Consider the following 70,749-nt stretch of genomic DNA (forward strand, 5'->3'; position numbering starts at 1 on the left):
AAAAGATCAAATTAAACATGAAATAAAACCTTTTTCCCTAAAAGCAGTGGTTACCAGTAAAGTTTTCATGCAAGTACCTCCTCACCAGCACAGAGCTCACCCCGTTAGAAATGAAATTGTTATTTACCTTTGTGTAGCAGAAATAACGTCCTGCATGACTACTGACACCTCTATATACCAGGACTGCATATAAGGCATAGAGGAGTGGTTCTCCAACGGATTGAGATACGTATGTTCGAAGATCCAGATACTCAGGATATTTCACATCCTAAAGAGAGACCAAGAAGACGCAACAATTATCCTGGAATACTTTATGAAATAGCCTGATAAAAACACATCAAAGAACACAGACTAGAAGTACTTAAATGTATTTACTGGTTCACTAAAAAGAGGTCCTCCCAATAAACAACATGGAGTAATTTCAGTTGCAGAGAACTGTTCTCTGCAAAATCAGCTTTCATAGCAGAGTATATGTTTACCATCACATGAACTTTATTGTTGCCAGAAGAGAAAAAAGAAATACTTATTGCAGTGATTTTCCTTTGATATCTTCAGTCTACAGTTATTGTCTGTAGATATTAACAACTTTTAGAAGACTATTCTGCTTTGGGAAATCTCCCATTCCAAGAAGACAAAGTTGCACTACAATTTTACATATATATATACACCTTGCTAATCTTCCCACCAGTGAAAGCTGCAAATCTTTTCAGAGATATTGTGAGATGTATTGTAAATCTCTTTGATGCAGGAACCATCTCTTTTACACCTTAAAAACAAGCACAACCAATTTTTTAAAGTATCTTTTTTTCCCCAAAAAGAGTCAAACCAGTTTTGATGCCTCACACATGCCTATGCTATTTGAGTGATACTTACTTGCACTTTTCTTTTCATAAATCCATATGCTGCATTTCACATTTGCTAATTCAGAGAAGATGGCAGGATAGAACTACAAAACAAAGCATTGAGAACATCATCTTTTGACAGACCATCTATTTTTATTATGCCAGAAAGTAAGGCTTACCACCAACTCATAATGTAGCAGGAATCTCTCCCTAGAGCGGATGACCACAATGTTACACAAGGCAGCACTTCTTGTGCTTTCAAAGAGGTGTCAAGAATGGAAGGCATGAATAGTGATGATAAAATGTGTTTTTCTCTAGGCAATAGAGCTGGATAAGTCTGTGTATTATAAGCAAATTCTGCATAATTCACAAATATCAAGGTATTGCTGAAGTCTTGACTCACAGGAATAGTTCCATGTTCTGGCCATTGCTCTTATCTGCAACAGAGGAGAAAGCTCTGGCTGACATAAGAACATCAAGAAGCATTCCAGAAAGAAAACAGCAGTAGAAATCCTGTTAATGAATTTCAGAGAAATAATTCTGAGAACTAAATAGCTCATGCAAATGATTAACACCCCCCCTCCCAAGCGAAACACACAAAGCACATTTTTCCATCAAAACTGTGTCTGTGCTACTCCCCACTCCCTTCTCCCAGGCTCACAGGAGCTGCAGGCAGCAACACATCCAAGCCCTGGCCTGGAGAGATGCAGAAGGAGCTGTTTGGCCCCAGCTCAGAGAAATCTTGGGAAAGGAGAGCCAGAGAAGGCTTGACAACTGATTTCTTCCTGGTTTCTTCTGCCCTTCCAATAAATACTTGCTTGGATATAATTTTGGCAGCAATACTTGTGAGATTTTTCACCCATCATATTTACAACTCTCCCTCACCCTTCTCCCCACACACACACACACACACACACACCTCCCCCTCCATCAGGGATAGTCTCATCCTCTCACTTCATTTTTTTATGCACTTACAGAAGTTAATTATAAATGGATTACCAGTTAACGTTGTAAGGTTGTTGATCAGTAGCTGCTTGTGTTGTGTCTTTCTGTTTGCCAGAGTGCATTGAAGTTGTGAAACAGTATGCCGGCTTATAAGCACTCCTGATCTTTCAGTAAATCAGTGCATAACGAGATCTGAATTCCTTTGTTTGACTTTCCTTTTCCAGAACTACAGGCCAGGCAGCCTCACCTCAATCCTTGGGAAGGTGATGGAACAGCTCATCCCGGATACCATTTCCAGGCTCATGAAGGATAAGAAGGTGATCAGTAGTAGTCAGCATGGATTCACAAAGGGGAAATCATGCTTAACCAGCCTGAGAGCCTTCTGTGATGGGATGACTCGCTGGGTAGAGGAGGGGAGAGCAGTGGATGTTGTCTCCCTTGGCTTCGGCAAGGCTTTTGACACTGTCTCTCATAAGATCCTCATAGGCAAGCTGAGGAAGTGCAAGCTAGATGAGCAGACAGGGAGGTGGACTGAAAACTGGCTGAATGGCAAAGCTCAAAGGTTGTGCTCAGCAGTGCAAAGTCTACTTGGAGGCCAGTAACTAGCGGTGTGCCCCAGGGGTCAATGCTGGGTCCAATATTGTTCAACTTCTTCATCAGTGACCTGGATGAAGGGACAGAGTGCACCCTCAGCAAGTTTGCTGATGATACAAAACTGGGAGGAGTGGCTGATACACCAGAGGGCTGTGCTGCCATTCAGAGGGACCTGGACAGGCTGGAGAGATGGGCAGAGAGGAACCTCATGAAGTTCAACAAAGGCAAGTGTAGGGTCCTGCACCTAGGGAGGAATAACCTCATGTACCAGCACAGGCTGGGGGATGACCTTCTGGAAAGCAGCTCTGTGGAGAAGGTCCTGGGGGTCCTGGTGGACAAGAAGTTAACCATGAGCCAGCAATGTGCCCTTGTGGCCAAGAAGGCCAATGGTATCCCGGGGTGCATTAGGAAGAGCATTGCCGGCAGGTTGAGGGAGGTGATCCTCCCCCTCTACTCAGCCCTGGTGAGGCTGCATCCGGAGTACTGTGTCCAGTTCTGGGCTCCCCGATACAAGAGAGATATGGACGTACTGGAGCGAGTCCAGCAGAAGGCTACTAAGTTGATGAAGGGACTGGAGCATCTCTCATATGTGGAAAGACTGAGAGAGTTGGGACTGTTCAGCCTGGAGTAGAGGAGGCTGAGGCGGGACCTTATCAATGTGTATAAATATCTGAAGGGAGGGTGTAGAGAGGATGGGGCCAGACTCTCTTCAGTGGTGCCTAGCGACAGGACAAGAGGCAATGGGCACAAACTGAAGCACGGGAAGTTCCATCTGAGTATGAGGAAAAACTTCTTTACCGTGAGGGTAACCAAGCACTGGAACAGGTTTTCTAGAGAGGTTGTGGAGTCTCCATCCTTGGAGATATTCAAAAGCCGTCTGGACATGATCCTGGGCAATATGCTCTAGGTGACCCTGCTTGAGCATGGGGGTTGGACTAAATGATCTCCAGAGGTCCCTTCCAACCTCAACCATTCTGTGATTCTGTGAAACACAAGAAAGCAGCTGAGGAATGAAGACAGGGACAGAAAAGGCCTCTTCTCCCACACAGGTTGCAGCCCTCGCAACACTGAGGTTTCAGCCAACCACAGCAGGCATTCTCCACACCAGGGCGGCTAAGACAGGAGCCTGAAAGGTCTTGAAGGTGGTGAGTTTCAAAGGGAACTTAGAGGACAACAAAAGGGGAAACTGAGAAGACCACACTGAACTCAGGCAATCTTACCCTTTCTGTGTAAGTAGTATATTTCGCACAGCAGAGTAATGCTTCTAATGTAGCAGAAATAACTTCTTTCACAGAGTATCACGGTCTGAGAAAACTTTCATTTTTCCTCTCTAATTACGATTTACATATTGATAGGTATGACCATGCTAGAGGCATGCTCTGAGCAGGGAAGACATAGCTTCTTCCTCAGAAAATGTGAATAACAGTGAGAAGTTAGTATATACGCTTTATGCTGCATTCTCTGAATTGCCTTTTTGTGATTTTTGTATAGATACTCTGCTTACAAACAGCTGTTTCAGGACTTGTTTTTCCACTTTAAAACTTATCAGAAATAATGGCTGGGGTTGAAATATGCAAGAAGACTGTGTGATGCCTTCCATTGCCTAGGCACAACTAAGCTGTTAAGCTTTTGTGATTTTACTCCTCAGCTCCTGAATCTTATTGTTCCACATGCACAAAAGAATGATGTTTGCCTGGGCAGTGTGGTTAGCCTACAGGCTCAAAGGCACTGCTTAGCGTCCTGTGCTTGTCCCTGTGGCTGAGATTTGGATTCCCATTTGCCTGTTTTTCCTTGACATCTCCTCACCTCCCAAAGAATCTCCTGGGTGCTGTAGTTTAGTTGCCTGTTACAGGCAAAAGGATCCCAGAATCATTTTTATAAATTGACTTAAGCTCCTCTGTAATATACTCCCTTCATTGAGAGTCACTTCCAGGATTTCCTTTTTAGGGAACTGCATTTATTGGGTGTAGGGGCAGACAGTGAGGGATCGGACAAGATAGAGTTAAGGAGCCGAAGGCCATGGGCTGAATAGATAGCAGTATGGGAACATAGGGAGTAACCGCACAGAATGAGGGAACATGACCTTTGGGAAGGTATAACGTGGCACTTGCAAGGAGAAGAGAAAGTACCGTAAATCACTGTGGGAAAGTACCAGTCCGGGCTAGAGCTTATATATAGGGCTTGCTTGCTTGAATACAGTTGATTCTGATCCAGCACATCGGAGTCCGTGAATCAGACCGCCACAACTGGGGGCAAGTTTATGAGTATTTGTTCTTGTACCAGCATTACTTGTGGGCGTAACTGGTTCTCTGTCCCTAGAGCAACTTCTATTATATGTAACAATCATATTTCCTCTGTCTTAGTTTTGCTATGTCAAATTACATTCTCCTAGTGTGCTTTTGAATGATTGGCACTTTGTTTTTGGTGCATCTTCATAGCTTGCCTTTGTCACTTTTCGTTTGAATCTCAGTTCCCTTTTTTCAAATGGGACCAGAATTGCTCACGCTATTTTGTATGATCTCTCTCAAGTGACAGTATGAACAGTTCTGTGGCTGCTGAGGAACTATTGCTTTTTTCATGATTCTACTGGTGGATTAGTAGTTGATGATTAGCTGATACGCTCCGTTTTGTATCTGGATAAGAATTTGCAGCAACCTCCACATTTACTGAGCCTTGGTTTAGAGCAAAAATTCTTGTGCTGCTGCATTTTTGTACTGAGGAGTTAGTCAGTAGGTGCTGCTGTCAGTGCCGGCCTGGAAATCAGAGCTCTCCTCTGGGCACTCAGTGGGAAATAATGTGGGAATGAGGGTAATTCGTGAAAGGAAGAAACTTGACAGCTTTCAGGAGAATGCTCTTTGTGATTAAGGGAATAAGTTCAGCATATGATCTTTAGAGCCACTTTCTGAATGGATCTGAGTGGGGTAAGGCTGTATTTGAGGACGGAAGAGGATGTTGCAGTAGTTGAGCTCATCATGCCTTGAGGAAGAGATGTAATTATGCAATAGCTTGTGAAGGCAGTACCTCACTCATGTTCTGCAGCCTGTGCAAGACTTGAACAAGGAGAATAAAAATGTATAAAAGGGTTCAAGCCAAAACCTGTGTGCCTCATAATTATCCTCCTGCATGCATCATAATTAATTGAAGCTCCCTCAGGAGCGCCCTTCTCGATCTGTCCTGCTGTTTTGGTCACATCTGTGAACATGAAGTTCAGAGGAAATCAGGGGGAATAGATTCACAAATACAGTTACTTTGCAAGGCTCTGGCATACTGTGTGCCAAAGTCAAGCTGCATATAAGTACCAGGTGCTTTTCTAATCACTCAGATGGCAATACTAATTTCCTCTTGGATTATTTCTCTGTAGAAGTACTCTTAAACAAGAAAAATTCCATAAAGAAGTGTTAATGGCGATTGTGGTGAGAAAGGTTGTTTTGGATGCTGTAAGCACTTGGAGCTTGGAGAAAGCTATCTATTGCTTGATAAGAACACTTTGACATTCTTTAGAGCAGTCAGTTTAGGAAAGAAGAGGGGGCCTCAGTTTTGGAAGAGCGATGATTCAATACATACAAAGGGCTTATGTTTTACAGAGTGGATACTTAATGCTCAGTGAAACTGGGTGCTCTGTGTGTCTGATTACAGATTTGAACAACTTGTAGCTGAATTTTGATTGTAAACTAGTTAAACATTTCACCTTCCCAGCAAAGACTGAATTTTGCTCTCACAAGGAGAAACGTGTGATGCAGTTTGAAATCAGATGCACGAGGAATACAGATAATGGGCTGGAAACTTCTTAGCTCTCACAGTACATTCTGGAGGAGGCTTCACTTGATTTTTGATGTGATTTAGTGTGACCTAGTCTTGTTTTTGTTACTGCCTTTGAAATGCTTGTGGATGGAAACATGAAGTCTACAGCAGTGATTCCCCATCCTCCTCCTCTGATGATGAGGAGGAACATTTTGCGAGGTGTAGGAAGCACAGCCCTAACAGAGCTGTCAGAAGGTGAGTGTGATTAGAGAAGAGGGGAGGGAGGAATCTGCTGAAGAGGCAGAGCAGCTGCCTGACTGTGAAGTGTTCTCCTCCCTGCTCCTATGCAGACTCTAAACGGTGGCAATATTTAATCCATTAGCATAATATGTAACTTACTGGCACTGGTGGCTCTAAGGGGGCTCTCTGCAATTGGATTTTTAGACTTGACTCTTTAAAAGCAATTGGATTTCTTTGAAGGGGTTAGGCGTAAACTCTAAATATTTTAATGTAAAATTCTACTGCCCCTCTGCTTTACAGTAGGCTATTCAGAAAGAAACCCCCCCAACAGAAAATTTATAAATAGAGGCGGTGATGGGGTTTCTTTGCCTTTCTTAAACCCAGGACATGGGTTCTGTTGGATTTAGCTTTAGGTAAACTGAGACATCAATACATTTGTGTGCTTGAAAAGCTTCTGCCATTACTGAGCTTTTATAGTAGCAGTAAAAAGTAATTTCTTAAGAACAGATGAAATCCAGAATATACATAGATTCAAAGTATAGGGGATTGCTTGCCATAGTTAAAGGCTTAGTGTCTTGTGTGATAAGCGGAAAGTATACTCAAAACATGTCCTGGTTTAAAAAGGTGGTTTGGGAGTTTTGTCTATGAATATTTTTACATACCTGAGAACCTGATTAATTCATAAGCTGGAGAGATTTATCTGTTGGAAGTCAATTGCAATTGTTTGCTTGAAAGACCAGGCATTTCCCTTTATGGGTGCAATGTCTGTAGATTTACTAGTTAGCTGTATATATTCTCTATCAGCAAAACTCAGTTCACAGCATGAGGAAATATAACTTTAAATTCTTCTCTTTCAAGAAGGTTAAAAGTACTGCAAATAAGGAAAGAAAAACCTTCAAATGTTTTGCTGCTTGATTCATTGGCATTCTCTTCTAAACAATGGTAGCTTAGCCTTTCTACTTGATATTTAAGTATTATCTGGAAATACAGAATACCTTTTTCTTCCTCCCAGCTTTAGACTTTCTCCTCAGCTACTGCCGACCATGGCAGCCGCCAGGGCTTTGTGTGTCTGTGTCTGTCTGGGGCTGGGTAGCCCAAACTGGACCCTATTCCCACACACGGTCTCTCCCAGGCCGAGCCAAGGGGAGCAATGCCTTCCCTCGCCCTGCTGGCTGCCCTCTGCTAACACAGCTGGGGTGCGGGGCCGGCCGTGCTGCCGGGTCACGCTGCTGCCTCCAGCTCCGCTTGTCCCCAGGATCTCCTACCTACCTTGGGTACCCACCACCGCTGTGACCGTCCCCGAGTGCCCTGCCCCTTTGTGCTGGGAGCTTCCTCCAAAAGGGTCCTACCCCCACCCACTGCTGGGAGCTGCCTCTCACGGTGCCCTGCAGCCACAGGCTGTTTCTAGCCAGGCCGCTTTCCGGCCCAGGCACCACCACAGCAACAGCCACAGCAGTCTCAACTCATCTGCTGTGCCGTTCTGCGCAGCAGCACTTCCCTGGCCTCTGTGCAGGGCCAAACTGAGACTGAGGCATGGCCATCCTGTCTCTGCATGGCCTCGCTGGCCATCCCAGGGCCTGACACACGGCTCTGCTGCAACCCCAGCTGCCCTTCCGCCCCCAGCGGCTGCCCCCTGAGACTCCCCAGGCCTGCCCCACCCCCGGGCACACCTTGGCATCCCAGGGCTCTCCCAACAGCACTGTCAGCCACCCAGGCCAGCCGCGAGGGCCTCTGCTGAGGTGTCCTGCAAGACCTGGCCCGCCCATGGTGAGCCTGGCCAACAGGTCTGTAGGGACCTCCCTGGGGACTGTGAGTGCCTGGAGATCCAAGCAGCCAAGGAGAGCAGCTGCCTGGGCAAGGCACAGAGGAGCCCCGAGCTGGGCAGAGGAAGAGTCTTCCTACTCCCCAGAAACCCGCTCCCAGCTGGGCTCAGAAACTGGGCCCACAGGGCTGGAGGCAAAGATGGGGATCGCCACGGGCACAGCAAGGCACTGTGATGGGGGGGGGGTGGCGGGGGGGGGTGGTGTCTCCACGGGGGACTGCCAGGAGATGGTCATGGGGGTCCCCATGGCGAGCGCCAGGGCTTTGTGATGGGGCGGCATCGTGCCCTCAAGGCCATTGTGAGGGGGCGGTCCCCGTGGTGACCATGTCCCTGCTGCGGCCAGAGCCCCCGGGGTCCCCACTCTGAGGAGAGCAGCTCGATCAGCTGCCAGAGTGTCAGGTCCCCAGGAGAGCATCCTGGAGATGGACAAGGAGCGGCAGGCAAGCGCCTGCTCCCAGCCCGCGGATGGCCTCCCAGGAGCGCGGGAGCGCAGGAGCGAGGTGAGTGATGGGGCTGGAGGCAGGGGCAGGCAGCAGGGATGGGACCTGCATGGAGAGAGCAAGGGTGTGGGGTGGGCGAGCTGGGGGTGGGACAGCCAGCCCTGAGGTACTCCAGTAGCAAAGGGTATTATTAATTCCTGGCCCCCAGGGCAGACTGGGGCACACGGATGCTCCAAGGCCACACGGCCGCAGTAACCTCCACCCAGGGCAGAGAGCAGCTCTGGGCTGAGCTCAGCCTGGCTGTGGCCAGCCTTGTTCTTGCCTTACAAACAGACCCGGAGTTTTCCACCCTTCAGTGGCCTCATGTGCAAACACAACTGCCTGCATCCTGCCCCTCTTTCTCCCCGCACCTGGGCCACAGGGAGATGCTCGCAGCAATGCAGCGCAAACAGGTCGGGGCTTCATGCCACGGGGATGAGCAGCCTTCACTCCCCAGCCCAAGGAGATCACGGGCCTCTGGGAAGAGACAAAAGCTATATGGCTGAACAGAGACAGTGGTAAAACTTTCTCGAGCCTCCTCCAACCTGCCGATAACCGGACTGGAGGTGCCTGGAGAGGCCAGGAGGTCCCCTGACCCCTTGCAGGCTGGCTGCCTGCTCTGCACAGGGAGTTCACACTGCAGATGTGTGACCCACCTGAAAATCATTTGCCCCCTCTTCAAACACACAAGGGGACCAGAGCTCGCAACCCTCAGAGCCCAGGTTTGGTTTCTCATCCCTCGGCAGGCAATGAGGCAGCGCAGCTCCCAGGGGCTGGGAGCACCTGCAGCTCCCACTGCCATCAGGACAATCCTGTGGCTCCGGGATCTCTGGCCTCCAGCTCAGCAATAGGGAGGCTGTTCCCCAGGCGCTGCGGCCAGCGTGAACTGGCCTTGAAGAGCACAGTATTCCCATAGCTGCTTCTCGCGTGGCTTCTCCAAGCATCTCCTAATGCTTCTCCGCTTCCCCAAATCCTCCTGCCCCTTTGCAGGCCCTTTCCCCCAAAGAAGGCTCCCCCAAAGCCCACAGTCAACCAGCCCCTACCCTCCCCCTGCTCCCACCACCCTGCACCCAGCATCAGGGCCCAGCCCCAGCCTCTGAAACTCAGCCGCATGCCCTTGGGATGGCCCCATCAGCCCCATGCACCTCCTCGCCTGCCCCATGCAAGCCAACAGGCAGCCCATCCAGGTTCCCATGGAGAAATCCTCCCTTGGCCCCGTGGGACCACAGCGAGGCCCAGCTGTCTGCCAGGGCATCCGAGAGAGCCTTCTGCGCCCATTGCTTGCCCTGTGGTAACGAGCCCTCTCCCTGCCTGGCTGTTCAGAGCGGGGTGGCAGACGCCTTGACGGGAGAGCACAGTCATCCAGGTTGGCATCATGGGTGGAAGACGTTTGCCAGTTGGAATGGATGGAGAGCAGGGAGGGCAGCACCAGGCTCACCTGGCCTCTCTTGTTTGCTTCTCTTGCAGAGGGACAGGGTGGAAGAAAGGAACAGGGAAATTGAGAGCATCATGAGAGCGTTTTTGAGGCAGCTTATAGGGATCTTATACCCACTTGCCTGCGAGTATGCAGAGGTCTCGAGAGCAAGTGCACAAGCTTCGGCACACTGGAGTCCCCACTCTGAGGAGAGCGACTCGATCAGCTGCCACAGTGTCAGGTCCCCAGGAGAGCATCCTGGAGATGGACAAGGAGCGGCAGGCAAGCGCCTGCTCCCAGCCCGCGAACGGCCTCCCAGGCTCCCAGGCATGCAGGAGCGCAGGAGCGAGGTGAGTGATGGGGCTGGAGGCAGGGGCAGGCAGCAGGAATGGGACCCACACGGAGAGCACGAGCATGGTGGGGAAGGGGAGCTGGGGCAAGACAGGCAGGCATGAGCTCCTCCAGCGAGGGGGCATTCATTCCTGGCCCTGGGCATTTTCTCTCAGACAAAGCACACTGACCTGGATGCTCCAAGGCCCACACGTGCCCCGTGAGCTCTGCCCTGAGAGCAGCTCTGGGCCAAGCGCAGCCAGGCTGTGTGCAGCCATGAGCTTCCCTTGGACACGGGCTTGGGGTTTCCTGTGCTTCAGGAGCTGCTCCCACCAATGCAACCACCCCCATCACGTGTCTCCTTCTCCCCACAGGTGGGCCAGCAGGAGCTGCACGCAGCAATGCAGCACAGCCGGACCCCGGCTCCGTCCCACCAAAGGGACAGGCTGCCTTCGCTGCCCGGCCCACAGAGCTCACGAGCCTCGGAACACGGCATCACAAAGGTACAGAGCTGAGCAGAGAAGGTGGCAAAGCCTCTGCCTGACTCCCTGCAGCTGCTGAGCAGCAGACGGGAAGTGCTGGCCGAGACCAGGCGGTCTCCGCCCCCCGGCAGGCTGACTGGCTGCTCTGCATGGCAGCCTGCAAGCACATGCCTTGGGGCGTCCCAGGGAGCTGCCTTTGCCCATCTCTTGCCCCATGGTGAGGACCCTTCTCCCCACCCAGCCTTTGGGAGCAGGGCAGCAGCCGCCTGTGTGGGAGAGCGCTGCCATAATCGAGGGCGTCAGGGGCCGCAGGAAGTTTCCATGATGGAAGGATGCAGGGCAGCGGGGGGAACAATGGCAGTAACTTGGCCTTTCTTGTGGGTTTGAGTTGCAGATGGTGGAGGACACTAGCAGGGATGTCACAGTGCAAGCTCTGCATGCCTCCACCGGCCTTCTCAAGAAGGCTCCTTTGAGGCACGGGGAGACACTGCCTGGCAGGACTCATGCGGGAGCAGAGACACCACATCTGCCCGGCTTAGCACCGCTCCCAGCCAAGGCAGCTAGGCAGGCACAGGGAGGCCCGGAGGCCTCTGCATGTAAAAGAGCAGGAGCTACAAGTCAAACCAAGCTGCCTGCTCTGGAAACATCCGGCAGATCTTCTCCCCAAGGCTGGGCCAATGCCATGGATGCGGAAGCTGTGAGCAGGAGAGTCCTGGAGAGAATGACCAAGGCATTAGAGAGGCTGGCTACAAATTCCAGTGAAGCTGCTGCCAAGGAACACTTCCCGCTTGTTAGTGGGGCTGGGATGGCTCTGGGCTCAGGGAAGAGCCTGGAAGAGGAGGAACTAAAGCCATCCCAGCTTTCCTTGCCTCCCCTTCAAAAACCCAAGCGGGAAATTTGTGCTCTTCCCCAGGCAATTCAAGAGCACGTCCGCTCCTTGCCTGAGTCCCGGCCTGGGTCTTCCCCATTAGTGCTGGGAAAAGCAAGGATGTTGCAGGACGACGGCAGCAGAACACCTCTTGCCCTGAAAAGCCAACAGCTCTCAGGAAGCTCCTCCTTTGGTGCAGGAGCACAGACCGTTCCTGAAAGGGAGCTGCGAGGCACACCAGCGTGCAAGGAGCGGCACGAGGCCTGGCCAAGCTGCCTGACAGTGCCAAGGCTGCCACAGTCCCCGTCAGCGGTGGGTTTTGCCAGCACTGGCCAAGAAATGCACCAGGAGCTAGTCAGCAAGCTGCCCCCGGCTCCCAGAGATGCCTGTGCCCAGGAGGTCAAGGCACAATGCTTGGACGCAGTGGTGCAGAGGCAGGACTTGGTGCTAAGCAAGTCCTCAGCATCCCAAGGGGCAGACCTGCAGCCTCCCCACCTGCAAGTGCCCCCAGCTGAGATGCCCCCGGAAGAAACAGCCTCTTCTCCCCTGCAGTGTGCGATGGCAGCCAAAGCTGTTTCAGACACGGCTGGACTCACCAGCCCTCCCTTCGCAGAGGTACCACCCAGCTCTGCAGAAGACATCGCTGCCAGGTGCCACAGTGAAATGGCCCCACCTGAGTCCCCATCGCCTTCCCTGCCGGAGCCTGCTGGCCTTGTTGAGAGCATCATTGCAGAAGCTGGCAGGCAATTGAGGGCTGAGAGCCAGGGGCCTGCCCCACATGGCCCCGCACCGCCTGCCGTGGCTCTGGAGGACGCGGGCCTGGGCCTCGAGGCACACACCATCGATGCAGCAACACCGGCAAGGCCAGACCAGCACCAGAGCACAGAGCGTGGCAAAAGCACAGCCCCCGCAGCTCAGCAAAGGCCTGATCCCCACGCTCATGGGGGCAAAAGGCAGGTCAGCGGGGCTGGTGCACCAGCTTCCCCAGGCAAGGGTGCGGGGACGGGGACACCACAACCAGCGCCGGCAGGGCAGCGCCCAAAACAGCAGCCTTTGGGCATCATCTGCCGCGTTGGAGGAAAGCCGCTGCGCATTCACCCGGACAACACCTCGCAGTACCTGGCAGTGCTGTCGATCAAAACAGAGACGCTGGAGGAGCTCAACAGCAGCTGCCTGGCCCGCACCGGGCAGAGCTTGGCCCAGCTGCGGGAAGCCTGTTTGCAGAGGAGGGAGCAGAGCCTGAAGGAGAGCGAGGGCGAGCAAGAGCAGGGCGAGGGGAAACATTTCTCCCTGACAGCCTCAGGATCCCTCAACGTCAAACCCAAGGAGGTGAGTGCAAGGGCTGGGCCGGGGCAGGTGCCAACCCTCCCCGTGCTGGGGCCAGCCGCTGCGCCGTGCCACGACAGCCTGCTTGTGCCAGTGCTGGCGGGGCCCCGCGAGGCCTTTCCTGGTGGGAAAAGGAGCTGCCTTCACAAATCTCCCCCTCTCCTTTCAGCTCCTCGCCAGAAACTCCTTCTACAACTTGTGGAAACCGGAGGTGACGCGAGTGGAGCTCCTCAAGGACGCAAGGTGCAAGTGGGAGGTGCTGGAGCGGCTGTATGCCCATGCCCCCAGGAGGGAGCGGGAGGTGGGAAGAGGCAAGAGAGTCCCGGGAGCGCTGCAGGAGGAGCAAGCGGACTGGCCCAGTGAGGAAGAGCACACTGATGAAGAGCTTCTGCAAGGGGAGGAGCTAGAGGGAAAGCCCTCCCTGTGCATGACCTGGGTCAGACCTAGCCTCAGGAGCCTCTTCACAGACACAGAGACGTGCCCCCAGAAGGTGCCCTGCTCTCCCAACGGCAAGGCCAGAGACGCTACCGGGGAGGCAACGGGCGACCTGCAGAGCACGCCTCTCGCCCCAGCAGTGCCCAGAGGAGCCGAGGCAGCGGCACCTGCTTTGGCCGATGGCTTTCAGGACGCGGGGGACAGCGCGTCTCTCGCCCCATCAGCATTTCTGAGCGCAGGAACGAAGCCGGAGGAGGCCTCCCCCGCAGCCAGCATCCCTCCGGATGTGGGGGAAAATGCACCTCTGACTCCATCAGTTCCTGCAGAAGCTGTGCCACAGGCCTCTCCCTTGGCCGCAGGCACTTGGGCTGAGAGCAACAGCCTGCCTCTCCAACAGCCTTTGCCCAAGGAAACACCACCAGCGACCTCTGCCTTGGCTGGAGGCCCTCCTCACCAGGTGAGCAACGAGCACGCCATTGGCACCCATGATGAGAGGGAGCTGCTGTGTCAGCTACGTCTGGGGTGTGCAGCGTGGGGGCAGAGAGCTGCCCCATCGCGTGGCACCCCCCGGCCATGGTGCCAAGCGGTCACCCCCAGCCATTTATCCTCTGCAGTATCTCCCATGGGGGAGATGCCTGCTCCTCTCTGTTTCAAAGTGCCAAAGGCACAGGGCTGACGTGCCCTCCACCCCTTGTGCTGCGTTCAGCCCTGGGGCATGGAGGCTGAGCGAGGAGGGGAGGGGCGGCCCCAGCAGCAGCCCCCTCCCACACCCGGTGAGCGACCCCCACTTCTGCCATGCACCCGGCCGCCTCCATTCGCCGCTGCCCGTCGCGGCCCCCAGCCAGCCCAGCCCTGCTGCTACGGCCTTGTGCCATTGCTGTGCCAGCCGCAGCTCCCTCCCCTTGGGACTCGCAGCTGGTGGCAGCATCCCCCGACCCCAAGCCCTTTCCCCCGTCCATCCCGGGGCACCAGTATCCTGAGCATCGCCAGCTGATGGCACGCGGGTGTGTGTTCTTGCTCTGCCCATGCAGGTTGCCTCTGAGCCCAAAGGCGAGCAGAAGTCATCCTCTTCCTTCAGGCACACACCAGAGGCTGACCCAGGTACGTACCCAAGTCAAGAGCCCTTCTGGGGACGGGGGGCCTGTGCCGGCACAGCAAGGGGCACCGAGGCCGGCAGCAGGAAGCCCTCGGGAGCTGGCTGTGCCGAGGCCACGACCCCGCGGGAAAGCCCTTGGTGGCAGGGGACAGGCAGGTGCCGGTCCTGCGCCCTCGCTGCCCCTCACACGCGGCTCTCCTTCCCGCCACAGGCAACGCCACCCTCCCGCATGCTGCAGCGCCCAGGCGATGGCCCTCACGGCTCAGCACAGCACTTCGGGCTCTGCGCAGAGCTTTCTGCTGCCGCTGTGTCACGGGGCAGCGAGAGGAACGGCGTGCAGGTGCAAGTGCCGGGCAGGTCCCCTGAGATCGGGGCTGGCGCAGAGCAGAGAGCAAGAGCGACGGAGATGCTGTCCTGGGTGCTACAGAAATGCTGCCACAGCTCTCACAAGCCCTAGCCGGTGACAGCCATTGCCTGCTTCGAATAAAAAACCCTGGGAAGCTTTTTCTGCCCATGTTACTTGGTGTTGGGCACATCTCCAGAGGAAAACTAGTGCAGGCAACGCCAATAAAGCCAGTCAGGTCTGGAGGGAAACCCATTCAAGCAGTCAAAGAGTCCCAGAGCAGCTGGGGTGGGAAGGGGCTTCTGGAGGTCTCTGCTCCAAGCTCCTGCCGCAAGGGGTGGCAGCCAGAGGGGGTTTCCCAGGGCCTGGCAGAGCTCGGACTCTCTCTGTTGGAGCACCCTTAGGCTTCAAAGGCTTTTGGCACTCTCAGATGGGAATTTTCCCTGCTGCCCCTTGTGTCCTTGCCCCTCGTCCTGGCCCCAGGCACCTCGCGGATGTGCTGGCTCCATCCTCTGGCTCCATCCTCTCCCCACCCTGCCCTTGGCAGCTGCAGGCAGCAGCCAGATCCCCCTGCACCTTCCCTTCTCCCAGCTGAACACACCCAGTGCCCTTGGCCTCGCCTCATACGTCCCATGCTGCAGCTCCCCACCGGCTCGGGGGCCTCCGCTGGGCTCGCGCCAGTGTGTCTGTGTCTGTCTGGGGCTGGGTAGCCCAAACTGGACCCTATTCCCACACATGGTCTCTCCCAGGCCGAGCCAAGGGGAGCAATGCCTTCCCTCGCCCTGCTGGCTGCCCTCTGCTAACACAGCTGGGGTGCGGGGCCGGCCGTGCTGCCGGGTCACGCTGCTGCCTCCAGCTCCGCTTGTCCCCAGGATCTCCTACCTACCTTGGGTACCCACCACCGCTGTGACCGTCCCCGAGTGCCCTGCCCCTTTGTGCTGGGAGCTTCCTCCAAAAGGGTCCTACCCCCACCCACTGCTGGGAGCTGCCTCTCACGGTGCCCTGCAGCCACAGGCTGTTTCTAGCCAGGCCGCTTTCCGGCCCAGGCACCACCACAGCAACAGCCACAGCAGTCTCAACTCATCTGTTATGCTGTTCTGCGCAGCAGCACTTCCCTGGCCTCTGTGCAGGGCCAAACTGAGACTTAGGCATGGCCATCCTGGCTCTGCATGGCCTCACTGGCCATCCCAGGGCCTGACACACGGCTCTGCTGCAACCCCAGCTGCCCTTCTGCCCCCATAGCACAGCAAAACACCCATTATGTACCAGTTACTACCCCAAAAGAACACTACCTTCTGCCCATGTATTACCTACACCCAGCCTACGACACTTAGGAAGTGGAGAACAGCCCGGAATTCTTGGCAACATTTTCTAATGGGAGCATTGCATGGGAGCAGCGATCACGGAGCTGAGGACAGCAGGGCCTCCTGTGCCATCAGGGTGAGAGGCCTTCCCACAACTCGGCAGTCAGCAAACGCTCTGCACAGCCAGGACAACAACCCTTCTCCTAGTTCAGGGTTTGACCTGCTGCAGCTCCGGCAGGAAGCAGCCCCATCGCCAGCACCACTGCCCCGCCCCAGCGGGAGGGCACCCGCCCGCATCTGAACACACCCACAGCCCCCCCCCACCCGTCCCCAACCCCGACCCAGATGCACCCGCCCGCTTCCTCCTCTCCTTTCCTCCCTCCTCTTCTCTCCCCCAGGTCAGGCCCCACCCCTTCCTCCCCTCCCCGAGGACCCTGCATGCTGGACTCTGATTGGTTGATAGAGCTGTCAGTCCCACCCAGACCCGCCCACCTCCTCTTGCCGGCCAACAGCAGGGCCGCACTGGGGGTGTTGCCATGGCAATGCTGTGGCCACGTGACCCGGTGGCGACCCCTCCCCTGGGCGGGACGGCGCCATCTTAGTGGCGGCTGCGGGGTGAGAGGCCCCTCGAGCGCTGACGAGCTGCTGCTCCAGGCTGAGGCGCATCGAAATGCGGTTCGTGCGTGGGGCGAGTCCGGACACGGGGGCAGAGGGACCGCAGCCTGCCCCGAGGAGTCCTGACGTTCCTGCAGTTCTGCCTGCGGCCTCCTTCCCGACGCGGCCCTCGGGCAGCCCAGGCTGGCGCTGTCTCCTGGGGGAGCTGCAGCGTGGGGCCGCCGCGGGGTGGCCTGTCCGACGTGTGCCGCCATGGAGCAACGCCCGCGGTTTGCACCCCAGTTAGGAACAGAGAGCCGCTGGGTCTGGGGGAGGCTGTTAGCTGCAGAGGACTTCCTGCTGTCCTGCAGAGCAGTTCAAGTGCTGTTAACGTCTGCCATAATTTCTTTCTCATGTCTGACTATGACCTTTAGAATTTCTCTTTTTCTCCTACAAAAGTGGATTTTTCACTGTATTCGGGGGAGGGAAAATGAACCTCAGTGCAGTGTGTGATTGCAGAGTCTCAAGCACTTGTTCTTAAACCGCTCTGTACAAAGCAAACATTTGAACTAACTTTCTTTTAGTTTTGAAGAACCTGGCTAAGTGTTAATTTGACTCTGTCGTTATGTGAAGTCCACACTGAGATGTCCTGCTGCTTGTATGCATTGTGTCCAACCTTTTTTGACACTTGGTTTTCTTTGCTCTTGTGTGTGCAGCTTTCTGTCAGTCCCACAGAAGCAGTATAGCAAGCCAGCAGATGATGTGAAGGTGATGGAAGATCTTGTGTTGTTTGGTGATGCAGAGAAGTTTAAACATTCATTTATCTTACCCTTTCTGTGTAAGTAGTATATTTCGCACAGCAGAGTAATGCTTCTAATGTAGCTGAAATAACTTCTTTCACAGAGTACCACGGTCTGAGAAAACGTTCATTTTTCCTCTCTAATTACAATTTACATATTGATAGGTATGACCATGCTAGAGGCATGCTCTGAGCAGGGAGGACATAGCTTCTTCCTCAGAAAATGTGAAATAACGGTGAGCAGTCAGTATATAGGCTTTATGCTGCATTCTCTGAATTGCCTTTTTGTGATTTTTGTATAGATACTCTGCTTACAAACAGCTGTTTCAGGACTTGTTTTTCCACTTTAAAACTTATCAGAAATAATGGCTGGGGTTGAAATATGCAAGAAGACTGTGTGATGCCTTCCATTGCCTAGGCACAACTAAGCTGTTAAGCTTTTGTGATTTTACTCCTCAGCTCCTGAATCTTATTGTTCCACATGCACAAAAGAATGATGTTTGCCTGGGCAGTGTGGTTAGCCTACAGGCTCAAAGGCACTGCTTAGCGTCCTGTGCTTGTCCCTGTGGCTGAGATTTGGATTCCCATTTGCCTGTTTTTCCTTGACATCTCCTCACCTCCCAAAGAATCTCCTGGGTGCTGTAGTTTAGTTGCCTGTTACAGGCAAAAGGATCCCAGAATCATTTTTATAAATTGACTTAAGCTCCTTTGTAATATACTCCCTTCATTGAGAGTCACTTCCAGGATTTCCTTTTTAGGGAACTGCATTTATTGGGGGCAAGTTTATGAGTATTTGTTCTTGTACCAGCATTACTTGTGGGCGTAACTGGTTCTCTGTCCCTAGAGCAACTTCTATTATATGTAACAATCATATTTCCTCTGTCTTAGTTTTGCTATGTCAAATTACATTCTCCTAGTGTGCTTTTGAATGATTGGCACTTTGTTTTTGGAGCATCTTCATAGCTTGCCTTTGTCACTTTTCGTTTGAATCTCAGTTCCCTTTTTTCAAATGAGACCAGAATTGCTCACGCTATTTTGTATGATATCTCTCAAGTGACAGTATGAACAGTTCTGTGGCTGCTGAGGAACTATTGCTTTTTTCATGATTCTACTGGTGGATTAGTAGTTGATGATTAGCTGATACGCTCCGTTTTGTATCTGGATAAGAATTTGCAGCAACCTCCACATTTACTGAGCCTTGGTTTAGAGCAGAAATTCTTGTGCTGCTGCATTTTTGTACTGAGGATTTAGTCAGTAGGTGCTGCTGTCAGTGCCGGCCTGGAATTCAGAGCTCTCCTCTGGGCACTCAGTGGGAAATAATGTGGGAATGAGGGTAATTGGTGAAAGGCTCTAGCAACTTTGCTTGCTGTGAGGGAAGAACCTTAACGGCTTTCAGGAGAATGCTCTTTGTGATTAAGGGAATAAGTTCAGCATATGATCTTTAGAGCCACTTTCTGAATGGATCTGAGTGGGGTAAGGCTGTATTTCAGGACGGAAGAGGATGTTGCAGTAGTTGAGCTCATCATGCCTTGAGGAAGAGATGTAATTATGCAATAGCTCGTGAAGGCAGTACCTCACTCATGTTCTGCAGCCTGTGCAAGACTTGAACAAGGGGCATAAGAATGTATAAAAAGGTTCAAGCCAAAAACTATATGCCTCGTAATTATCCTCCTGCGTGCATCATAATTAATTGAAGCTCTCTCAGGAGTGCCCTTCTCGATCTGTCCTGCTGTTTTGGTCACATCTGTGAACATGAAGTTCAGAGGAAATCAGGGGGAATAGATTCACAAATACAGTTACTTTGCAAGGCTCTGGCATACTGTGTGCCAAAATCAAGCTGCATATAAGTACCAGGTGCTTTTCTAATCACTCTGTTATGGAAATTAGGCTTGTCGGCCACCATAACAGGGCTCGACCCTAGGTTCCCGCAAGTACAGTTCAGAGCCAATCAGAATCAAAGCAAATTAAATAATTAAATTTTAATCACGCACGTGCCGTAATTACAGCTCGAGCTGGGTGCCTCCAAAGAGGAACCCCAACAGAAAAAATCCTGGGCAATTATAGTTTTTTCAACTTAAGTTTCCCACCCCTCACGCAGTAGTTAGACCAATAGTAATTTTTAGATCTGGGTTCTCCTGCTCCTCATTGGATCTCACTGATGTTCCTAGGTAAGCTGTTTTTCTCCTTATCTTTATTTTTTGCGGTCTCTGCTGACGGTTGTACCTTTATTTTGGTTGGGTCTTACTGTTTTCTCTCAAGGTCCTGAGGAGGAGGAGGAGGTGATTCTAAATCATAACAATTAACACTGCCCCAGCAGTGAGCTAAGGCTTTGCCCCTCAAGGTCCTAATGCCCTGCACTGGTCTTATTTCAAAGCCTTGACACCCTCCCTTTTGGAGTGTGAGACGCAGGAACGCAGACTGCTTGTAACTTCCTTATCTTCCCAGCTGGAACCAGCTCTGAGGCGCTTTTCTTCCTGGACTAAGTAAAAGTTCATTATTTTATCTAAGTGCGGCCTAAGGCTTCAGCAAATTCAGCTACTCATGCTAAGCAAGTTTTAGAGAAGTTGTGCTAAGCAGCTACAGTTTCAGTTTGCTATTCCTTAACAGTCCCCCCTTTGTTTTTATTAAGCATCCCTGCTAATGCTTTAAACAGAGTTCTCGAAGCCTTTTGAGGCGTACTATCACTTTCCATAATCTTATGTATAATATAATCATAAGTAATAGGCATAACAGTTAACACAACTACTACTGGGTGCAACACATGATTATAAATCCCTGTTGCAGTTGGTGACCATCCTAGAAGAATTTGCCAGCCATGATGCTCTCTGTCCTTCTTTACCCTTTCCAAGATGTGGTGTATCTCTTCCGCATCATGATGAATGGTGATGAGAGGTTTTTTTTTTTTTGTCCATTGTTTCGGGCGAGTTCTAGCAGTCGACGCAGGTCATCATGTTGTAGTAGTTTCTTCACCAGTGTGAGATTCATTCCAATGGGGGTAGGTAGTAAATTTTGAATTAATGTATAATTAGATTGTAACAATTGATAAGATCTAATAGGAGCTGAATAATTAAAGTCGCATCCCATAATTTTGGGTAAAGTTACAAATACAAATATTTGAGTAATTAATTACTTGTATCTACAACAATGTTATCTATGAATATAAGATTACAAAATGTTCTTACACATACACATCCTTTTTTAACATATACAAGTACAGTTCAACTCAAACAGCAAAATAAGGTGGTGTGGATTGGTATCATTGAGCGTTTGTTTATTTATTTATTTTAAAGATTTTCAAGCCTTTTTTGCATACTTAGAACATACTGGATTAGTCGTTCATCTCTGTCTAACAGGCTGGTCTTAGCTGGAATAGTAAGTGCCTGGTATCGCTAAATGTCTCCCCAAAAGAATCTCTGCTGGTGTTAGTCCTATGGGTTGCCGTGGGGCATTTCAAACATCCCATAGAGCTAAGTTTAATGCTTCTGGCCATTTTAGGCTAGCATGTGTGCATATTCTTGTTCTTTTTTCTTTTAATGTTCTATTCATTCTTTCTACTTGTCCTGAAGACTGAGGGTGATAAGGGGCATGTAGGTTTCTTTTTATTCCTAATGATTTATGTAATTGAGTGATGATGCTTGCCGTAAAATGGGAGCCCCTGTCTGAATCAATGGCTTCTGGGACCCCACACCTGAGTATGATTTCTTTCAGTAAGGCTTTCACTGCTCCCCCTGCATCAGCCTTTCTTGTTGGGAAAGCTTCTACCCAGCCTGATAACTGATCTACTCTCACTAACAAGTGTTTATACCCATTGGCAGATGGCATACCCGCATAATCTATTTGTAGCCTTTGGAAAGGGAAGTAGGCCCATGGTCGTCCCCCTAACTCTGAGCTTGGTTGGCTACTTAAAGTCTTCTGGCAGGTCAGGCAGCTATTCATTATTCTTTTAGCAGCCGCATAAATTCCTGGAGCAGGCCATACTTTCTGTACCTGCTTAGCTATTGCCTCGGCTCCCCCATGAGCTGTATTGTGAAACCACCTAGCTATAGTAATTAAATATTTTTTTGGTAGAATTGGTTTTCCTCCACTTGTCCATATTCCATCATCATTTTGTTTTGCTTCCCACTGTTCCCATTGTTTTTTCTTTTCCATGGAGCAGTCCTTTTCATACATGGTTTTGGGGTCTATTAAATTTGGCCACTCACTTTGGTTCATCCTTGGAACTGCCCCCATACATTCTCTCAGAGGTTGTCGAGCTGCAGCCTTCGCAGCAGCGTCAGTTAATGTATTTCCTCTACTACTTTCTGTAGTGTCTTTAGTATGGGCTGGGCAGTGTATTACAGCAATTTCTTTGGGGCAGTTGAACTGCTTCCAGCAAATCACGTATTTCTTCTCCACTAGCTGATTTCTTTCCTGATGACAAAAAAATCCTTGTTCTTTCCATAACATCCCTGTTGCATCAAATACTCCAAATGCATATTTAGAATCAGTACAGATATTTACCTGCAGCTTCTTACCAATTCTTGCTGCTTGGGTCAATGCTATTAATTCTGCTCCTTGAGCACTTACAGACGGAGACAAAGGATTGGCCTCAAGTACCTCAAAGATGTTAGTGACAGGATAACCTGAGTGGCGCCTTCCGTCCAAATAATAGGATCATCCATCTGTAAACAGAACTAAGTCCGGGTTCTCCAAAGGTTCATCTTTAAGGTCCTCCCGGGGCTTGCTCGAGCCGACGATCACCTGCTCACAGGAATGATGCGGCTCTCCATCCTCCAGCAGAGGCAATAGCATTGCTGGATTTAAGATATTGCATCTCTTTAAAGTCACATTATCTGCATGCAGTATTATCAGTGCATAGCGGTGAGCTCTCTGTGGGGATAGTGCTGGAGTTGCGTATTGTTTCATTAACAGTTCTACTTCATGTGGCACATACACAGTCAGTGAGTGACCCAAAACTTCAGGTCGTGTTTTTTCAAGAAGAGCTGCAGTAGCTGCTATTGCTCTGATGCATCCTGGAGTGCCTTTAGCTACCACGTCTAGCTGCGTGGAGTAATAGGCCACTGGTCTACGGTGAGGACCTAGTTTTGGGGTCAGTACCCCACTTGCTACTCCCTGTCGTTCATGGACAATTAATTCAAATGGTTTGCTATAATCTGGCAACCCTAGAGCAGGGGCTGAAACCAACACCTTTTTTACAGATGTAAAAGCTTTCTCCCTTTCTGGGCCCCAGGCCAAAGGCTCTATCTCCTCTTTTTTTGTTGCCTGCACTAAAGGCTTAGTAAGTTCTCCTAACCCAGGAATGCATGGTCGGCAAAATCCTACAGCTCCTAAAAATCCCCTAAGCTGTTTTTTTGTTACAGGACGAGGCATATCAAGAATTGTCTTTACTCGTTCCGGATAAACTAACCTGTGTCCTTCCTTTAAAATAAAACCCAAATATTTTACCTCTCGTCGACACAGCTGAAGCTTAGACAGAGATGCTTGATGCCCTTTTTCTGCAAGAGCATTACATAGAGAAATAGTGTCTTTTAAACATGTCTCATAATCTTTACCTGCTAATAACAAATCATCCACATAGTGTATTAACACTGAATGTCCTGGAAGTTCGATATCTGAGGGATCATTTTTGAGTATACGCGAAAAAATAGTCGGAGACCCAGTAAATCCCTGCGGTAGTCTCATCCAAGTTAATTGTCGTCCCTTCCAAGTGAAAGCAAAGAGATCTTGGCTATCTTCAGCTATCGGTATACTAGAAAAAGGCTGCCGTTAGGTCAATCACGGTAAAATAAGTTGCCCAGTGAGGTATTTGTAATAACACGGTTGATGGGTCAGGAACTACTGGGTGTGGAGTAATTACATGTTGGTTTATAGCCCTTTAGTCTTGTACAAACTGATACTCTGGATCACCATCAGAATCTTGCCTGTTCTTTTTAACTGGCAGAACTGGGGTGTTGTACAGGGATTCACAGACTCTAAGAATACCTAGTTTCAAATAATGATCAGTTTGTTTTTGGATACTCTTCTCTGCTTCCTTTGGGATAGGGTATTGTTTAACTGCGGGAGGCAATCCCCCCTTTGTTTTTATCGAGACTGGACTAGCTGATTTCTGTAGTCCCACATCCATTCCTGAAGAGCTCCATAACTTTTTAGGAACTGATTCTAAACCTGTTAGAATCTGCAGATTAGTTGACTCTGGTTCTGGTGTCTTAGCCAGAACACATGAACCCATAATTATTAATTTTATCCCTTCCGGCTGTAAACAGATCTGAGTATCCGAGGCTTGCAGGAGATCTCTCCCTAAGAGGCAAGAGGGCGAGTCTGTGGAAATTATAAAACAGCCCCACACTCTTTTACCTCCAATAGTGGGCAATAAAGGCTTAGATAACATTTGTTCGCCTTTTCCCATTACTCCTCGCATCACTATTTTATCTGGTGACTTGCATCCTTTAGGCTCCAAATTTAAAAGGGAAAGGGTGGCTCCAGTATCCACTAGAAAGGGAACTTCTAAACCTTCTGTATTTGCCATTACATGGCCCTCAAAATCCAAACCTATATCCCATAAATTTACCCCAATTTCCACAGTATTTTCTGAGTCTCCTATCTCCTGTCATTGTGGACTGACTGGGAATCGCCTGATCTCCTTCTTAGTGTTTGATTGTCTCATGCTGGCCCCTCTATTCCTAAATACACGGGGCCTCACTGGGCATTCCTGCTTCCAGTGTCCTTGTTCCCTGCAATAATGACAAACATCATTAACTCTTGATTGTACAGCACGTTCACTTTGATTCCATCTATCTCCCCTGGTTCTGCCGTGCCCCCTCCCCTTGCCAGCCTGGCATATGCTCTTTAAAATACTTAAAAGTGTGTCTTGTTGAGCCAATCAGCTCTTATTGTCCCTCCTGGTTTGTGTTAGGTTATGGGACTAAAGGCTAATCTCCACACACACAGAGGAGCAGAGGAACAATGACAGGCTGAGGAACCCTCCGTAACCTCATCAGAACCAACAGGGCTCCCTAACATGGCTCCTCAGCCCATGATCCTGGTGTGACACCCACCACATGAGTCAATGGTCTCCCTGGACCACCTTGCAGATCCCCTTGGAGGGGTTACTGCTTGCAGGGCTATGGGACTCAATACGGGATGCCAGGAAGAACATCTTGCAATTGAGACTCATTATGGGCTGTTTAGAGGAAAGACCCAAGGCAGTGAAAGAGAGGGATCAAGCTAGTTTTGGGGAGGAACCAATGTGGAAAAGCAGAAGAAAAAGGGGATAAAAGGTGCAGATTGCTTGTGAAAAGGTGCTTGGCCAGTAAGCTGCTCTGGCCCTGTGCCTGATAACTGCAGCCTGTCCTGTCCTCTTCTTAACTCCCTTGTGAACTATTCTCTGGGGTGAGGGGACCCTCTCCTTTCTGTTTGTGCAAGTGCTGTTTTCTGTGTTGAGCTGTGTGATTGGTGATAAATATATGCAGTGTGTGCAGGTGTGCTTGTCTGACTACTGGTAAAACAGGTTCAGCCTTGCTATTGCCTGGACCTGGGGACATGGAGCTGTGGCAGCCTGGCTTCTGCTGGGCTATCGGATTTGGCATCTCCTACCTGAGTGCACATACAAGGCTGAGTGGAGGCAGTCTCGTGTGGGAGCTCCCACTGCTGCTGTCAGTGCTGGCCCCTCTGTACCACTGGTGTTGTTAAAAAGCACGTGTGTGGTGGCATACTTTCCCAGCTGCTCAAATCTACCTATGAATGCAAAAGAAAGATGGTTTTGTGCTGCTTCCCAGCAGAAGCGACCAGCCTGTGCCTTGCAGTGGATTTCCCTACAGGAAAGGGGAGCTGCTCAACCTCATGCACTATCCCACAGGCCACTGTAGCATAAAGAGCTCTGTCTGTTTGCCTCTCCTTTCAGCTAGGAAGCTCAGGAGCAAGCAGTGCAAGCCAGACCCTGGACTGGGGAATCAGGGTGTCTGGGTGCTGTAGGGGCCTTCCTCCAGGGACACCCCCCCCCCCCCCGAAGGTAAGCACTGCCCCAGAGCTGACACTGGACAGCCCAGGGACTGGCTGAGGCACAGAGGAGAGAAATGGCATTCCCCAGACTTGGCTGCCAGCAGTGCACTGGAGCTGGGAGGGAACCCAGGTGTCTGGGCTCCCAGTCAGCCTCTCCCCTGCTCTCCCCAGTAGACCCCTGCCTTTCACCTTCCCACCCAAACCAGAGAGGAGGGAGGCAGTCTTTGTGCACCAGCCCTGCACCACCCCCATGCCCAGCCCCGCTGCCCCAGGGCTGTGGGTGCAGCAGGTGCAGGTGTGCTGGACACTGTGCTGTGTGCACGCAGCACTGTGTTTGGGCAGGTGTGTGGAAAAGGGGCATGTGCAGCGTCCACGGCGTGCACAGGTCTCTTATCCCCATTCGGAACCACAGATATTAAGGGGGATCTTTGGCCACACCATGCTGCGTACTTCTGTAATATGCCCATTTAACGGTAAATTCTCTTGCTCCAGACCAACTGCAGGAGGTATCTTGGGGATGAAGGCACTCGCACCAGCTCCATGAATTCTGAGTCCATTGAACCACATCAGTGTGTCACAAGATGTGCAACTCGGGAAGGCGAGAGAAGAAAGAGGGAAAAAGAAGAATCAGAGACTCTAAATGCAGCAACTTAGGAAATTATTGTTGGTCTCTCTCATCTACTGACATAAACAAGCACAAAGTGCAATGGACTTTAGCAGCATTATTATGTTTTGGAAAGTCCAGTAAACTGGTGCTGCTTGGAAGATATACTGCAGAGGGAAATACAAGTTATCCCCGTACTTACCCTGAGATCTGCCTTGTGATAAGCTTGTATCACTGCTGCAATACCTTTGCTGAGGCAGCCTGGAAAAATGCAAAAAGACAGAGTGCCCATACCCTCTATTAGAACAGGTTTGGCTTTCAGGAACAAGGTGCTCTGAAAGACAGGAAATAAACTCTCCTGCATCATCTAGGAAAAACATTTTCACAGACAATGGACAAGCTGCATCAATCTCCTGGCAAACATCAACAAGCCATATAGTCTATGATGGCTTCCTTTCCCCTAAATGCCTGGCCTGTGGTTTATTTTAGCTGTGCTGACAGCAGATCGGCCCCTCTCCAGCAACTCAGTTGACAGTATGAGAAAGACAGGAGTGCAGCTCCCATCACCTTGCTCAGTGTGCTCTCAAGAGGACCAGAAAGAGAAGGACCAGGGTAATGTTTCGCCCCGGTCTCCTGTGGGACCTTGCAATGAACTGCCACAGGCTCTTGCTTCCTTCCACAAGGGGCACTAAACCCACCCACAGACAGCCTTGCTCATCAGGCCTTTTTCAAGGTACGCCGAGCAACCTTGAGGGCAGCTGCAAACAAGCAACTGTCCCCACAACCCAGTCCCCACAAAAATTGCGTTTAATTTACTGAGGGAAGAAGTCATTCACTGGCAACTTTCACACAGCATCTGCTCTAAAACTGACTGCTGGCACTCTAGTTTCTGAGGTCTGACAAGGCTTTGTCACCATAACTGGAGGGGAATTCCCCCCAGAAGGTAACACAGTACCTGCTGACATTCTTCCCACCAAGATCAGGCTCTTGCTGAGAAGCACATCCACCCTTCAGAGATGCCGAAACACAACGCCTCCAAACGTCTAAGTGTGACTCTGCAGTGACTGACCGAACATGTCACAGGTTGCCTACATGGAGCAGAGAGAGAGCACAGGTGACTTTGCTGAGTAGCATCATCCTCAACTCCAGCAGAAAATGAGAAAGCCTCTTTCCCTTACAGAGCGTAACATCCTAGGTAAATCTCACCCGCTGTCCCTGGTTTACTGAAAACAGACAAAAAATCATGGGAAGGACAAACCACCTTGGAACAGAAAGGTCACAAATGTTGCGCTTTTTTCTGTTTTCCCCCCTCTGATTAGAGGCCTCCATGAACATTTTTGCTAGCTCTCCAGATAGGCAGGAGGACACAACTGCATGCTGTTCGTTGCTTGCTTCCACCCAGGGGTCTCACAGGGAACATGCTCAGACCTGCTTCCCTGCAGGAAGCTTACATAGAAAATCCACCCACGAGGAGGGCTCTGATGGCTTTCCAGACTGTCTGTATTGTCAGGAAAAAAAGACAGTCTGCACTGCAGTCAGCGTACAAAGGAACAGGAATAACGCTGGGTTCTGGATTCAAAGAGGGAGAGAAGGGAGAGCAGTTCAAAAAGAAGAAGGAATCTCCTTGCTTTGAGAGAAGCCTGTACTCCAGGACTGTCATGCAGACACCGCAGACAGACACATGATAGGAAGAGAAGGGTCTTGTACAAACGTACTAGGGCCTGATACATTCCTTTAGGGAACGGGTGCTGTAAACATGAGGGGGTATTTTTCTGGTTCCAGTGTGGACTGTGTGGAAACAACTGCGGGGCGGGGTGGGGGGGGGAGGAGAAGAATACCCTGGTTTCTACCTCTCATCTAATATCTGAAAAAGAGTGATGAGAGACCTCCCTTATACTGCCAGGAGGAATGAGTGATAATTACCCTAAGAAGATAAAACTGTCAGTCAAGGGAAACGCCAGGACTGGCCTTCAGGAATCAGAGGTAGCTGGAGATGCCATGTTCTGAAATGTCTTTCAAGCCCTGCCCTACAGCATATTGGAATCACATTAAGAGAAATAACCTGATAGCCGCTCTGTGACATACTAAGTTGATCTTACTTCGGGAAGATTATGAATGAAGGAGCAGGGGGAAGAGAAGGAAGGAAGGGAGGGAAGATTGGGTCTCTTTGGACACCACTGCATTTGCCCAGCCACAGTATTTCTCGCCACAGTATTTCTCACTTCGGAATGATTTCTGAGGAGGGAACTAGAACATGTAGTTAAGTGTGTCATTAAATACTTAGGAAGCAAAATTGTTAGTGGAATTCTGTTTTTCCTTCCTATAGATATGTTCCTCAACAAAAAAAGAAAGACAATCCAATAACATTCAGAATCAGAGCTGGAAGATGGCTGGCAACACCTTTGCTCCGCTTATATTTCTTCATCATTTACAGTATTTTGAAAGCACAATTTGCTGTATGAGTGCCTCAGCTCTAGACACATTCTTTGAATTTAAATACGTTTTCAATGGCTGGTGACATCCACTGTACCCAAACTGTACTTGGGTTGCAACAAGATCAGTTTGCACTTGTAGCTCTTTGTTAGCTGGTGATTTGAGACCCAATTCTGCCAAAGCGTGCCTGTAGATAGAATTTTAAATGTTCATGGTTTCAGAAATTTCTTCTCGAGCAGCATCCCCTCCTTCACTGAGCTCAGGATGCCTATGCCACACCTGTGTGGAGTATAAAATAATGAGGACTGAAAGCTTAAGTGTGTCTGTAACAAGGTGGAAGAGATGCTTATGGCTGCAACTCAGTATGAGAGGGAAAGCAGGAAAAAGCAGGAAAAGCAAAGAAGCGTTTTCAGAAAGGGCTAAAGAACCCAACAGAGGAGAAGAAGATTTAATACTGCAGCTGGGTGTTTTTTTCTTCCCCAACTCTCAAATCAACTATTGATCAGCAAATTCAAACATTAACCAAGATTTGTTTTTTTATCCCTCTCAGTTCTGCCAAACGTCAGTGTAATACATGCTAGGCCTTTTGTTTCAGCTGGTGCATCCTGACGGCATGGCAAAGCCAAGGCATTGTAGGTCCCCTGCTTACACCTGTCCATAACTTTGTTGTGCTGGTCAGGATTCCCTGAGAGTTGTCATTAGGTGCAATTCATTTACCCAAGAACGTAAGACACTAGCTCCTCTTTAATATTAGCTGACAGGTTATGTTATATAGCATCCTTTCCCAGAAGCAGTGGAGAAGAAGTCACAGTTCAACAGATAATGGGTTATTTTCCAAAATTCCTGGAAAGGACAATACCAATTGTAATTTGGCTCCACAATTTATAGTACACTGTTAAACACTGTGGAGAATGGCAAGAGGCCAGAAGGAGGCAGAATTGAGTAAAATTGCATCTCAGCTGTAAAACAGGTCATTTTGAATGCATGCGGTCCAGAGGCGCCTGAATTTTACAGACCTCCATACTACGAGCTCCAATTGAAACAAAATGCTTCTGTACATTGCTGCTTCATAATTTCATCTGTTAGATGCAGTTCCAACTCTTAGTCCTTTGGGTTCTGTAAAACAATCACTTCCATTGCAAAAATGAATGGTATTGAGAAAAAGCCTACTAAAAATGGGGGGGAGTAGCTGAATTTCACCCTACACGGGATTTTTACAGCAGCCCAAGTCACATATGGCAGCAATGGCTTCTGCAGAGAGGCCCAAAGCTGCCTTCTCCACAGAACTGACAAGGAAAAAAACCTTCATCCTGTTTGGCTGATCTCAAATATACAGGCCCAGAGCATCCAGGCTGTTAACAAGACTGCTTTAGAGTACCAGTCTGAAAGATTCAGCACCACTTTGTCCTGTGGTCACAATACTGGAAAAGCCCTGCCCAAACCTCAAAATCTATTCGCTAGTAGACATGAGGGAAAAAGGCCCACAAAGTCCTTCAAAATCAAGATGCCAAGCAAGAAGTATCGTTTGAATCCAATTCACTCTAGCTGGCTATTCTGCAGATGAATAATGAGTTCACTGCCAACTTGCTGCTCTTCATGCTTTGGACACAGCAAACAGGAAAGAAGAAAAGGTTGGGGGGGGGAAGGGGGAGAAAGGAAAGAAGACAGGGAGTAGAAATGGGCATTTTGGGCTGATATTGTTAGGATACCAGAGAGTTATCAACAAGAAAATAGGCTGGGCTGTCACATTAAACATGGCTTTTGACAGCTGAGAAACAGTAGGGCCTGGATGCAGAATCAATTCCTGCCACAGACTTTTCTTCTCAGGAAGTTCTTGTCCATTCCTGCTTAACACAAGACCTGGGCACAACTCAGCCCCTTAAAGAGGCTGTAAACTGGAGCTGAAAAGTGCCCGACTCACCTTATTGTGCCAGTCTTGCTCAACCCCCTCCTAAACTTCACTTAGATGTGTGGCACTGCAGTACGTGATCATGACAATTCAGATTCCCAGAACACCTAGCTGGAGCAGGAGAGACTTCTAGTCTCTACTCTAGCATTTCTCACTGCTGAGGGCTTGCCTTTGCAACCTTGAGATTGTTTGTATTTCAAGAAATTGTATTTTAAACTGCCAAAAGTCCTTCTAAGCAAGTAACGCATAGCACGGGAGCTGTCAGGACACATCAGCTCCTTAGTCCCACTGAGCTTCCTTTCACCTGCTTGAACTACAAGAACTAACTGCAGCAACACATTATTCTTTTTTAGAAAAACCTACAGTGCAACCACCTCATGTATTTTCCCAGTGTATTTCCCAGTACCTTATAGGCAGCAGAGAGATGCTGAAGCTGGAGAATAAGGAGCTGGCTCCAGGTTTGCAGAGTGTTCTCTGGCAGTTCTCCCTCTCTCTGCTGCTGGACTCCTCAGCCCTTCTCCTCTTGGCAGAAGCTCAACTGCTTGCCCATCTCCAATAGACTTTTTTGTGCTCTTGCAGTAAAAAGGAACTCACTAGAACAGCAGAAGGTGGCACATCAACAATAACAGCTCTACACCTCCCTACTTCCCAGCTGTTGGCTCTGAAGCAGGAAAACATCAGAATTGCTCTGCTTAACAGAGGCAAGGACAGTTCCCCCTGCCCCCACCAAATGGTTCTTCTCCCTTATCATCCAAAACAGCTGAATCCTTTAGACTGCCTCCTTCCCAGAAAAGATCTGCCCAAAATATAAGCAACTAAACCTTGTATCCAGCAACTGCTGAAGATCAAATTCAGCTATAGGCACCTGGTGCCACCAAAAGATTAAAGAACATCATAATCATAGGATGTTGCAGGAAGAGCCTCTTGAAAGGGATCTTAAACTCATGGCTGTAACTTCTCTTCCACTTTTCTGAAGCTGTCTCATGGGTCTATGTTACCACAGTCCAAAATAAGTTGTCCACAGTCCAAAAGGGGGTCCAAAAGTTGTCCAAAGTCACCACAGTCCAAAAGCCCTCCCTATTCTGCTTGAAAGTCGTTCAGAAAAGCTCAGATGCCCTCTTTCAGCCTTATTCATATGCTGTTAAGAGCATCAGCTTGTAGAAATTCTTAGGCTAATGTCAGAAACTGTCAGCAGCCATGTTATGCTGAGTACCTGCCCTCTTACCTGAGCAGTTACTAGGTTTCATCTGTATCAACAAGACATAACAGTGTAGCATGCAGCTGATGGAACACTATTTCAGAAAATTTATTTAATTTTCCTCTCCTACTTCCTGCATGCTGTTGCCAATAATTCTGAAACCACGTCCTCCACAAACATCTCTTCGAATACAAGGTGGTTGCTTACAAAGTGCTTCCCAACACTTTTCAGAGCAAATGAACCTCCAGAAGACAGCCAGCCACACTCCGCAAGACAGCCTGGGACGCTCGCATGCTCAGCTGAAACCTTCTCCCGCATCCCCACGATTGTTGCTACAATGCAAGTACACATGCCAGCACAGACACAGCCTTCCTAAACGCAGCTCTCTCCTGCCTGCCACAGCCACTCACACAAAAAGCCTCCATGGCCTGGGCAGCTCTTCCACTTGGGGGAGACACCCAAGAGTTCCCGCTCCTACAGCACCTCCTTTATCCCGGCAGCACTACGACCTCTCACTGCCCTTCAAATCCAACACTCCCAAAAAGAACGACAGCTGCAACAACAGGAAAAACACAATCCCCAGGGTTCCCCAAACTAACACCTGCCGCCACCTACCTGGGAGCTGCTGCCTGAGCTCGACCAGTCCATCGGCTGGGGTGACCTGGCCGATGCCAGCCCAGCTGTCTTCACCGCCTGCAAAGCAAAAGGAGGCATTTTGAGGCAAAGGCACACTGAGAGAACCACCAAGAGCCACTGCCTCTTCTCTCCCGGGTCCTGCCACATGCCAAGGACAGCAAACACAAGCCCAGGTGCCCCTGCAACAATGTCTCTTGTATTATGCCCCATTTTGGGCACAGCCAAATGCACGCAAGGCACACAATGGTGCCCCATTTTGTGCACAACCAAAGGCACACAAACATGCATGCAAAACAGGCTTCCAAGCTCTCACTTCGAAGACCATCTCGCAATGGCACCTCTCTGCTCAGCGGCACACACCCTTGCCAAGCCACCCTCCCCACCTCTCCCCAAACTAACTCCTGCCGCCACCTACCTGGGAGCTGCTGCCTGAGCTCGACCAGTCCATCGGCTGGGCTGACCTGGCCGATGCCAGCCCAGCTGTCTTCACCGCCTGCAAAGCAAAAGGAGGCATTTTGAGGCAAAGGCACACTGAGAGAACCACCAAGAGCCACTGCCTCTTCTCTCCCGGGTCCTGCCACATGCCAAGGACAGCAAACGCACTTCCTGGCCAACTCGCAACAAAGTCCCCTCTACTCTAGCCCAATCTGTGCCCAAGCAAAGGCACACAAGGCAAACATTCGTGTGCCCCATTTTGGGCACAACCAAAGGCACACAAGCATGGATGCACAACAGGCTTCCAAATTCACGCTTCCAAGCCCATCTCGCAATGGTGCCTCTCTGCTCAGCAGCACACACCCTTGCCAAGCCACCCTCCCCACCTCTCCCCAAACTAACACCTGCCACCACCTACCTGGGAGCTGCTGCCTGAGCTCGACCAGTCCATGGGCTGGGCTGACCTGGCCGATGCCAGCCCAGCTGTCTTCACTGCCTGCAAAGCAAAAGGAGGCATTTAGACGGAGAGGCACACAGAAAGAACCACCAAGAGCCACTGCCTCTTCTCTCCCGGGTCCTGCCGCATGCCAAGGACAGCAAACACATTCCAAGGTCCCCCTGCATTATACCCCATTTTGTGCACAACCAAAGGCACACAAGCATGGATGCAAAACAGGCTTCCAAGCTCACGCTTCCAAGCCCATCTTGCAATGGTGCCTCTCTGCTCAGCGGCACACACCCTTGCCAAGCCACCCTCCCCACCTCTCCCCTAAATAACTCCTGCCGCCACCTACCTGGGAGCTGCTGCCTGAGCTCGACCAGTCCATCGGCTGGGGTGACCTGGCTGATGCCAGCCCAGCTGTCTTCACCGCCTGCAAAGCAAAAGGAGGCATTTTTAGGCAAGGGCACACAGAAGAAACCACCAAGAGCCACTGCCTCTTCTCTGTCGGGTCCTGCCACATGCCAAGGACAGTAAACAAATTCCCAGGTCCCCCCGCAACAATGTCTCTTGCATTATGCCCCATTTTGGGCACAACCAAAGGCAGACAAGGTACACATTTGTGCCCCACTGTGTGAACAACCAAAAGCACACATGCATGGATGCACAACAGGCTTCCAAGCTCACGCTTCCAAGCCCATCTTGCAATGGCGCCTCTCTGCTCAGCGGCACACACCCTTGCCAAGCCACCCTCCCCACCTCTCCCCAAACTAACTCCTGCCGCCACCTACCTGGGAGCTGCTGCCTGAGCTCGACCAGTCCATTGGCTGGGCTGACCTGGCCGATGCCAGCCCAGCTGTCTTCACCGCCTGCAAAGCAAAAGGAGGCATTTTTAGGCAAGGGCACACAGAAAGAACCACCAAGAGCCACTGCCTCTTCTCTCCCGGGTCCTGCCACATGCCAAGGACAGCAAACACATGCCGAGGCGCCCCTGCAACAACGTCTCTTGTATTATGCCCCATTTTGGGCACAACCAAAGGCACACAAGCGTGGATGCAAAACAGGCTTCCAAATTCACGCTTCCAAGACCATCTTGCAGTGGTGCCTCTCTGCTCAGCGGCACACACCCTTGCCAAGCCACCCTCCCCACCTCTCCCCAAACTAACTCCTGCCGCCACCTACCTGGGAGCTGCTGCCTGAGCTCGACCAGTCCATCGGCTGGGGTGACCTGGCTGATGCCTGCCCAGCTGTCTTCACCGCCTGAAAACCAAAGGGCAGCATTTTAAGGCAAGGGCACACAGAAAGAACCACCAAGAGCCACTGCTTCTTCTCTCCTGGGTCCTGCCACATGCCAAGGACAGTAAACAAATTCCCAGGTCCCCCTGCAACAACGTCTCTTGTATTATGCCCCATTTTGTGCACAGCCAAAGGAACACAAGGCGCACATTCGTGTGCCCCATTTTGTGCACCTCCAAAGGCACACATCCATGGATGTAAAACAGGCTTCCAAATACACGCTTCCAAGCCGATCTTGCAGTGGTGTCTCTCTGCTCAGCGGCACACACCCTTGCCAAGCCACCCTCCCCACCTCTCCCCAAACTAACTCCTGCCACCACCTACCTGGGAGCTGCTGCCTGAGCTCGACCAGTCCATGGGCTGGGCTGACCTGGCCGATGCCAGCCCAGCTGTCTTCACCGCCTGCAAAGCAAAAGGAGGCATTTTGAGGCTAAGGCCTGCGGAAAGAACCACCAAGAGCCACTGCCTCTTCTCTCCTGGGTCCTGCCACATGCCAAGGACAGCAAACACATGCCCACGTCCCCTCGCAACAACGTATCTTGCATTATGCCCCATTTTGGGCACAAACAAATGCACGCAAGGCACACATTGGTGCCCCATTTTGTGCACAACCAAAGGCACACAAGCATGCATGCAAAACAGGCTTCCAAGCTCCCACTTCCCAGCCCATCTTGCAATGGCACCTCTCTGCTCAGCAGCACACACGCTTGCCAAGCCACCCTCCCCACCTCTCCCCAAACTAACTCCTGCCGCCACCTACCTGGGAGCTGCTGCCTGAGCTCGACCAGTCCATCGGCTGGGGTGACCTGGCCGATGCCAGCCCAGCTGTCTTCACCGCCTGCAAAGCAAAAGGAGGCATTTTGAGGCTAAGGCCTGCGGAAAGAACCACCAAGAGCCACTGCCTCTTCTCTCCTGGGTCCTGCCACATGCCAAGGACAGCAAACACATGCCCAGGTCCCCCCGCAACAATGTCTCTTGTATTATGCCCCATTTTGGGCACAGCCAAAGGAACACAAGGCGCACATTCGTGTGCCCCATTTTGTGCACCTCCAAAGGCACACATGCATGGATGCAAAACAGGCTTCCAAGTTCACGCTTCCAAGCCCATCTCGCAATGGTGCCTCTCTGCTCAGCGGCACACACCCTTGCCAAGCCAGCCTCCCCACCTCTCCCCAAACTAACTCCTGCCGCCACCTACCTGGGAGCTGCTGCCTGAGCTCGACCAGTCCATTGGCTGGGCTGACCTGGCCGATGCCAGCCCAGCTGTCTTCACTGCCTGCAAAGCAAAAGGAGGCATTTAGACGGAGAGGCACACAGAAAGAACCACCAAGAGCCTCTGCCTCTTCTCTCCCGGGTCCTGCCGCATGCCAAGGACAGCAAACACATTCCAAGGTCCCCCTGCATTATACCCCATTTTGTGCACAACCAAAGGCACACAAGCATGGATGCAAAACAGGCTTCCAAGCTCACACTTCCAAGCCCATCTTGCAATGGTGCCTCTCTGCTCAGCGGCACACACCCTTGCCAAGCCAGCCTCCCCACCTCTCCCCTAAATAACTCCTGCCGCCACCTACCTGGGAGCTGCTGCCTGAGCTCGACCAGTCCATGGGCTGGGGTGAACTGGCCGATGCCAGCCCAGCTGTCTTCACCACCTGCAAAGCAAAAGGAGGCATTTTTAGGCAAGGGCACACAGAAGAAACCACCAAGAGCCACTGCCTCTTCTCTGTCGGGTCCTGCCACATGACAAGGACAGCAAACAAATTCCCAGGTCCCCCCGCAATACATCTCTTGCATTATGCCCCATTTTGGGCACAACCAAAGGCAGACAAGGTACACATTTGTGCCCCACTGTGTGAACAACCAAAAGCACACATGCATGGATGCACAACAGGCTTCCAAGCTCACGCTTCCAAGCCCATCTTGCAATGGCGCCTCTCTGCTCAGCGGCACACACCCTTGCCAAGCCACCCTCCCCACCTCTCCCCAAACTAACACCTGCCGCCACCTACCTGGGAGCTGCTGCCTGAGCTCGACCAGTCCATGGGCTGGGCTGACCTGGCCGATGCCAGCCCAGCTGTCTTCACCGCCTGCAAAGCAAAAGGAGGCATTTTTAGGCAAGGGCACACAGAAAGAACCACCAAGAGCCACTGCCTCTTCTCTCCCGGGTCCTGCCACATGCCAAGGACAGCAAACACATGCCGAGGCGCCCCTGCAACAACGTCTCTTGTATTATGCCCCATTTTGGGCACAACCAAAGGCACACAAGCGTGGATGCAAAACAGGCTTCCAAATTCACGCTTCCAAGACCATCTTGCAGTGGTGCCTCTCTGCTCAGCGGCACACACCCTTGCCAAGCCACCCTCCCCACCTCTCCCCAAACTAACTCCTGCCGCCACCTACCTGGGAGCTGCTGCCTGAGCTCGACCAGTCCATCGGCTGGGGTGACCTGGCTGATGCCATCCCAGCTGTCTTCAGTGCCTGAAAACCAAAGGGCAGCATTTTAAGGCAAGGGCACACAGAAAGAACCACCAAGAGCCACTGCTTCTTCTCTCCCGGGTCCTGCCACATGCCAAGGACAGTAAACAAATTCCCAGGTCCCCCTGCAACAACGTCTCTTGTATTATGCCCCATTTTGTGCACAACCAAAGGCACACAAGCATGGATGCAAAACAGGCTTCCATGCTCACGCTTCCAAGCCCATCTCTCAGTGGCACCTAACTGGGAGCTGCTGCCTGAGCTCGACCAGTCCATGGGCTGGGCTGACCTGGCTGATGCCAGCCCAGCTGTCTTCACCGCCTGCAAAGCAAAAGGAGGCATTCAGACGGAGAGGCACACTGAGAGAACCACCAAGAGCCACTGCCTCTTCTCTCCTGGGTCCTGCCACATGCCAAGGACAGCAAACGCACTTCCTGGCCAACTCGCAAGAAAGTCCCCTCTACTTTAGCCCAATCTTTGCCCAAGCAAAGGCACACAAAGCACACATTCCTGTGCCCCATTTAGTGCACAACCAAAGGCACACAAACATGGATGTAAAACAGGCTTCCAAATACACGCTTCCAAGCCGATCTTGCAATGGTGCCTCTCTGCTCAGCGGCACACACCCTTGCCAAGCCACCCTCCCCACCTCTCCCCAAACTAACTCCTGCCACCACCTACCTGGGAGCTGCTGCCTGAGCTCGACCAGTCCATGGGCTGGGCTGACCTGGCCGATGCCAGCCCAGCTGTCTTCACCGCCTGCAAAGCAAAAGGAGGCATTTTGAGGCTAAGGCCTGCGGAAAGAACCACCAAGAGCCACTGCCTCTTCTCTCCCGGGTCCTGCCACATGCCAAGGACAGCAAACACATGCCCAGGTCCCCCCGCAACAACGTATCTTGCATTATGCCCCATTTTGGGCACAACCAAATGCACGCAAGGCACACATTGGTGCCCCATTTTGTGCACAACCAAAGGCACACAAGCATGCATGCAAAACAGGCTTCCAAGCTCCCACTTCCCAGCCCATCTTGCAATGGCACCTCTCTGCTCAGCAGCACACACCCTTGCCAAGCCACCCTCCCCACCTCTCCCCAAACTAACACCTGCCGCCACCTACCTGGGAGCTGCTGCCTGAGCTCGACCAGTCCATTGGCTGGGCTGACCTGGCTGATGCCTGCCCAGCTGTCTTCACCACCTGAAAAGCAAAAGGAGGCATTTTGAGGGAGAGGCACACTGAGAGAACCACCAAGAGCCACTGCCTCTTCTCTCCTGGGTCCTGCCACATTACAAACCCATCAAACACATGTCCAGGTCCCCCTGCAACAACGTCTCTTGCATTATGCCCCATTTTGGGCACAATCAAAGGCACACAAGCATGGATGCAAAACAGGCTTCCAAGCTCACGCTTCCAAGACCATCTTGCAATGGCACCTCTCTGCTCAGCAGCACACACCCTTGCCAAGCCACCCTCCCCACCTCTCCCCAAACTAACACCTGCCGCCACCTACCTGGGAGCTGCTGCCTGAGCTCGACCAGTCCATCGGCTGGGCTGACCTGGCCAATGCCAGCCTAGCTTTTTTCACCACCTGCAATGCAAAAGGACACATTTTGAGGCTAAGGCACACAGAAAGAGTCACTGCCTCTTCTCTGTCAGGTCCTGCCACACGCCAAGGACAGCAAACACATTCCCATGCCTGCCCCACCAGGGTCTCTTCTACTGGCATCCCGTTTGCTCTTACTGACCGCCTACAAGAATGGATACACAACACGTTTTCCAGCCTCATCTTGCAAGGTTAAGCATCGGGCTTAACCTGAGAAATTTTATGAGCCCTAGGCTATTCCCTAGCTCTCCCCATAAGCTCATTTTTAGTGCATATCAGCAAGATTCAATAGGGAAGCAGAAAAGCATGGTACTGCCTCTTACTTATCGCAATGCCACTAGCTATTTGTTGCGGATTATGAGATTTTCTTGTATTCCCCATCTCCCTCTCAGTGCAATGGGATGCTCAGAGACATCTGTTGTCAGAATTGCTTTTCATCTGGGAATCTCCACTGTAGCGTTGGCAATGGAGAGAGGTCACCAAGCTGCTCTCACCACATGTTCAGTTATGACCTGTGTCCTCAGGTGGGCCTTCCCCTTCTGTGACTACCCTCTTGCTTTTGCTGCATTGAAATAACTTCTGTACTAGTAGCCGGAGACCCTTCTGCAAAGCTCATCCCAAGCTCTCTTTAAGGCCTCTTCTTTTCCTTATCCTGTCTGATCTTACAGACTTCCCTGCTCTCCTGACCTCTGACAAACTATCTAGGACTCCAAGGACAACTTTCCCCTTCTCTACACAGTACTCCTTGCTTTCATAGTAAACCATACAGGGGGGTTTACTGGGACCCTTAGTCTTTCACTCTTGATTGTAAGAAACAGGCTGCTCATGCTCTTCATGCAGAATTTTAGCAGCCTGCAGGCTCCTGCGGCTTTTTCCTGGGCAGTCTTCTGTAGTATTTTACTAATTGCCTCTTCCTTATGTCGCTCCCTTTCTTGAAATGATCTGTGTACATCCTGGCTCTGGTTGGCTTGCACTCTGCTATTCTCATGTTAAGCCCAGCTGCACTTCACCACCCCAGAGTGACTCTCTCCAGTACCTCCCAGACTAAATCCTGCACAAACTAAATCCAGACCAAGTCCACCACAGTGTCTTTTCTCACTGCTTCACAGACCACCTGGTGTAGGAAGCAGCCCTTTACAAGCAGGAGACACTTCAGGTCTGAAGGCATCGTCTCCTGACAGGGCCTCTGGCCTTCTAGCCAAGCATCACAAGACGTCAGTGCTGCCTCTGTGCCTCTTCCATCTTCCCCTTTGTGTGAGGCAGCCCAGCTGGAACCTCAGCCAGCCCTTCCAGGCCTTTGGCAGGCTCTCCCCCTCCTCCTCAGCGCAGGAGGAAGGCCAGGGCACAAAAGCCTGGAGCCTGCCCTGTCTGATGGAAAAGGGCAGAGAGGCATGCCTGCCTCTGCTTCGCCCAGTACCTACCGCTGTGTCACTGTTGAGCCATGCACAAATACTCCCCTGTGTCTCTCCCCATGTAGGTGTCACTTCCGCCTTGGGGGCTTTGGACCAAGGGCAGGGCTGTTCTCTTCAGTCTTTCAAAGCACTTTGTGTTCATGTCAGCCATGGTTGTCAGCCCAGAGGCTTTGTGTCCCTTGGCCAGGGCAGTTGCAAGGAGTTCAGGATCTAATGACAAGGCTGCTTTTCCTGTAACTCCAAGAGCCCCTGCCCTAAGGACCCTCTGCCAAATGCCTGCAGACCAGGTGATCATCTGAGGCTGCAGCCTCCCTCCAAACCCCCTCTCCCAGAACATCAGGTGATGTTTCATCCTCAGGAATTTAAATGCCCACAGGCATTTCCAACAACTCCAGGGCCTCACCCAGGGACATCCCCCCCGCCAGGGCTGGAGGCTCCCAGGGGCCAAGACCAGCTCCCCAGCATCAGCAGCCCCTGACTGCTCCCATCCCCTGGGGTCCAGTCGAGACTGCCCATGCCAGGCCAAGTCCTCCCTCACCTCCGCCACACACTCCCTGGGTGCGGCTCCCCAAGGCCAAGGGGAAAGTGGAACGGTTCATGGATAAATGAGCGGCCCAACCTCATCTCTCCCCCATTACCTCCATCACACCCTGCCCTGCCAGCCCCATCTCGTGGGCCTGCCTCCCCTCTCACCCACCCCGCAGGCCTCCCCCACGCCAACACCAGACATACCTGCCCAAGCTGGCAGGCCCTGCTGCGCACCCGGCCTCTTCTCCCCAGGCCGACACGGCGAAGGCCACAGGCGACCTCCTTCCCTCCTGTGCACATGGGCATCATGAGCAGCAACACACCAACAGCCACCGACCACGGGGAGAACCACTCTGGCACAGAAACCCCACGGCCGGAGCCCTGAGTGCATCTGTGTTCCCATGGCGATAACGGCCACTCAGAATGGAAGCAGAAGGGGGCCAGGAGGGGGCTGGGGGAGACGGCCCTGTAGCACTCGCCTCAGCACTGCCCACCACGGCTGCAGAGACCAAACCTGGGAGCAGCCAGCACTTGCTGCTTTGGACTGCGTCCCCCACTTGATGCCCAGCTGCTTTCCCAATCATGGTTTCTTCTGGGTGCAGAGGTTTGGGCCCGCCACTTGCAGCAGGACAAGAGCGCCCCAGCACTGTGCTGATGCTCAGAGAGGAGGATGTTATGCTACGATGCGACCCATCGTTCTCTGTCCCCACCAAAGCCCTCAGGCTGAGACCCCATCTGGGCATGTGCTGACACTCCCAAACCAGCCTGGATAACCGGTACTGCACACTGAACCCCAGAGGTTTAGGAGCACTGTGCAAGGGAGCTGGGCGTGTGGTGCTGCACATGCAGCACAGCCCCTCTGCGCCGCTCCCACTTTGCCTGCTGGGGAGCAGCGCTGAGTCCAAGCCCAGATGTCACAAAACAAGACAGAGCCCCCAGCGCGGAGCCTGGGCCGAGCTGGCACCTCCCCTCAACCCTGGTCCTCAGGGTGTGCAGCAGCTCAGGGCTGAGCCCCAGGGTCCTGCAGGGGCTGGGGATCCCCCTGCCGTGGGCCAGGCCCAGGGTGGTGGAGCCAGCACGTGACCAGAGCTGGTCGGTGCCTCCTGGCTGGCAGACAGGGTCCCAGGGCCAGCGCAGCCATAGCCAAGGCCGAGCGAGCTCAGGAGCCCCACGCTGACTCTGGCTGGGCTGCGCAGGGAGGGACTGGGGTATGGCATGGCCCTGCACCACTGCTCCCAGCACCGGCGGCCCAGAGCTGGGCTCCCCTTGCTGCCCCGCACGGCCCCCAGGGCAGCCAGGAGCCCCGCAGCGCTCCTGCGGCAGAGCCCAGCCCCTGCGGGGCAGCGGCCGGGCCCCGGGGCCCTGCACTGCCCAGGCACATGATGCCAGGCTGCCCCGAGGCCCCACCATGCCCCGCCCTGCCGCCCACAAGATGGTGCCTGGGCCGGGGAGGGCCGCCCACCGGGTCACGTGGCACTAAGGTTGCTATGGCATCGTCCCCCCCATGCGGCCCTCCTGTTGGCTGGCAAGAGGATGAGGGTGGGGATCCCTTGGACTGACAGTTCTGCCAGCCAATCGGAGTCTAGCATTCAGAGTCTGCAGGAGGGGAGGAAGTTGTGGGGCCTCATCTGGAGGAGAGAAGAGAGAGGAGAGAAAGAGAGAGCGAGGGGGGGAGAGAGAGAGAAAAAGAGAGAGGGAAGTGAAAGAGAAGAGGGAGAAAAGAAGGGGAGACGAGCATGGAGGAGCGAGAGAGCAGCGGGAAAGCAAGAGAGCAGGGCAGAGCTGTGCTGGCAGTGACCGCTGCTCCCTCGCCTCTCCCTGTCACACTGAGGTTACCTCTGCCTTCCCCACAGCCTCCTGCCCTCCCTGCAGAAATGCTTTCTCCCCAGCTTTGGCCAGCCAAAAGCCCTCCCGGCCTCACTGAGAAGCACGGGGCCCTGACAGCAAAACTGCCCCAACCCTGTGGGGGCTGCAGGGCCAGCGCAGACACCTGCTCTCACCAGGACCTTTAGCAAAGGGGGCCATTTGCCAAGCAATCTGGGTGGGGGGAAATGGCCAAGACTAGGCATTTCCCCCAGGGCTGGCCTACCCTGGAGCTCAGATTTAACTCAGCTCCTGCTTCTCTGAGCCTGGTGTCCTTTCCCATGGCAAGAGCATGCTCCAGCTGCTGCCTCTGCAGTGCAGCGCCTGTGCCCATTGCACAGCCCCGGAAGAAGTCCCCCACCAACCACCTTGGCCATGGGGGCCTTGCAGATGCTCCTGAGATCACTGTGCCTCCAGCAGGTTGCAAGGTATCCCCTCTGGGCCCTCCCACCCAGACACACCGGGGAAAACCCACCCTTTGGGAACAGGGGTCACAAAGCCACCTCAGGGACTAGCTTTGGTCACTCGCTGCTTTGGGGCACTTACCCAACATCTCCTGCCGTGCACGCATCCTCCCTCCCTCCCTGTATACTGGCAGGACAGTGCTCCCTGCCAGGGGCTTCTGACACTTCCTTGCAAACAGCATCACCAGTGCTGAGAAAAAAAGCCCCTCGTGGGTAAATGAGAGCAGAACTGGGACAAGACCAACATGTGTCTCTCCGGCACCCCAGGTCCCAGGTCAGGCTCCTGCCCAGAAAACTCCAGCCTAAGAAACGCTGGCTGAGGACTGGCTGCCTGCTGTGAAGAAGCCAGAGATCCTAGCTGCTCCCCAAAATGACCTGCCTGGCAGCACCCAGGAGGCAACAGCTGCAGATGCAACCAATATTTAGCACTACCCCAAGAGCACTAACAAACAGAGCCACTGTTGTGCCCCACACACAGTGTTGCCCCCCTTCCCCCCAAAAAATCCCAGGGTAGCAGCGGGTTGTCAGGGAGCCCCAGCGATGGGCACAGCAGGCCCCAGGCCCAGACATTTCTGCCTATCCATGGACAAGCGCTAAAAGTTCCTTCACAGCTCCCCCCACCACAGGAGGAGAAGGCAGAAGAGCAGTCAGCACCACAACCTGGTGTAGCAGAAGCCAAAATATCCCCCCTCGTCATGGCAGGGCAGGACCGGACCCCAGCTGGACACCACTCCCTGAGCCCTTCATGGCAGAGACCTCGCTGTAGCCGTGCTACCAACAGCGGCTCTGACCCATTGCAAACAAAGAGCTGCCATCACTGGGGATTTATGGGCCACACGGAGCATCAGGGGGATGCTTGAGCCTGTTCCCAGGGAGAGGGCAGCGAGGGGCATATATAAAAATATGTGCACACAAAAACACACACAAATCACCGCACACCCTACAAATCACCAAGAGACCTCTACTTTTCAGATAAGCCTTTGTTACCTGATTATTTCCCTATTTCAGTTATCTTTTCACTTCAAGTATCAAGTATCTTCAAGTATTTAGCCATTCCTGCAAGTATCATTGTTGCAATTGGCATTTCTCCCACAGGAAAACCCACAGGCCAGGACTGGGGAGGGCTGAGATTAGCCCCAGTCCCCTTAGCAGCTGCTTCAAGGAGAGATTTCAACTCTGGCCCAGGAAGAGGTCTGGACCCATCCTTCCAGAAGCTTCATCCCCAATAACCCCTCCAGGGACTTGGGGACTCCTGTTCCAAACCTCAATACATCTGCTGCTCGCCTCGGGACCCCCAGCAAGGGCACAGAGCACACAAGGGGCAGGGGGGCTTTCTCCAAACGCTGCCAGCGACTCCTGCCCCACGACAGGCTGTAACACAAGAGCCCCAAAATCTCTGCTTCCCTTAGTGCTTACTCAGCCCAGAGTTGAAAACACAATTTGAGCAGGTTTGCTTTTAGACTGCCTGGAAACCTCAACACACTTTCCTTCCCCTGCGCTCCTCCTGAGCGGGCTGCTCGCACCTCCTTTCCTCTCTGTCTGCCTTGGCTGGGGAAAAGTGCCCAGGAAGTCTGCCTGCAGTGCTTCTAGTTGGGCTCTTCTCATTGCTTGTCCAAATGTGCCACAGAGCCTAGGAAGGGGATTTTCCTGCTCCAAAGATGCACAACGTGCCTGTCCTGCATGGCAGGAGCAGGGTACAAATCCAAGTGAGGAATCAGAAGTGAGCTCCATGGGCCCTCCCAGCCCTTGCTGGCTCCCTCAGGAGACTCCTTTCCTCTGAGATACCAAGGCCTTGCCTCCAGGGATCAAGACACTGAGCTTGCTAAAAGGAGCTGAGTGCCTTCATGGCAAAATTCCTGTTATCCAAGAAGAGTTGGGGTCATTTCCATGCAGGAGGTGCTGCCTCCATCATGTCAAAAACCAGATGCTCAAACGCGGAAGGAGGCACAACAGGCTCCATGGCACCCAGTCTGTCTGCTGGACCCTGCTGCTTCATTTCAGGCACCACTTTGCAAAAGGAAGGAAAATCCATGGCCCCTCCTCAACTCTTTCTCTCTCTGGCCCTGTTGCCTGCCAGGAGCCCCCAGCCAGCTCCTGCCAGGTGCAACCAAGCGGCTGCTGCCGCCCACCCCAGCTGCATCCTGCCCTCTCCCTCAGCAGTGCCACTGCTTCCTCCCTCTGACCACTCCCATCCTTTGGGCGCTTTCTGCTTCTGGGGTTTGGGAAAATGCAGCAGGCTCAGAGCAAAGCAGAAGCACCGCAATTCAAACCCCAGGGAGGGGAGGTAGAGCAAGGCCATTCTTGCACAGCCCCAGGGCAGCCAGGGACCCCTGGGCAGAAGGATGGGATGGGGCAGCCCCAGGATGGACCAGAGCATGACCAGGAGCAATAAAAACTCTCCGCTCACCCTCTGGTCCTTTCCAGTCCTCAGCCTTGGTATCCTGTTCCCCTCCAGCTCCCTCATGCCTGCGCTCTCCCCAGGCTCGTTGAGGGCAGGCAGGGGGACTACAGACCCCACACCCATCCCAGGGAGCCCAGCTGCCTCACTGACCCCAGCCCAGCTCTGGCCACGAGGCCCCACTGCCTTCCCACCACCAGAAGAGCTCAGCTCTCCAGCTCTGCCCACGCTCTGTCCCCGGACCCTCCTGCCCTCCCACTGCTCGAGAACCCCCGGTACCTGGGGGCCAGGGGGAGGCTCCCACAACCATCAATGCCCTGAGCATTGCCAGGTCCCTGCTGCATGCTGGAACCTTGGGCCGGGCCGGGCCAGGAGGGGGCTGATGTGCTGGAGCCCCCCTGGCTGGCCCTGCTCTGGCAGCACTGCTGGGACCATGCTGGAAGTACTGGGAGCAGTTCTGGACTCCCAGGACAAGACAGACATGGTCGTGCTGCAGCAAGTCCAGCAATGGGCCACACGGATCATTGGGGGACTGGAGTATCTGCCACCCGAAGCGTGGCTGAGGGAGCTGGGACAGTTTAGCATAGAAGAGGGGAGACTCAGGGGGACCTTTTCAATGGGTATAGAAAGAAATACATGATGTGGGAGGGAGAGGTTAAAGAAGATGGAGCCAGACTCTTCTCAGTGGTCCACAGGGACAGGACAAGAGGCAATGGGCACACAAGGAAAGACAGAAATTCCATTTAACCATAAGAAAAGCCCATTTAACCGTGAGGGTGATTGAGTCCTTTCCTTTCCAGGGGCTCATTGTGCTGCCCTTTGGCATGGTGTGCTAGCAATGCCTGCACTCAGAATGGCTGTGGGACCTCCACCAGGATCGGCCCCTTGCTCTGCACCTTTCCCTTGAGTCATCCCGGCTCTCCTGGAGTCCTGCATGGTGACAGCGCTCAGTCCTCCCCGAGAAGACCTACACTTCACCTTGGGAGCCAGGAACTCACCTGTCAGTGTGAGCCCTGCTCCTGCGCCTCCTCCACCAAGCTGAGGACGCATAGTGCGCTGTGCCCAGGACTCCCCAGCGGAGCTGGTCGCCTCGGGGGGACCTGCTGCCGGGCCTCTCTTGGTCAGGGGAAGGCTCCCTGTGCCTGCTGGGCCACCTCAGGGGCTCCTGCCATTCTTTGCCCCACGCCGATGGCAGGGCATGCGCTGTGGGGGCAGAGTTGGCTGGGGCCCTGTCAGAGCTCTCTGAGGTTTCCCCAGGAGAAGCTTTGGCTGCAGGAGCCCACACAGAGCTGGTGCAGGAGGGCCCCACACCTTCCTCCTCCCCAGGGGCCTGGCCGGGCTCAGACACCTCCTCCTAGCTGGGGAGTCTCTGGCCCCGCATGTGCTGCAGCCACCTGCGGCCATCATGGTTCTGCCTCGGGCACCTGCTTCGGGCCCTCTCTGGGGCCCCAGCATGGCCACTGTCGCTGCCACGGGAGCTCCTGTGCTAGAGGGCTGCAGAATGATGCCGCCTGCTCATCGTGGAGTGGGAACAAAATCTCCCTCCTCGATGGCTGGCCGAAGAGGAGCTCTCGGAGTGCCCAGTGTGGTACTGCTGGAAGTCGTCATCCACTCGCACCGTGTGGAGGACAGAGTGAAAAGGGTGCTGGCAGAGTGGTCACTCAGCTCTGGTTTCTGACCACTGCCAGATACAGGCAAAGCAGAAGCTGTGCAAGCAGAAGGCAGTGTAGTCAGCGTTGTCAAGTGTGTCCAGGCAGAAGGGGCACAGCCCATCTGGAGAGGCATCCGGCAGCATTGCCTACTGCAGCTGGCTCATGCTGGCACCAGGGGAAGTGCCACCATCCTCTGAGAAGTTCTCCTGATGATGCCACGTCCTATGAACAAAAGAGATGTAGAGTTCATGAGCTGTCCTCGAGACTAAAAGAGGAGAAAGCAGAAAAGCTGTGGCAGTCAGGATCAAGAGAGACAACCACCAGGAGACCATCTCAGGGGACACAAGGGGCACCTTCGTCAGCTCCTCCTCAGCAGGGAAGCGTGGGCACTGACTTCCCAACACACGTGCACAGGTGTTGCAAAGGCCAGAAAGCGGTTCCCAAATTCTGGGCAATGGCAGCCCCAGCCTGGGAGTGGGGCAGGGTGGAAACAGAGCGTCCCACGCCCTGCCAGCCTCCCCATCTGGCAGAGCCCACCCGCACTCTCGCCAGACAGCCAGCAGCATTGGCGGGGGCGGGGGGAGGGAGCATTCTCCTCCTTGACCCCCCACAGAGTGTTTGATGGAGGCACTGGCGGGGGTGGGGGAGAGCTGGCAGTCCCCAACAGGCTCCCAATGCCACACTGCCGGCCACAGTGCCTGCCTGCCTTGGATCAGCACAGCTCACCTGCACACGTCTGTCCCTGCACAGCAGGGAACACCCCATATGCCTGAAGAGCTTCCCAGCGCCCTGGCACCTCTGGGCACCCCCGGCCACGGGACACCAGCCCTGCGGGGTCCACAGCCCCCACGTCTGCCAGGCAGAGCTGCTGCTGGCCGTGGAGCAAAGCCCAAATGTGAAGCGACCCTGCTGGGCACAGGGCACCTCGCGTGCTGCCCAGCGGGGAGCCTGGGGCAAAGTGAGCAGGGCCCGACTCTGCAGCTGTCTGAAAGCAGTGATGTCATGGGAGTCCCAGCAACTCTGCAGTGACATCACCGGGGTCTCGGGGCTGCACCCAGGAGACCCCCCAGCTTCAGACACATCCTCAGTGCTTGCAAAGTCCATTGGACAGCCCTCTTCACCCCTCTGTGTTTGCCTGGGTTTTTCCTAAGTGGGCCTATGGTGGCTTCAGACTATGTCAGAGTTTGTATTGGCTTGAATGACAGTCTAGGGCGGGATTTTGGCAGAAATCTCAGACTCGCTGAGCTTTTTTCCCTTTTCTCCTCTGTCAGCGGACTTCAAGCTGAGTGCTGCCAACCAGCAGAGTGGCCAAATTCAGCCAGAGCCATGCTTGTGAACTGGGCAATGTCTTTTGCCAAGCAGAAAAGCAACCTCTTCCCTCTGCTCCCCACCTTCCCTGGGCCATGACAACGCATGCCCTGCATGGAGGGGTTGGGTCCTTTCTGAAAAAAGCCCAACTGGACAAGAGCTTGGGGATGTATTTGACACAAGAGGCAACAAGCAAAAGCCTCCCCAGGCAATGTCAGAAGCGCCCAGGCAGAGAGGGCAGATTAGAGCTCAGATGGTGCCAGCGGCATTGCCGGGTGCAGCTGGCTTGTGCTGGCTGCAGGGAAAAAGGCGCCATCATCCGAAATTCCTCCCTCCTCTGCTGACATCACAGACTAGAAAAGAAAGAGACACTCAGCCGGTGACAGCAGCGTGGAGTGAGGCAACAGCTGGGCTGCATTGCAGGTGATCCACACCAACCTCCCATCTGCCCTGCAGGCAGCCCCGCTCTGGCCCTGGGCTCAGCGCAGATCTTGTGGGAGGGCACCGTCCCACAGCCCTGCTCCGACAAGGCGAGCGGGCAGGGCTTCGCCTGGCCCAGGCTGCCTCTCTCAGCCTCTCTTCCTATGACAGATGCTGCGGTCCCTTCATCATCTTTGTGGCCCTTCACTGCACTTGCTCTGGTAGCTCCATGTCCCTTTTGTCCTGGGGAGCCCAGGACCACACGCAGCACTCCAAGTGTAGGGGGGAGTCCGTGAAGGCTGTGTACAGAAGATGCCTGGCCTCATCTGGGGATAAATAACACTAATCAAGCATTGGACTGACAGCAGGGCAGGGCCCATCCCCGTGGGCAGTGTGGGCAAAGAGCCCGCGTGGGCAGGGGTGAGTTGCGCCATGGGCACAGGAGCGGAGCTGGGCTGCCCCAGGGGCTCCCTGTGTGTGCCGAGCCCATGAGATGCCCTTGGCTGGGGCCAGGGCAGAGCCCAGGTGCCCTCGGCCCTTGGGAGCAGAGCGCAAAGGCAAGGCCAGAGGCCAGCTGGCCGTCCTGCGGGACGTGGTCCAGGGCCCGTGTCCCCTGCCCCTGCCCTCCGTGTGCTCCTTGGCTGCCTCAGCCCCATCTGTCCTCTGCTCCCACCTGCCCCGCACAGCTTTGGGTGCTCTGGGTCTGCCCTTCCTCACAGCCCCTGCTGTGGCCGAGTGCCCCCCAGCCCCCCAGCCATCCCCGCTGCCAGGCGCTTCTGATGCGCTCGATGGCCTCACAGCTCTGTGGCGGCAGCAACCTCACTGTCCCAGCCCTGTCCCATCCCACGGGGGCAGCAGCCACAGAGGGCTGTGTGGGGAGGCCAGGGCAGCTCCAAAGGCTGCATCCGCTCCCAAGCCCTCGGCCCCAGCCCCGCCATGCTGGACGCCATGGGGCTGGCTCAGCACAGCTGGCTCTCCCTGCTCTGGGGCAGTGGCAGCCTCCTCTGCCTCTGCCCCGGCTTCCTTCTGCTCCTGGCTGCCTGGGCCGCCCTGCGCAGCCAGCGCAGCATCTCTGGCCAACACCACCAGGTAGGAAGGAGGCTCCGGGCAGCCCTTCCTGGGGAGCCTGGCCAGCCTGGCCCCATGGCGAATGACTCCTGCCCTGCAGGAGGCCCCGGCTGGTGGCACCCACACGCACCATGGGTCGGGGCCTGGGTCCTGCGGGTTCAGCCGAGGCCACGGTCACAGTGCGGGTGATCCTGTGCCTGCAGGTCTCTCCCTGGAACTGGTGCGGGGGGAGGCACTCAGAAGCCCAGGACCCAGGCGAGGCTGCGCCACCCCAGTGCCGGCTCCTGCTGGGGATGGCGTGCCCACCTGGCTGGGCTCATGGCCCCAGCATGGAGCTGGGCTCCAGGAGCTGAGTTCACACCACACATGTTGGGAGGGAGGCTGTTCCCAGGGGGCTTGCCATGGGACAAGCCCTGCTCTGGGATCCTGGGACGTGGGGGTGTCTTGTCCATCTCTGCCCTGCTGATTTGTGTGTCCCTGCTGGGGGCTCCCAGCCCTCCCCTACCTCCAGCCATCCTGCGGTCCCAGCAGCTGCCCCAGGCTGGAGTGCATCCATGCTGGGAGGAACCAGGTCCCAGGACACAGGGCTGTTTGGGGCAGACCCACTCGGCCCTGCTCAAGGTGCTGTGTCCTCCTGCTGTGTTGCAGGTGATGTGCAGCGGATGTCCAGCTGCAGGGGCCGGCTCCTCGCTGCCCACGGCGGGTCCTTGGGCCAGTTCCTCTGCTACGACCTCAGCTGCGGGCCCTGCAGTGAGGCTGCCCGGGAGAGGCAGCGAGGGCTGCGTGCAGCGCGACAAAGCCCCTGGGCCTCTAGCAGTCCAGGGTTGCCTTCCTCAGTGGGCTCCAGCCTTGGGTGGGGTGCAGTGTGTGGAGGAGACTCCTTCCCCAGCACGGGGGCTGCTCAGTCCTGCCCCAGCCCCCCACCCCCCGACCTCAGGCCTCACAGCTGGGCCAAGGAGCTGGAAGACGCAACTCGATCACTGCCCAAGAGAGACGTCAGCTGCGAGGCTGGCTTGCCTGCCACCCCAGGGTCGCGCTCAGTGGATGGTGGTAGCAGCCAGCCTGCTGGTGCTGACCCTCACCCCATGTTGAGGCTGGAGCTGGAACAGCGTTGTGGGAGGAGGTTGCGGATGCACACCATAAGGAAGTGCGTAGAGACCCATCTGGGAAGCTTCCCCGCTGTGGTGCAGAGATCCCATGAGATGTCCATCTGCGGGCTGGTGCCCCCCACGCCCCTTGCCCTGCTGCACTCCGGCATAGTGCCTGTCTGCTTCCACATGACGGAGGCCCTGTTCCTGCTGGAGGAGGCCCGGGAGGCCCTGGAGCTTTATGTCCGGGCAAAGAGGCTGCACCACCAATGGGACTTGTCCAGGAAGTCCCTGGGAGCGCATGCGCCCCAGGCGCTGGGGTCAGCCCCCTGACAGCACTGCGCAGACACCCACATCCAGCACCTCCCTCGACATCCACCGTGCCATTCCCAGGCCACCCAGCACCACATGGAGCCACAGCCTGGCCGCTTCCCTCTGGAGAAGGACCAGATCAGCAGCTGCAAAAGAAAGACATACCACGAGGTCTGGCTTGGCATGCCTCCTGGCCTGGTGCAAGAGTCCCAGAGAGCAGAGCCCAGCATGTGATCACCCACATCCCGTCCACATTCTTACTAAATCCTATTTCTAGCTCTTTTTTGCGTGGCCGCATTCCCTCTTCTGCACAGCATGTGTGAGCTGCTGGCAACCCTCAAGCTGATCGAGGTAGCGAGGAGGCTGGGGTGGCTGCAGGAGGGTTTTGCTCCAGTATCACCCCACAGAGCTGGGATCAGGCTCCTGTGCTGTGGCTGTTTCTCTGGGGCACACATGGCTCTGGGGGTAAAGAAAGGCCAACAGCATCTCTGGGTTGAGTGGAAATGCCTACTGAGGCTCTGGGCTCACCATGGACTGGTGGAGCGATGCTGAGCAACTCAAGAGGCTCGCAGAGGGCCTGGGGTCCTGGGGGGCCAATGCAGGACCCTGGGGGCACCAGGACTCACCCACGGCATGTGTTGTGGCATGCGGAGAACAAAGGGTCTCTCTGCAGTGGGGCACAGCCATGAACCTCCTCTCCCAGCAACTTTCCCAGTGCTAGTTACGGCCCGAATTTGTGTCCTGATTGTGCCAAGCCTCAGCTTGGATTCACAGCTGATCTGTTCACATATACCGCGGCTTCTCCACAGCTCAATTTCACCTCATTGAGTCTTGGGATGGAGCATCCTCATGACCGAGTGGCTTCCCATTGCCTCACCCCACAGATGTGACATGGAGGGATACAGGGGAGGGGGACAGAGGCAGTGGGGTGGTACCCAAGGGACCACAAGGGGCCTGAGACAGGGAGCAGGAAGCTCTCACCCCATGGGGTCCTTCCTCCCCACCCGTGCTGAGCCTGACCTGTGCTGGAGCCAGGAAGGACAAAATAAACATCAGCATCACCTAAACTGCCCTCCTGAGAGTGTAAAATCGGGAGTAAGGCAGAGGGGCCTTAATAATGTCATCCCAATCATGTGGTGGGCAAACCCACCACCATCCTCCTCCTACTGATGAAGAAACTGGCACCTTCAGCCAACTCTTACCTGCCCCACCCCAGCCTGGGCAGACTGGGGCTGAGAAGAGGTAGCCCCTGCACAAGACATGTAGGTATATTAACGAGACTTTGCCTTTAATAAGACTCTTTATTTGAGTTTTTCCACACTAATTTGAGATGGACTAATTATAATGCTCTAATTGGATGGTTACTCATGTGATGACAGCAACAGCAAGTCCTTGGCTTGGCCCCTAAAGGGTGCTCCCCTGGGGTACAAGCATGTCTCCTCCTGCCCATCACAAGCCTTTGAGCATGATCAGTCAGTGCAGGATGTGGGCAGCCCCTGTTTGGGATCCTGGGGTGTTTCAGGGTCCTGTCAGCATCTGCCTTAGCAACCCCAGGTGAGATCTCCCCCCTTTCCTGAGGGCTGAGAATTCCCCTCCATCCCTTCTGCCCCTCTGCATCCCCCACACCTCTCCATCCCTGCCTGCCTGCCGGCCCCTGCCTCCAGCTCTCAGTCAAGCTCTTCTTCATCTCTCTCTCTCCCCATGTGTTCATCCCTTCCCTCTCCATCACCCACCTCCATGCCTCTTCACCTTCCTCCATCCTGCTGTCTGTGCATCCTTCCTGTCTGCCCTCCATCCCTCTTTTCCTCCCTTCCACTCTCCATCCCTCTGTCTGGCCCTCCATCCACCTCTTGGGTGTTCCATACTTCTGTATCTCTTTCACACCCTCTGTCCAGCTCCCCCTCCTCTATTCCTCTCTCTGTTTTTCTGTCCACACTTACATCCCTCTTTTCTACCCTTCTGCTCCCCATTTCTCTGCCCAGCCCTCTGGCCCTCTCTTTCTGACCCTCTGTCCTCCTCTCAGTCTTTCACCTTTTGCAGCCATCTGTCTGCTTCTCCATGCCTCTCTTTCCTCTTTTCTCTCTCTGTCCAACTCCCCCTCCCTCTTGTCCTCTCTCTGTTCCTCTGTCCACCTCTACATCCCTCTTTTCCTCTCTTCTGCTCCCCATTCTCTGCCCAGTCCTCTGTCCCTCCTTCTATCCCTCTGCTCAGCTCCCTGTCTTTTTGTCTGGGTCTCCATCCTTCCCTTTCTTTCTCCATCTCTCCTTCCAGCTCTCTATCCCTATCGCTCTCTCCCCATCCCTCTGTCTGGCTCTGGCAGTCCCTGGCACCACGGAGCAGAGATCCTGGGGAGGGGCTGGGGGTGCTGGCTTACAGCTGGGCTGCTGGTGTGATGGAGCTGATCCTGGGGCACTTGCCCACCTGGGCGGGGTTGGAGGAAGAGTCTGGGCAGGATGATTGGGGCCAGATTGCTCTTCATCACCCACAAAGATATACCACGGCTCTTTCTTTCTCTTCCTCTTGTAAAGCAAAGAGCCAGATGTCTAATTTGGAGTAACGTTACATGAATAACACACAATCAACCTGCGCCTGTAACCAAGCAGTACCTGAGATGTCCTGCTCTAGGGCATTATTTTCAATGACATATTTACATGGTAATTTAAAACATTCAGCAGAACTACAAGCACATTTTAGAAAAGAAAGTCTCAAGTAAAAAAAAATTTTTTAACTTTGTTTCACAGGAAAATCTTGAACAAAAATCTGAAGAACCACTTTTGACTGGTTTTGATGGTAATTTTAATGCTTGGATAATATATTTTGAATTTTAATGGTTAGAATTGTTTTGATGATGTTTATCTGTTGGTTTTGATGCTAAGTTGTGGGGTTTGATGGTAAGTTTAGTCTGAGCATTGCAGGCTTCTGTCAGTAAGCTCTGCATCTGAAAGACAGAGAGGAAGTGATGTCATTCCCTGTCATGATACTCAGCATAAAACTATCTGGCTGAGGGTTTGATTTCTAAACAGCAAAGGCTTGAACCTCCAAACAGCTTGATCTGCTCTGAGGCTACAGGAACAAACTCGCTCGAGAGGGAGGCTTCCAAAACCCTTACATGAAAACTGACTGTATTCCAGTTTTCTGCTAAGAGTGGTGTACTGTACAGAGGATTAGGATAAAACTACCTGCTTTAATAGCACATGGTAGACCTTAGCTAAGTGAAATCTGGTGGAAGTCTCACCTAGAGGTTTAGCATGATGGTTTACCAATGATTTTCCAGTCAAGCTGAAGAAAAGGAAAGACATGAGAAACACCCAGTAATCATGGAAAAACTGCTGATTATGCTGTAATCCTTGCTTATTTGTAATTCTTCTCTCAGTGTTTATCTTTGGACTTCTTTTCCTTCTTGACTTTATTTTTTTTTCATTTTTGATCACCTGAAAGCTCTTTCTCTATCTCTCTGTGATTTTTTCCCCTATTTTGGCTTCACTCCCCTCCGCACAGGTATGCTTTCTTTTTCTGTTTCTTTGTCAGTCATTTTTCTGGGAACAGCCCTCAGAGTTTGAATGAACCTGTTGTCCGAAAAGCGGATTCGTTGCCCGGTGTGCAATGAGCCAATAATTACACACTCAGGAGAGACCTTTATTTATTTATTTCAGAGTTGCGCAAGCCTGGGTGCTCGGTGGTTTTCCACAAATCGAGCACACCCCCCCCCCCCCCAAATTTTCAGGTAGCATTTATACAATCAAATTTTCCATATTTGTGACTTCCTTCCTCTTATTGCCATATTTGTGACTTCCTTCCTCTTTTACACTGATTGGTTAATGATTTCCTCACATTTCCCTGGGTCCCACCCCTGCTTCTCAAGGTCCTGGTCAATTAATTAACACTGCCCCAGCTGGGTCAGTAGGTGTTATCTTCCAAGGCCCTGAGGAAGAAGACATAATCCAGACCCCTTAATCATCACTGTTTTAACAGTGAGAGGAAGCTTTTTACTTCCCAAGGTCTTGGCGCCCAAACAGGCCTTATTTCTCAGCCTTAGCATCCTCCCTTTCGGAGAGTGGGGCACAGGAATGCAGACTGCTTGTAACTCCCTTATCTTTCCAGCCTGCACCAGCTCTGAGGCCTTTTCTTAACGAACTAGGAGCGCAGCCTAAGGCTTCAGCAAATTTAGTTACTTATGCTAAGCAAGTGTGCGGCTACTCATGCTAAGCAAATTCTATCTAAGATAGAAGTTATCCAAATCTACCTACTTCGAACATTCTTTCTGAGCTTCTCAGGGTTGTCTTGTAACAAACCCACACAGGTGGAAGTACCTGGCTTTCATGAGAAGATTTTTCAGATTGCTGCTGAGGCACCGAACAACGATGTGAGGCTGCTCTGCGGCTGCTGGAGTGGTGCACATCTTCTCTAGAGAGTGGATGGTGAAGCCCTCTGCTTTTGTAAGAATCCTTACAAGACCCGTTGCTGTAAGTGTGACTTGATTTGTCAAAGTCCTTATCACAATCAGACAACTCTCTGCCACCTGTCATTACAGAAGAGGAATGGTGATCACTGTAGCATCTGCACTGTTCCCATCTCCATGGTTCACCTTGACAGGATCTTTCTCTGCTCCAAGCTCGCTCTCTTTTGGAATGAGTACAGCAATTCCTGTCTTGTTCTGTTCTTCTTCTCTTTCAGGATCTGAAAACAGGACATTTTCCAAAGCTTCTGCCATTATCAGGGATGTTTCTTTCATTATCAGAAGAGCTATACATGCTTTCATTTCAATAAACCTGCTCATGGCAATTTTGCTGCTTTGTTTCCACCACGCAAGAGCACCCCTCCTGTGAGAACGACCATCTGTTCTGCTTCCATTTTGCTTGTCCTGCTCTCCAGAGACAGTGTTCTCTCTTCCTTCTGTAGTGCTCTTTGTGAGTTTTTCTACAGTGTTTTTTCTTATCTGTATAGTTATTTTGTAATTATCTACTTCTCAGATAACTAGATAGATAACTAGATAATTGAGGACTATTATGTACTTCTTATCTACGTAGCTATTAGAAATGTCCTTTGTATCTTGGCATGTATCATCTGTGGTATCCAGAGACACAAGATTTTTAGAAGTATGTTCAATGTCACAGAGGAAGTTTGCCCTAATATCTCTTCAGTCTCTGATGTACAAAAGGTTTTCTTTCAAAATAAGTCCAGTTTCTTCTGATCTTCTAGGTTTGCCTTTGTCCCCACTGCCTTCAAACTCACACTGCCCAAGCAATTCATCCTCAGTGTCCAAGGATCATTTCCTGACCTTGTGCTGACCTTTGGTATCGGGATGCACATTACCAGCTTTTATTATAAGACTTTCAGCAACTTCTTTGTTGGTGGAAATTGTTTCAGAATCTGACTGGATAAAAAGACTCTCAAGATCACAGCTCAAGGTGGTAGGAACTCTTCTGGATTCTTCACAGACAAGCGGTGCTTCCATCACTACAGTTTCCATAAGAGCATCAGTCTCAGAATATTTTTGAGGTCCAGAGAAAATGCACAAAACAAAAATGCCTTCACATTCAGTGAAGTGAAAAAGAGGAAAGAAGAATGCAGAAAGTATAGACAGGATGACAAAATGAAGAGAAAAAAAATCTATGTAGAAGCCCAAGTTTTCAGTGAGGCATCAGCCACATGTTTTTAATATCCAATTAATAGGTTGCAGTGCTGATCGCTAGTTCTGTTCATAACACTACGTGCAGTGTGGAATTCTCTCAACTGATTTAAATCTTCCCATTAAATAGTGTCAGTAGAGAGATAAACCCGTGCTAACCTCATATAAAATCTTACTTTAATCAAAGCATACTTATTTTACCTTATTTCCTTGGACAAGCTGTTAAATAGGCTGCCTGTGAGGGATTATAAGATTCTCTCTTGAGCGACTGGAGGCAAAGCTATAGGCATCTGTAATTAAATTATACAAGGTAACAGGCAGGAAGGTACTGTTGGGAGTAGAAAACCACTATTTGCAAAATTTCTACATTAGGTGTTAAATACGGAAATTTACACTCCCCCTTCCCAAAACAGAGTTCATGAAGATCTCATGTATTATTATCTCAGCTAAGCTTTTCTAAAGTTGACAAGTTCTAATATATCAGCTGTGTTCTGTAAATTCTAATTGGTTAATGACACAAAGCGCTACAGTGAAATGTGTGCTGTGTATTTTCTCAGTACTTCGCCTGGATTAGGAACATGATAATAATCCTGAATACTGAATACATCATTGGTGAGAAATTTTAGATGCAACCAACACAACTCCCTCTTCCCAGCAATCCATTTGTTTTAGAAAAGAAAATCTCAGAAGCTTTAGAAGGTTGGATGTGGCAAGTGGAATCATGAAGTTTTACTCCATTTTTTTTTAGATTCATTATCTAAGCTAATAGCACCATGGAGTGACTCAGTTTTGGGTTACTCAGGCTGGCATCTTTCTTCTTCAGAACTCTGACAGGAAGAATGGGAAATCTTCAACACATGGACTACCTTCCAAATCACAATTCCATTTGAAGGTATTGCATTGCATTTCCTTTCTGCTGAGCTCTTTGAGTCCTTCTCATTCTTTTCTGAAGATTCTGCACCATAAGGGACCATGTTGTAAGAAGTCAAGGGAGACAACAAGAATTTCATCAGCAGCTTCTTGTTTGGAGATGTTAGTAGCAATTGACATGGTGGATGCATCTGAGCTAGACTCTGCTGCAGAAGAGTTTGCAACTGTGTGTCACAGCCCGAAAGCAGTCGTTTAGGACGACTTCCCTCTCCTTGGGACCAACAACCAAGTTCGTGATGCTCTTGGACTGAACTAAGGTGAAATGATGCCAGCCAACCAATCAGTTTTATGATTTATTAATACAAAAGACAAGGCATGTGGCTAAATATGATAACTCGATGATGGCTACCTTAACTAGATAAACAAGTCCCGTGCCACACGATTTGAACAGATCTTATAAACTTTCATCAAAAGAGAGGAAGGAGAGAGACAGAAAGAGAGAGAGAAAGAAAGAGAGATCACCACCCGTGGATCCAGCGGTGTCTCATTGGTCCTCTTCACCCTGGGTGTCTTGGAAAAGTTCAGGGCCAAATCAAGGCAAATTAAATAAATAAATTGTAATGACGCGCGTGCAGTAATTGCAGCTCGAGCTGGGTGCCTCCGAAGAGGGACCACAAATAAAGAAATCCCTGGGCAATTATAACTTTCCAGTCTAAGCTCTCCACCCCTCACGCCGTAATTCAGACCAATAGTAATATTCAGGTCTGGGGTCCCATGCTGCTCATTGGGTCTCATCACTGTCCCTAGGCAGGCTGTTTATCTTTCCTGTTGCGGTTTCTGCTGACAGAGGTGTCTTCATTCCTTGGGTCCCACCCTTGTCTCTCAAGGTCCTGACGACCGGGAGATAGTAATTCCAGCAATTAACACTGCCCCAGCAGTGACAGTAGGTGTTATCTCCCAAGGTCCTGACAAGGGGGAGATAGTCCAGACCCACCCCCACCCCAATTAACACTGTTTCAGCAGTGAGAGGAGGCTTTGTTTCCCAGGGTCCTGGCGCCCAAGCAGGCCTTATTTCAAAGCCTTGACCTCCTCCCTCCCGGAGTGTGGGGCACAGGAATGCGGACTGCTTGTAACTCCCTTATCTTTCCAGCCTGCACCAGCTCTGGGGCCCTTTCTCACTGAACTAGGAGTGCGGCCTAAGGCTTCAGCAAATTTAGCTGCTCATGCTAAGCAAGTTTTATGGAAGTTGTGCTAAGCAGCAATAATTTACACTCCAGGTCCAAAAGTCTCTGCCTGATCGTGGTCTGGTTTTTCGCAGGCTCGGTGTGTCCTGAGTGGTCGCAGGGAGACCATTTCGGGGTTGCAGCAGCTCCGTCCTGTTTCCGCTGGGAACAGATGGCTTGTTCGGGGTTATGGTTTCCTGCAAAATCTGCAATGTGCGCAGCAAGGCTTTCACCTTATGTACCAAGAAACGTTTAAGGCAAAAATTCACTCATCTGTCCGCCACACTGTGGATGAAGGAACAGGCTTGTTTAGATCCTCATCCACCACAGCACTGCTAAAACAGTCAGGCTGAGACAGTTTGATGTGCAGGCAGTTTGTTATGAAGTGATCTTTTGTTTTTCTGAGGGATCAGCAAATAAAGGCCTGGTAATTGCCTAGTTTTGAACACAAGCTGTTGGTGGAGCCGAAGAAGGCCTTTCTAGGGTGACAGCAATGGTATTTGGATCTTCTTTTAGGGGTTCATTTCCATTTAAATGACTTGATTTCTGCATTTAAAAAGAAGAGATTGCAAGATGGATATATGCAAACACACAGCTTTTAAAATCCCCAAACAGAACACTCTCCTACTAGATATCTCTACAAACGGCCTCGACACCTAGATAGAAAAAAGCCACCCTGCTTTAATTATATATGCAAGTCCAACAAGTGTGGTTAATTTCTACATTCAGGTTTCTGCATATTGGTATCAAATGAGGACCATTCTTGAAACCCTACCCAAACAGCTCAACATGGATTAAAGCTATTCCAAAATATATATGTTTTTCTCCATTAAACATTCCCTGAAAACCCTGGAATAACTGTTCTTATGCTCAGGAAGGAGACAGTTTGGTTTCACTGTCTCAGCTAAAGTGAAACTACTAAAACTAAAACAAATAATCTCTTTTTTTAATGTTTTAAGCATTGGTAAGATCCACTTAAAATGTATCAAGAGGATATTTATCAGAGCTGTAGGAAGCTGAGCTGGAAGCAGCACTGCTGCAAAATTTAGCATTAGCTACTATTTGGATGATTCTGGTTGCAGCATAAGGGCTGTGAAGAAAGCTGCAGTGAGGGAGAGAAAATAAAACTCAGATGCTAAAAAAAAACAAATCCACTACTAATTTGGTATCATTATCTGTTGCTTTGCCCCCAAATCACCTTAACCATACAAGGAGGAAGCCATGGTCATGTAAATCTGGCCTGCTTACTACTGGCCCCCTGCTGACCAAAGAATGGATGGGGATAAGACAGTGCTGCTGATAACTAAAAGGCACATTCTCCAAGTGTGAAATCATAATGTCTTGGTAAACAATCGCGCTCTTAGCTTAGAATTGTTCTTTCAGCCCACTCTGGAGTTAAATCCCATTCAAGATAATGGTCTTACTACTATATCTATCCCCTTCAGAGCAATAACTCGTCTTTATACTATCTATGGTATTAATTCCTCCTCCTTCCTAAATTAGCCAATGACAGAGAGTAGATATGCAGCAATTCACACAAGTGTAGCAGTTGAAAGCCAAGCGATTAAAGATAATGACATGGGGAATTTCAGATAAGACAAATGAATTATTCAAATAGTAATTTTCTCCTTGGACAGGAAGAAAAATACTTACGAGAAGAAGAAGAAGAAGAAGAAGAAGAAGAAGAAGAAGAAGAAAGTCAGTAGCAGGAAAGTAAATGTATTCTGAACACATTTTAATACTTGTTATTACCTGATATTAAAAAGTAAATAAGCTTGCTGACTGAGAACCATTTTGATTTCACAAAAGACTACAGAGGCATCATTCATCTCATATCAAAGTCTACCAGCAGCCTGCAAATAAAAGCAGCCATGTCTTCAGAGGAACTGCACACTTTCTAAATGAAAACACAAAGAGAACTCTTCAGAACAGAGAATACACCAAAAAAGATCAAATTAAACATGAAATAAAACCTTTTTCCCTAAAAGCAGTGGTTACCAGTAAAGTTTTCATGCAAGTACCTCCTCACCAGCACAGAGCTCACCCTGTTAGAAATGAAATTGTTATTTACCTTTGTGTAGCAGAAATAACGTCCTGCATGACTACTGACACCTCTATATACCAGGACTGCATATAAGGCATAGAGGAGTGGTTCTCCAACGGATTGAGATGCGTATGTTCGAAGATCCAGATACTCAGGATATTTCACATCCTAAAGAGAGACCAAGAAGACGCAACAATTATCCTGAAATACTTTATGAAATAGCCTGATAAAAACACATCAAAGAACACAGACTAGAAGTACTTAAATGTATTTACTGGTTCACTAAAAAGAGGTCCTCCCAATAAACAACATGGAGTAATTTCAGTTGCAGAGAACTGTTCTCTGCAAAATCAGCTTTCATAGCAGACTATATGTTTACCATCACATGAACTTTATTGTTGCCAGAAGAGAAAAAAGAAATACTTATTGCAGTGATTTTCCTTTGATATCTTCAGTCTACAGTTATTGTCTGTAGATATTAACAACTTTTAGAAGACTATTCTGCTTTGGGAAATCTCCCATTCCAAGAAGACAAAGTTGCACTACAATTTTACATATATATATACACCTTGCTAATCTTCCCACCAGTGAAAGCTGCAAATCTTTTCAGAGATATTGTGAGATGTATTGTAAATCTCTTTGATGCAGGAACCATCTCTTTTACACCTTAAAAACAAGCACAACCAATTTTTTAAAGTATCTTTTTTTCCCCAAAAAGAGTCAAACCAGTTTTGATGCCTCACACATGCCTATGCTATTTGAGTGATACTTACTTGCACTTTTCTTTTCATAAATCCATATGCTGCATTTCACATTTGCTAATTCAGAGAAGATGGCAGGATAGAACTACAAAACAAAGCATTGAGAACATCATCTTTTGACAGACCATCTATTTTTATTATGCCAGAAAGTAAGGCTTACCACCAACTCATAATGTAGCAGGAATCTCTCCCTAGAGCGGATGACCACAATGTTACACAAGGCAGCACTTCTTGTGCTTTCAAAGAGGTGTCAAGAATGGAAGGCATGAATAGTGATGATAAAATGTGTTTTTCTCTAGGCAATAGAGCTGGATAAGTCTGTGTATTATAAGCAAATTCTGCATAATTCACAAATATCAAGGTATTGCTGAAGTCTTGACTCACAGGAATAGTTCCATGTTCTGGCCATTGCTCTTATCTGCAACAGAGGAGAAAGCTCTGGCTGACATAAGAACATCAAGAAGCATTCCAGAAAGAAAACAGCAGTAGAAATCCTGTTAATGAATTTCAGAGAAATAATTCTGAGAACTAAATAGCTCATGCAAATGATTAACACCCCCCCCTCCCAAGCGAAACACACAAAGCACATTTTTCCATCAAAACTGTGTCTGTGTTACTCCCTTCTCCCAGGCTCACAGGAGCTGCAGGCAGCGGCACGTTCAAGCCCTGGCCTGGAGAGATGCAGAAGGAGCTGTTTGGCCCCAGCTCAGAGAAATCTTGGGAAAGGAGAGCCAGAGAAGGCTTGACAACTGATTTCTTCCTGGTTTCTTCTGCCCTTCCAATAAATACTTGCTTGGATATAATTTTGGCAGCAATACTTGTGAGATTTTTCACCCATCATATTTACAACTCTCCCTCACCCTTCTCCCCACACACACACACACACACACCTCCCCCTCCATCAGGGATAGTCTCATCCTCTCACTTCATTTTTTTATGCACTTACAGAAGTTAATCATAAATGGATTACCAGTTAACGTTGTAAGGTTGTTGATCAGTAGCTGCTTGTGTTGTGTCTTTTTGTTTGCCAGAGTGCATTGAAGGTGTGAAACAGTATGCTGGCTTATAAGTGCTCCTGATCTTTCAGTAAATCAGTGCATAACGAGATCTGAATTCCTTTGTTTGACTTTCCTTTTCCAGAACTACAGGCCAGGCAGCCTCACCTCAGTCCTTGGGAAGATGATGGAACAGCTCATCCCGGATACCATTTCCAGGCTCATGAAGGATAAGAAGGTGATCAGTAGTAGTCAGCATGGATTCACAAAGGGGAAATCATGCTTAACCAGCCTGAGAGCCTTCTGTGATGGGATGACTCGCTGGGTAGAGGAGGGGAGAGCAGTGGATGTTGTCTCCCTTGGCTTCGGCAAGGCTTTTGACACTGTCTCTCATAAGATCCTCATAGGCAAGCTGAGGAAGTGCAAGCTAGATGAGCAGACAGGGAGGTGGACTGAAAACTGGCTGAATGGCAAAGCTCAGAGGGTTGTGCTCAGCAGTGCAAAGTCTACTTGGAGGCCAGTAACTAGCGGTGTGCCCCGGGGTCAATGCTGGGTCCAATATTGTTCAACTTCTTCATCAGTGACCTGGATGAAGGGACAGAGTGCACCCTCAGCAAGTTTGCTGATGATACAAAACTGGGAGGAGTGGCTGATACACCAGAGGGCTGTGCTGCCATTCAGAGGGACCTGGACAGGCTGGAGAGATGGGCAGAGAGGAACCTCATGAAGTTCAACAAAGGCAAGTGCAGGGTCCTGCACCTAGGGAGGAATAACCTCATGTACCAGCACAGGCTGGGGGATGACCTTCTGGAAAGCAGCTCTGTGGAGAAGGTCCTGGGGGTCCTGGTGGACAAGAAGTTAACCATGAGCCAGCAATGTGCCCTTGTGGCCAAGAAGGCCAATGGTATCCCAGGGTGCATTAGGAAGAGCATTGCCAGCAGGTTGAGGGAGGTGATCCTCCCCCTCTACTCAGCCCTGGTGAGGCCGCATCCGGAGTACTGTGTCCAGTTCTGGGCTCCCCGATACAAGAGAGACATGGACGTACTGGAGCGAGTCCAGCAGAAGGCTACTAAGATGATGAAGGGACTGGAGCATCTCTCATATGTGGAAAGACTGAGAGAGTTGTGACTGTTCAGCCTGGAGTAGAGGAGGCTGAGGCGGGACCTTATCAATGTGTATAAATATCTGAAGGGAGGGTGTAGAGAGGATGGGGCCAGACTCTCTTCAGTGGTGCCCAGCGACAGGACAAGAGGCAATGGGCACAAACTGAAGCACGGGAAGTTCCATCTGAGTATGAAGAAAAACTTCTTTACCGTGAGGGTAACCAAGCACTGGAACAGGTTTTCTAGAGAGGTTGTGGAGTCTCCATCCTTGGAGATATTCAAAAGCTGTCTGGACATGATCCTGGGCAATATGCTCTAGGTGACCCTGCTTGAGCGTGGGGGTTGGACTAAATGATCTCCAGAGGTCCCTTCCAACCTCAACCATTCTGTGATTCTGTGAAACACAAGAAAGCAGCTGAGGAATGAAGACAGGGACAGAAAAGGCCTCTTCTCCCACACAGGTTGCAGCCCTCGCAACACTGAGGTTTCAGCCAACCACAGCAGGCATTCTCCACACCAGGGCAGCTAAGACAGGAGCCTGAAAGGTCTTGAAGGTGGTGAGTTTCAAAGGGAACTTAGAGGACAACAAAAGGGGAAACTGAGAAGACCACACTGAACTCAGGCAATCTTACCCTTTCTGTGTAAGTAGTATATTTCGCACAGCAGAGCAATGCTTCCAATGTAGCAGAAATAACTTCTTCCACAGAGTATCACGGTCTGAGAAAACTTTCATTTTTCCTCTCTAATTACAATTTACATATTGATAGGTATGACCATGCTAGAGGCATGCTCTGAGCAGGGAGGACATAGCTTCTTCCTCAGAAAATGTGAATAACAGTGAGAAGTTAGTATATACGCTTTATGCTGCATTCTCTGAATTGCCTTTTTGTGATTTTTGTATAGATACTCTGCTTACAAACAGCTGCTTCAGGGCTTGTTTTTCCACTTTAAAACTTATCAGAAATAATGGCTGGGGTTGAAATATGCAAGAAGACTGTGTGATGCCTTCCATTGCCTAGGCACAACTAAGCTGTTAAGCTTTTGTGATTTTACTCCTCAGCTCCTGAATCTCATTGTTCCACATGCACAAAAGAATGATGTTTGCCTGGGCAGTGTGGCTAGCCTACAGGCTCAAAGGCACTGCTTAGCATCCTGTGCTTGTCCCTGTGGCTGAGATTTGGATTCCTGTTTTTCCTTGACATCTCCTCACCTCCCAAAGAATCTCCTGGGTGCTGTAGCTTAGTTGCCTGTTACAGGCAAAAGGATCCCAGAATCATTTTTATAAATTGACTTAAGCTCCTTTGTAATATATTCCTTTCATTGAGAGTCACTTCCAGGATTTCCTTTTTAGGGAACTGCATTTATTGTGTGTAGGGGCAGACAGTGAGGGATCAGACAAGATAGAGTTAAGGAGCCAAAGGCCATGGGCTGAATAGATAGCAGTATGGGAACATAGGGAGTAACTGCACAGAATGAGGGAACATGACCTTTGGGAAGGTATAACGTGGCGCTTGCAAGGAGAAGAGAAAGTACCGTAAATCACTGTGGGAAAGTACCAATCCGGGCTAGAGCTTATATATAGGGCTTGCTTGCTTGAATACAGTTGATTCTGATCCAGCACATCGGAGTCCGTGAATCAGACCGCCACAACTGGGGGCAAGTTTATGAGTATTTGTTCTTGTACCAGCATTACTTGTGGGCGTAACTGGTTCTCTGTCCCTAGAGCAACTTCTATTATATGTAACAATCATATTTCCTCTGTCTTAGTTTTGCTATGTCAAATTACATTCTCCTAGTGTGCTTTTGAATGATTGGCGCTTTGTTTTTGGAGCATCTTCATAGCTTGCCTTTGTCACTTTTCGTTTGAATCTCAGTTCCCTTTTTTCAAATGAGACCAGAATTGCTCACGCTATTTTGTATGATATCTCTCAAGTGACAGTATGAACAGTTCTGTGGCTGCTGAGGAACTATTGTTTTTTTCATGATTCTACTGGTGGATTAGTAGTTGATGATTAGCTGATACGCTCCGTTTTGTGTCTGGATAAGAATTTGCAGCAACCTCCACATTTACTGAGCCTTGGTTTAGAGCAGAAATTCATGTGCTGCTGCATTTTTGTACTGAGGAGTTAGTCAGTAGGTGCTGCTGTCAGTGCTGGCCTGGAATTCAGAGCTCTCCTCTGGGCACTCAGTGGGAAATAATGTGGGAATGAGGGTAATTCGTGAAAGGAAGAAACTTGACAGCTTTCAGGAGAATGCTCTTTGTGATGAAGGGAATAAGTTCAGCATATGATCTTTAGAGCCACTTTCTGAATGGATCTGAGTGGGGTAAGGCTGTATTTCAGGACGGAGGAGGATGTTGCAGTAGTTGAGCTCATCATGCCTTGAGGAAGAGATGTAATTATGCAATAGCTTGTGAAGGCAGTACCTCACCCATGTTCTGCAGCCTGTGCAAGACTTGAACAAGGGGCATAAGAATGTATAAAAAGGTTCAAGCTAAAACCTGTGTGCCTCGTAATTATCCTCCTGCGTGCATCATAATTAATTGAAGCTCTCTCAGGAGCGCCCTTCTCGATCTGTCCTGCTGTTTTGGTCATGTCCATGAAGTTCAGAGGAAATCAGGGGGAATAGATTCACAAATACAGTTACTTTGCAAGGCTCTGGCATACTGTGTGCCAAAGTCAAGCTGCATATAAGTACCAGGTGCTTTTCTAATCACTCAGATGGCAATACTAATATCCTCTTGGATTATTTCTCTGTAGAAGTACTCTTAAACAAGAAAAATTCCATAAAGAAGTGTTGATGGCGATTGTGGTGAGAAAGGTTGTTTTGGATGCTGTAAGCACTTGGAGCTTGGAGAAAGCTATCTATTGCTTGATAAGAACACTTTGACATTCTTTAGAGCAGTCAGTTTAGGAAAGAAGAGGGGGCCTCAGTTTTGGAAGAGCGATGATTCAATACATGCAAAGGGCTTATGTTTTACAGAGTGGATACTTAATGCTCAGTGAAACTGGGTGCTCTGTGTGTCTGATTACAGATTTGAACAACTTGTAGCTGAATTTTGATTGTAAACTGGTTAAACATTTCACCTTCCCAGCAAAGACTGAATTTTGCTCTCACAAGGAGAAACGTGTAATGCAGTTTGAAATCAGACGCACGAGGAATACAGATAATGGGCTGGAAACTTCTTAGCTCTCACAGCACATTCTGGAGGAGGCATCACTTGATTTTTGATGTGATTTAGTGTGACCTAGTCTTGTTTTTGTTACTGCCTTTGAAATGCTTGTGGATGGAAACATGAAGTCTACAGCAGTCATTCCCCATCCTCCTCTGATGATGATGAGGAGGAACATTTTGCGAGGTGTAGGAAGCACAGCCCTAACAGAGCTGTCAGAAGGTGAGTGTGATTAGAGAAGAGGGGAGGGAGGAATCTACTGAAGAGGCAGAGCAGCTGCCTGACTGTGAAGTGTTCTCCTCCCTGCTCCTATGCACACTCTAAACGGTGGCAATATTTAATCCATTAGCATAGTATGTAACTTACTGGCACTGGTGGCTCTAAGGGGGCTCTCTGCAATTGGATTTTTAGACTTGACTCTTTAAAAGCAATTGGATTTCTTTGAAGGGGTTAGGCGTAAACTCTAAATATTTTAATGTAAAATTCTACTGCCCCTCTGCTTTACAGTAGGCTATTCAGAAAGAACCCCCCCCCCCAACAGAAAATTTATAAATGGAGGCAGCGATGGGGTTTCTTTGCCTTTCTTAAACCCAGGACATGGGTTCTGTTGGATTTATCTTTAGGTAAACTGAGACATCAATACATTTGTGTGCTTGAAAAGCTTCTGCCATTATTGAGCTTTTATAGTAGCAGTAAAAAGTAATTTCTTAAGAACAGATGAAATCCAGAATATACATAGATTCAAAGTATAGGGGATTGCTTGCCATAGTTAAAGGCTTAGTGTCTTGTGTGATAAGCGGAAAGTATACTCAAAACATGTCCTGGTTTAAAAAGGTGGTTTGGGAGTTTTGTCATCTATGATTTTTTTTACATACCTGAGAACCTGATTACTTTATAAGCTGGAGAGGTTTGTCTGTTGGAAGTCAATTGCAATTGTTTGCTTGAAAGACCAGGCATTTCCCTTTATGGGTGCAATGTCTGTAGATTTAATAGTTAGCTGTATATATTCAGCTTGTATATATCAGCAAAACTCAGTTCACAACCTTCAAATGTTTTGCTGCTTTATTCATTGACATTCTCTTCTAAACAATGGTAGCTTAGCCTTTCTACTTGATATTTAAGTATTATCTGGAAATACAGAATACCTTTTTCTTCCTCCCAGCTTTAGACTTTCTCCTCAGCTACTGCCGACCAATTCTGAGAGACAAAATCCAATAAGTTACAACTTTTTAAGAAGGAATGAAAGGCTTTACTATCAAGTCCTGCCTGTGTATCTGGAGATAGATCAAATCCATGGACCAGTGGACTGAGTTCTTGTGAACTGCTAAAGATATGAAATGGAAATGGGAGGAGGCAGAAGGAGTATGGGGAAGCAGCAAAAGTTTGGGGAGAAGCTGCGAGGCTTTAGACAGCAGGACAGCATATATTATGATATCATTTGAAGGAACTGCAAAAATGGCTTCAGGCAGAGACTCAAACATATCAGTGTTTGAGGTACTGCTACTTGGTGTGAAGGGCTCTGAACTCTCTGACAAGGCCTGTGTTAACTATTACATCTTAAATCCATTTTTTCTCATCCTCTTTGGAAAGATAAGGTTGAATCTCTGCACCATGGCTACTGGACATCAGAGCCTGACGTGGCTACCCTGATCCTGAGGAAATGGAGGATTGTTTCTAGGGCCAGCGCTGACCCCTGAGCTGGGGGCTTAGCTCTGAGCTACTGGAGCCTTCTGTCGGAAAAGGGACCTGCCTTGATGCCAGAAACAGTTGACATGCTGGAATTTCAGTATTCAGTTTTAGAAGGGATTTACCAACACTATCCAAGTCATGTAGTTTGAAAGCACTTGGTGGTAAACACACGTAGTCAAGATTTTTGTTTCCATATTCAGGAAAACATTATCCACTGGAGAGCAACTTGTTTCATCTTTTAAACACCTTCTTTTAATGTCAGCTCTCAGAAGTCTGGAAAGTGAAGGCTGTACTCCTAACGGAAGTCTGCTGCTGGAAATCGAGGTAGTTGTCGTCCTAAAGTCACTGAAGAACAAGATGGGATTTAGCTTCCTAATTTTTCAAGCTTTGGCCTTTATGAAGAAAGAACTGACCTTGCAGTTAAGTTATTGAAATGCTCAATTGATTTCTCTTATGAACAATGCAACAACCATACTGTTCAATGGCAGACTGTCGGAAGGTATGCGTTTAGTGAACACATCTTGATTGCCTTTTACATTGAGTGCATTGCATACACTTGACTCAAGATATAAACAGTCATCTCAGAGTCACTGGAGTTATTCTCCTAGGCAAACTTACACTTACAGATCTGTCTAATAACCCTATGGTTGTGAGAACGTGGGGAAGGCTGGGTCCAAGTGAATCTCTTGACTCAGAGAAGGGTTTAGACAAATGTTTTCAGTCTAAAGAGCTTCAGGTAGGGTGCCCTCGTGATAACAGTATCCAGTTGCTTGGGAAAGCACAGCATTCAGGGGCTTCAAGGGCACATAAATGAAAATGAAACTGGAAAAGGATAATGAAATGAAACTGGAAAATACATGTATCCATCCATCCATGTATCATGCAAGCAAAACAGCTGGTGCAGATGCTGGACCCTTCTGTAATAATGTGGTTAATGTAGCTTCCAGTGAGACTCCAACAGCCTCCCACCATACACGGACATGTGGAATATAAATGATAGTTGGTGCTGTCCTCTGCTCTTCCCGCCTGCTAGTGAAAAGGAAGTTGAATACATATCAAGAGAATATTGAGCCAGGTAGAATGGGCTGCTATGTAGCTAGTAACTATGTATCTATGCGAACTAACACATGTAAACAGGATGTAAACTGCAAACTGTTTATCAGCCAGATAGTACTAAGTGTCAGAAAACCCCTTCCATTAAGATATTTGTTTGTCTTGGTAGGTGAAAAAAATCTACTTTGATTACATTACAGACCTAGCTCCACAGACAGAATTAGACCTTAATCTCTGCCTGACTTCAGAGCTACTGAGATGTAAGATCACTCCTAAGAAGCCTCACAGCTGGATTCATGTGGTCATGTGACTGCAGAGGTTTCAGTTCAGGATGGGCTTGTGCCCAAGTCAGTCTGGAGCACAAGTAGCACGACATAGGCAGGAAAACTGAGGGCAGGCACTGTCCTAGAAGCCTGGTTTTGAATCACAGAAGGTCATTTTGTAAGAGGTGACCAGCCTTCAACCTGTCTGAAGAGCTCCCCAGCTCACAGCCTGCTGCCTCATTTCCAGAGGTTCCTTCAGACCAAGTTTCTTGCTCAAGAACATCACAAGCCATTGCCTGTATGTGGTGCCTCAGGCACATTAGTACATGCTGTCGGTACATGTGGGCACTGACTAGACATTATTGGTAGATGACCACAGAGGCAACCATCAAACAACCCAAATGCAGATCTTCCTCTTATGGGACAGATGAGCACTCAGCCATGTAACGTGTCTGCCCATACTGTCACAGCTCTCAAATGCTTCTACTAAAGCTCCAGATGCTGTAATATAGGGATGCCAAACAACAGAATGGATTTCCTGCCCAAAAGTAGAAAGGAACAAAACAGCACTGAGTCTGTTTATGCTTTTTCTCATTCAGAAAAAGACACACATTTGCAGATAGAAGTGTTCTGAGAGTTGAAATGCTTTTAGTGCCTACAATGCAGCATTACAGGCTGTGGTGTTGTCTACACTTGGTAAATGTACTCAGCTACAGGAAATGTTTATATTAACCAAGTGTGTTATAATATTTCCTC

General features: G+C 50.8%; 1 protein-coding gene and 2 long non-coding RNA genes across 3 annotated transcripts; 1 reads left to right on the forward strand and 2 right to left on the reverse strand.

Annotated features, from left to right (window-relative positions):
• Nucleotides 1–882: 882 nt before the first annotated feature.
• LOC135329237 (uncharacterized) lies at nucleotides 883–2,004 on the reverse strand. The gene is made up of 3 exons (XR_010390604.1): nucleotides 1,842–2,004; nucleotides 1,022–1,279; nucleotides 883–946 (listed from the first exon to the last, which is right to left on the reverse strand). It is a non-coding gene; the product is annotated as an uncharacterized LOC135329237 (long non-coding RNA).
• Nucleotides 2,005–8,126: 6,122 nt separating this feature from the next.
• LOC135329235 (uncharacterized) lies at nucleotides 8,127–46,179 on the forward strand. The gene is made up of 7 exons (XM_064517186.1): nucleotides 8,127–8,146; nucleotides 8,528–8,684; nucleotides 10,131–10,427; nucleotides 10,782–10,910; nucleotides 11,284–13,086; nucleotides 13,253–13,804; nucleotides 46,144–46,179. The coding sequence occupies exons 1-7, from the start codon at nucleotides 8,127–8,129 to the stop codon at nucleotides 46,177–46,179; spliced, it is 2,994 nt and encodes a 997-aa protein (XP_064373256.1).
• A 14,492-nt stretch (nucleotides 46,180–60,671) lies between these two features.
• On the reverse strand, nucleotides 60,672–62,246 carry LOC135329238 (uncharacterized). Its single transcript, XR_010390605.1, has 3 exons — nucleotides 61,879–62,246; nucleotides 61,731–61,803; nucleotides 60,672–61,125 (listed from the first exon to the last, which is right to left on the reverse strand). It is a non-coding gene; the product is annotated as an uncharacterized LOC135329238 (long non-coding RNA).
• Between the last annotated feature and the right edge of the window lie 8,503 nt (nucleotides 62,247–70,749).

Source organism: Dromaius novaehollandiae, chromosome 9 (assembly GCF_036370855.1).
Source record: "Dromaius novaehollandiae isolate bDroNov1 chromosome 9, bDroNov1.hap1, whole genome shotgun sequence".
In the NCBI taxonomy this organism is placed as follows: domain Eukaryota; kingdom Metazoa; phylum Chordata; class Aves; order Casuariiformes; family Dromaiidae; genus Dromaius; species Dromaius novaehollandiae.

Coding starts and splice junctions, on each gene's coding strand:
- LOC135329235 (XM_064517186.1), top strand. CDS start 8,127: ATGGTGAGCCTGGCCAACAG. Junction 8,147..8,527: donor ATGGTGAGCCTGGCCAACAG/GTCTGTAGGGAC, acceptor TGCTGCGGCCAG/AGCCCCCGGGGTCCCCACTC. Junction 10,911..11,283: donor CGGAACACGGCATCACAAAG/GTACAGAGCTGA, acceptor TTTGAGTTGCAG/ATGGTGGAGGACACTAGCAG.